This window comes from Meleagris gallopavo, chromosome 15, assembly GCF_000146605.3.
Source record: "Meleagris gallopavo isolate NT-WF06-2002-E0010 breed Aviagen turkey brand Nicholas breeding stock chromosome 15, Turkey_5.1, whole genome shotgun sequence".
Classification (NCBI taxonomy): domain Eukaryota; kingdom Metazoa; phylum Chordata; class Aves; order Galliformes; family Phasianidae; genus Meleagris; species Meleagris gallopavo.
The window spans coordinates 10651692-10715413 of NC_015025.2; the positions used below are offsets into that span (position 1 = coordinate 10651692).

The following is a 63722-nucleotide window of genomic DNA, read 5'->3' on the forward strand; positions in this document are numbered from 1 at the left end:
CCGGGAGCCCCGGCGCTGGAGGAGTGCGGTGGGGGCCCCAGACGGGCAGAGCCCGGCCGGGATTCGTCGTCGCGCTCCTGCGGGGCTTCGGGTTGCAGCCTCTCCGCCCCTCGCGGAGCTGTACCGCCGTTAGGTTTTACCTACCGTGTTCCTGACAGCCTGCTGTGTAGCGTGCTTGTGAAACCTGAGCTGGAAGGGACCTAAAGCAGGAGGCAATCAGTGCCTTGACTTGCAGCTCCGAGCCTTGTCTGAGTCAGCTCTGCATCCAAAAGATCTTCCTTTCGGCGTTTTGGGCATCTGGCATTTCTTCACTGACAAGTTTCCTGTCCTTCTGCTCATGCTGCTTTCTAAAGCTCTTCAGATCCAGCGTGAAATCCAAACTGGACCGCTTACAGCCTCCAGAGCAGCAGCTCCCCGTGGTCATTGATGCAAGCCCTTTGCGGGGCTTCGGTCATTTCAGGCAGTGCTCCCAGCTCCTGCTGCTGCCTCTAGAAAGACACTGATGGGTACCCAAGGACCACTGACGGTCTTGAAATATATAACGTGTAGATAAATTTCCTTAGCTCCCCTGGCAGTGTGCCTTTCCTGAGCACCATTCTCTGCTCGCAGTCGGCTGCCACTTGCCCCTTGGATCACAGGAACCCCTCCTGGGGCTAAGTTTGCTCTGGATTCAGGCTCCCCATGGGTGTTGGCTGGCTCTGCAGGGAAGTTCGGACACCTATAGCTCTGCTGCTGTCAGCTAAATGGATACAGTGGGCTGAGGGTACGGGGGTCCACAAGCTGCAGAAGGAGAAAGACAGTCTGAGAAACAGTCTTTGTGTTAATAGACAGACCTGCACCTAGAAAATTCTGTTAATAGCATCTCTGGGAGCGGACCCTTCTCCTTCCCCTGTGTTGCACTTCTCCTCTCTCACTTGTAACTCAAATATTTTGCAGCCATCATTCCCCTTTCTACTATTTATTGCTTGTCAGAAAAAATCAGTAAGTGAGCATTATTATTGCAGGTCCAAGAGATCTAACAGCTAATGTTACACTGCGACTGTGGGTGAAACAAAGTCAGTCCAACAAAACCATGGCAGTAAAAATTGTTTCTTCTTTTAAGATTGTTTAACCTTGCTTCCATTATCAGCCAGGTTCAGAGTGATGGTAATTCCACGAGTGCTGTGATATTATTTTAATTTTCTACTCTGTGCTTTCTTAGATCACTGAATAACGAATGAACTTCCTTGCATTCATCTTGTAGATCACTGCTGGATGGAAGGACTGGCAGTGAGGGGCAGGCCCCACACCACTGCAGGTATCTACATGGTGTATAGATTTACCACCATGCATTTGTCACATTATGGCACTGTCCTTTTCAGATTCTTGAAGTTTCTCATAAATATTAGTGGGGAAATACCTTTGGGAGAACTAGGATGTTATTAACCTTGTTTTAGAAGGAGCCGGAGAACTTAAAGCCATGACACCTGACATTTAGACTTGGGAATCTCTGTGTCCATATGGTAAACTACCCAATTTGCAGAGATTATGAATACTTCCTAACCCCATGAACCCAGCATGTCAAGTAACCCCAGAACACAGCCAGAGCTCTGGGGAATGGAGATACTTCAGAAAGCCAGCTTGCTTCTTGGTGGGAAGGATGAGAAAGGGCAGGCTGTTCAATTATAAAAGCACACGAGTGGTTTTTGCATTGCTGCTAATGTATAGTGAAAACCACAGATGGGACAAAGTAATTTTATTGTCTGTAAAAATACATATTGTGTACATAGAAATACAGCTAAAGAAGACCAAACATATGACAATGATATTTTGTGCAGTGCTCCCGAGCTAATAAATATTACATATATTTCATCAAACATAAATATAATCTCAGAAATGTTTCCTAAAAGAGCAATAGTGCTGCTTCTTCAGTCTCATCAGATGCCTGGTTGATCCCAAAGAGCCAGAAGCTTGGCTTTGTGAGCATGCAGATAGCCCTGCCCCAGGCTGAGTGCCTCTGCTCAGGGAAAAGTCATTCCAGAGTGCCCTACAGTGGTTCGGATTGTCTGAGTGGAGCAGGGGAGAGAATGGGGTTACAGCCAGCTGGCCTCACACTTAGCTGTAAGTGTGCAGTTCAACACGTGTAGGGCTACTGGAAACTTCACTGCCCAAATGCCAAATTTAGCACCATGGGGACGTGACAACAGGCTAACTTGGACTGAAAGGATGAGAGAGAGAAACTTAGCTTAACTTCACCATAGGCAAAAATTCAAAGATGTTTTATGGATGCTCATTTTCCACATATTGGTTCAGACTGCTAAGAGATTTCTATGGAAGTCCTGGCTTGAAGGTGGCACTCTGACCCTGTGACATCCTCTGGTCTGTATGTTAGGATTCACCTTGCTTGGGAGAGTCACTCTGGGTGGTATTAGTAGGAGCAAAACACAGTAAATAATGTGGAAATGAAGCAAAGTTGGAAGATATATATGGCAGGAACTACGTCTTGCCTGTATCTATAAGCCTGAAAGGATTCTGACTCCTAAAGTGAGTCTAGAACCATGGATCTGAAAAACATCACAAATTCAACCTCCTATGAAGAAATAGTTTGACACAGGATATGTGAGATCATGGGATTACAGTATTTCCTTGTTCCATTTTTGTTGGCAAACAACTTTGAACTTGAATTCTGTAACAACAGAAGGAATTGCTGCTAGACGTTTCAACCTCAAAGTTTCTGTAAACTGCTGTCACATAAAGTTTACCCATGTCTTAGCTTGCCCAAACACAGAAACATCAAAAACATATTTCGCATATATGCACATATCTTCTGTGAGTCCCTTTAGCTTCTCTAGTTCTTGTTAATGCTTAGCAGAAAGTCCTGATCCCATTTACAAATGCTGCAGGACACTAACACCCACATTTCTGGTTTGGGGGTCAGTTATGTCAAATCAGTGTCTGTCCTGCAGTGGAGATGTGGATGTTAACTGAAGTACCAACAGATGGATATTGCTCATACCTTCTTCTGCTCTCACCACATGGATCTCCTGGAGCATCAAGGCAGTCTGTTTGCATAAGACTTACTTTCTTTGATCATTCCCTAGAAGATTCACCAGTTTGTTTGCAGAAGAGATGGAAGAGTCTTTACTTGTGATGATTCAGTTACTCTTTGAAGTAAAACTTCTCATTAGCACTAGTGCACTGATCACACACTCTGCATGTTTCCTCCTCATGGCACACTCGTTTGGGAATAGGTTTCTCTGCCTCTCCCTGACACGGGATGGATGCAGTCTGCTCCTGGACTGGAGGCACACAACACTCTGCCCTGCCATGTCCTCCATGCTCAGCTAGAGGAAGAGGGTGGAGGTTATTTATTTATCTTCTGATTTAGAAAGACTGAAGAAAAAAATCAATCGAAACTTTCAGATTTCAGTTTTTTTCCCCCCGGAACATCTACATGTGCATCAGAGTCCCATTTTCCCACTCACTGGAGAAATTTGAGAGAATTTCAAGACTCTTTATGACACACTGCTTCTCCTCTTCCGCACTTACGAACTGCAGACACCTCTTCATCTTTTGGGGTATCAGAATCCTGTTTCTGTTAAGCCACAGTTTCAGAGGAAGTCATATAAAGGGAGAACAAAACAACCTTAAAATGTCAGCATCAGAAATGCAGTCACTAAATCCAGCCTGTTCCTTTGTACCCCAGGCTTATTCCTGTTCAGAGCTTTCAGGTCCAGCCCACTCTGAATTAGAGAGCCATGGAAGTGTCTAAGTGTTCCTCCTTAGTCAAAGATAGGGTTTTTCCCCAGGGGAGACCTTCATTTGGGAGTTTGCAGAACTGGAACATCAATGCCAGATCTCGTAGTTTTGAGGCTGCATCTTCATGAGAATTACACTTGCTGTGTTACATGTTGCAGGAATTTCTGCTCATTTGCTGGTTCTGCTTGTAAGATGCAAACAACATTCTTGGCCAAGCCAAACCTCATGTCTGCCTGTGCTCTGGAAGACCTGGGAATATCTCGTCTGTCTGGAAGTACGGGCCTCTGCCCTCTGCTTCTCCTCAGGCATACAGTAAGTTTCTGTGGTGGAAGGATTCACGTTAATGCTTTGTGTGGGGAGAATCCAGCTGTCTGCCCTATCAGGACTTTCTTAGCTTCATGTAACATCCAGTGCCGTGATTACAGATCAAACTCAGAGATTTCACTCAGCTGATAAAGCAGAAGAGAAAAGGATGGGCGGTCTTCTTTCCTCTGAGTGAAGGGAAGAGAGAGAGAATATTAATGTCAGTGTGGGAGGTACGGTGAGGTTAGAAATGAAAACCTTGTGAAGAAAGTGAGTTTCAACAAAAACAAAATCCGTTCTTATAGAGAAAATGCCAACAGAAGGATGATATTCCTTCTGCACTGTGTTTCTTCCCTGAATTTTCCCCAGAGGACACTAAGTACTTTGTAATGGGCAGGCTGTCATTTTTACCATCCATGTTAAAGTGGAGCACCACTGATTCGTAGCTTTCTTAGGAAGCAAAATGGTGAATTAACTTGAATTAGGTGCACTGCATAGACTCTTCAGTGATGTCAATGCATTCTATAGAGACAGCAGCTTAAATAAAAGGCAAAGACCATAAGGTTTAATTCATCTTGCTAACACAGACAATAGCTACAAAGCGCCTCTTCTCCAGCATTGTATCTTGTATTAGCATGTGAGGTGTAAACTCTCTCTTAAATGCCAAAGAAGAGAGAGCTCTTTTTGGGAAGCAGTGCTTTCCCAGTGAAATACTAACCATGCTCCAGCAGTGGCTCATCACCTCATAAATAGACTTGGAGGCCAACTTGGGCTTGTAGAGCCGAAACCCTGCATTGATTTCTTCCACCACTTCTCCATTGGTGCGATTCTCATAGGGCATTTTGCCTTCGCTGAAGACCTCCCACATCAGCACTCCTAAAGCAAACAAATGGAAACAATTACAAAAACACAAATAACATTCTCAGCAGGCCCACACACCCTTTCTACCCGCTCATCTTTGCCGCTCAGTGTTGGTGTCTGTTACTTGGAAAAGCATTTTTGCTTAGATTTGAAGCACACATCAGAAAAATCAGGGCCTAACACAGCTGCACAGTGCAATCATAGTGGAATTTCAAAGGACTGCAGCACATATTTTCTCTTTTCCTAAACACTCATATAACTTCCTATGATTACTATTCAGAGCAGTGCAGAAACTTGTGCTTATCCAGTGCAGTAGATGATATGCAAAGACACAACTACTGTGGACATTGGCCGGAGTTGGCCATCATATCAGAAAAGGTCTGCAGATAAAGTGAATACAAGTTCTGGTTTTATTACTAGGTTTGCTTTCTTTGGTCATCTGGTGTTAAACTGTGTTCACAGTGTAAAGAAAGGAGAGACAGACTGATCTGACATGGAGTTGCATAACACTGCAGTCAGCTTTGCTAAAGAATTCTTGCTTTCTAGCTTCTAATTCTTCAAATAGGGAGGTGCAATGAGATTGCAGTCCCTCACCATTGATATTGGCTCTGCTGAACACCAAGCAGTTGCACTGCTCCAGTGTGCAGATTCCCAGCACTGGGAATTTCTCCCACCCATTTTGTTCTCATGGGTACAGCAGGACTTCAGGCCTGGCAGAAGGGATGAATGCATGGCAGAATAGCAGAGCAGAATGCTTCTCACAGTCATGAGACCATGACACGACAGAGGAATCCTCTTATGCAAACCCCACTGGAGGGGCAGATAATGAGTCTGACAGACGTACTGCACTGGTGCCTGCAGATTTCATGGAGGGCTGACTGTTGCACACACAGCTCACAGCTATTTCACTCAGCCCTGACACTGGTGTGAGCCAACTTCACTCAGCTTGGCTGGGCTGTAAAACTCAGTATACTTTTTGGAGGCATTTGGCTCTTACAGTGGCCCTAAATGTGAAATGCCACTCAGGCAGTTCCTGATTTGTGAAGCAGATGAGCATTCTTAGCGAGGTATCATCTCGTCCCATGTCACTGCCACTTTGCTGTGAGGTGTCAGAGCTGGCTGTGCTGGCAGTGTTGCCCCTTATTGTTATGTGGGAAGTGCTGACAGCCTCCTCCATGTGCCAGGGGACATGAAGAGGACACAGAAGAGGAATAGTGCTTTGGAAGCATCTCTGGGTTGGGTTCTCAAAGGAGCTTCCACCACACTGCTCATAACCCACCCCAGGGATGCATCATTTCAGTCAGCATCAACCACAGAGCTCCTAGGAAGGGCAGAGAGGAGCGCAGAGCTCACAAGCACAGACTAGCCAAGGGTATAATCCTACATTATTTTACTGTGAGGCATGGAGCTGAGTGGCACCCTATTGACTGTGTGCTGTGCTCTGCACACTGTACCGATTCATTCTGCACTGCCACTGTTTGCATGTTAGCTGGAGGTGGGCCAGGCATATCAATTGGCCAGATCAACAGGCCAGGGAATAGCCTTTGTTATCTCCAGTGCCAGTGGTTGTGGGGAAAAAACATACAGCAGCTTTCTTATCTATGAGGATCCAGAAAGGAGATTGAAGAACAGATGCAAATCATAAAACAATGCATTGGGGAGTGGGAAATTAGATGAGAAAAGGTCAGCACTGAAATAATATTTTCAAATCAACATAAAGCAAACAGTCAGCAAAAACAAACTCTGAGAGGCAGAGGTTTAGAATGAAGCTTCAGTGCTTTGGACTAGTGATCAGAGAGATGAAATGCCTAAATGTCTGTATTTCCTTTTTCTTAGAAACCTTCTGACTCTTCTGTATTTTCTTGGTTACTCATTCAGTTGCATCATAAAATAGAGATTGTTCCTTGGTATTGTATCACATTGTACAGGTACAATACATTATATTGGCAACATTTGGAGTGCTTCAGAGTGTGTAGGTAGTTTACTGTTCCTTTCTTCCTTTCACCTAGATTATTTAGGCTTGATTTTCCAAGCTACTTTCAGGCAGAACACCATTGGAACCCTGAAGATGTAGTGTTTAGAACATTTTACTTTAGTACTGAGACCCTAGGTCTTTCTGAGCTGATATTTCTTCTTCTCTTTTTTTTTTGTTTGTTTGTTTGTTTGTTTGTTGTTTTTTTGTTTCATTCTGATGAAGGTTTCTTACCAAATGACCAAACATCTGATTTGGTGCTGTAGTTACTGTAGGAGAAAACCTCTGGGGCAGACCATTTAACTGGAAACTTGGTCCCTGTGGAGCTGGTATACTGATCGTCAAGAACAATCCTGGAAAAGGAAAAGAAGGGAGCATGCTGAGCAACCCCAGTACCTCACCACAGCCCCACATCTGCAGCCCCTGTGGTATTACCTTGACATCCCAAAGTCAGACACTTTGACCACATGAGATTCCCCCACCAGGCAGTTCCTAGCAGCCTACAAAAACAGAAAAGGCAGAAGGTCAGTCCTGAAAGACTATCACTGCTGCTTTATTGCTTTTATCCTGTTTTACTCAGGGCTTCAAAATAGGAGAATCAGAGTGATATCCTATTATACAAAGAAAGCAAGAACTTTAAGTCCTAATGCTTTCTGTGCATTTTACAGCCAGTGTGCTTCTCTTGCCAGCAAAGCCTTCAGCCATCAGTCTGATGCATGCCTTTGCTGCCCAGAAAGAGCAGAGAAAGACTGAAATATCCACAGCTGCCAACAGTCCTGTAGTAATATGGCAGCAGTGCACAAGGCAGCTTACTGACCACTGCAATAAAAACTATTTTATCAGCAATGCATGTTGTTTATTCCTATGTAAGAACAGATCTTTTTGGTATCTTTGCTGTTTTAGACATGAAAAGCGGTGAGATTCTGTGAGCTGTGGGAAGTAAAAGAGTCCACTGAGGCAAAGAGATGAAATTTATGTTCTCGTTTCTTCTCTCCCAAACACAACAAAGGGAAACAGATTTATCAGTGTTCCAGAGGATGCTTTTTCTTTCTAAAGCTTTGGTATTGCTTCTGCAAAAAGAGGATATATTGTTCCTCTGCCAGTGGGTAGGCAGGAGGAGTGTGAAAGCTGAAACTAATGAAGAGAGAAAGTCCAGTTGGAGTGGGGAAGTTTGTATGGAGGCAACGTACCAGGTCTCTGTGGATGACAGAATTTTGTTCCAGATAAGCCATTCCTTCGCACACATCTAGGCACATTCCCAGGAGGGTTTCTTTTGAAAAACTGCCCCGCTGGCTCCTGAGGTAGTCAGACAAGCAGCCATGCTCCATGAACTCAAACACCAGGCATATGGGAGTGTTCTCAAAGCACACTCCATAAAGCTGAACTAGTTTGGGGTGAGACAGCTTCCTGTGGGACAAGAAGAGGAGGTGGAAAAAGAGGTTGAAGTCTGCTCAGTCCTTTCTGTCCTTACGGAAATTGTGCATACAGAAAATGACCAGTTTTTTCACCCTGTTTCACCTGTTGCATTGTTCTCTCTGCAAAGACCAACTATGAACACAGAAAAGAGAAAATATGTAGACGAGGTCTAACTTCAAGCTGCTTATGATTGAGTATATCTCATTTCAATGGTAATCAAAAGACATTCCTGCATTCAAAATCATCCAATCAAACAGCAAAAAAATTGTTTCCTCCTACTTTGAAGAGAGATGTAAAAAATACAAACAAAGGCAATAACATCAGATACAAATATTGTCAGTTGTGCAAATAAAAACAAACAAAAAAGCAGGCAAGCTTTTAAAATAAAACTTCCCTTAAATTTTGAGATGTCTTAAGCTAATTATTTCTGACAAAAACTTGTCTCTCCAAAATGCTTTAGGAATGAACCCTGCCTTCTAGAGCAGAAGAAATCTAGAAAACAGTTCTGGATATTGATAGAATTACAAGTACAGGAATTCACCTACACTTTGAACTCCATTCCCTTGTAACCCCCAGAGCTCACAGGTCTCTCTATACTATTTAACTAGATAGCAAATAATGTGCAATTAAATTCCTCATTCATATTCCTGAGCATTATCACAACACTTTGTCTCAGTCTACTCAGTACAGGGTCTGATTTTTGTGGTGAATCTACTGCTTACATCAAGACCTTAGCCTCCTCGATGAAATCCTCTTCAGACATCGCTCCTTCACGAATGGTCTTTATGGCAACTTTTGTCTTCTCCAACCAGTAGCCAAGGTAAACCACCCCAAACTGACCACTGCCTATTTCCTGAACACGGGTGAGCTCAGAGGGATTAATGACCAATTTTCCTGTTGATTGTAAGAGAAAGAGTAAGAATCTAGCAGAAAAACATCGAAGAAAAAGCTTTTGTGGGTTAAATATTAAGACAGGACTCTAAGTAAGAATTTCTGACTCTGACTTAAATCATCTGTATGACTTTTGGTGGCTCATTTACTAGTCCTGCTGCTCACATACCAGAATAAGAATAACAGCATTCCCATTTTTTCCTCTATTTCTTTTGTCTATCTAGTTCTTCAGGGAGGATTGTTTCTAACACATGTATATATTACTATGCACAACATGTTTCTCAGTTCTCTTGATGCTTCTGAGAATTACAACGTTTGGAATGGTGCAATGTAGAGATCTGAAGAAAACTAATATACTCATGGTCACATGAGAATTCTTCATTCTCCATGGGGATATTTAGGTTCACCCAGAAAACCAAGGAGGTGTGTGATTCCCATATGGTGAAGAGAGTAACTCCATACCATAGCTCAGCCCTGCAGTGATTGGGGCCTTTTTCTTCCAAGAAGACACTGCATACCGCAAACGAGTAACAAGACCTGAATAACAGAAGGAAAGATGGGTTCCAATTATTGTCACAGTTATGAGAAGTGTGGCTGTTCTTCTCCCCAGAAGTGAGTCAAGATACTTGCAGCACATTTATTGTACTGAGTTTTCAGCTCCACTTGAGGGCAGCTGAATCTCTATTCAGTGTGATTTCCTGCCTGCTCAAAGGAAGCCTATTCTGATCAGTTTCTGCTTATTTTTCATTCTTGCTCTGTCAGCAAGTGTGAGTCTATATTAAGTGATGAAATTCCAAATTATACATTTATATTTTTGAAGCCCACGGTTTCTCTTGGTACTCTGAGCTATAGTGTTTGATGACTCCCATGTTTGGCAATGGATCTTGGTCATGCCCCTAAATTTGTGTCAAATCAAGGCCCAGGGATATGCCACCTCCAGAGCAAGAAGGCACTGTAGTTTATCTCAAGTAAGTAGCTTGTCTAGCAGTTGCTGACACACTCCCATAGACTCCTGAGAATGAAAGGGCTCTCTATTGTTTGTCTGTATGACATCTGCATTAGTCATACTCAGAAGGATCACCAGAATGAAGAAGTTGGAAGCTTAGCCAAGATGGTCATTTTACAGACATTCTAGTGCCAGGGTAACATTTCAGTGTAAGGGATTGAGAGCCTTCCTTCCTTGAGAACAGTCACCTGGCTACATGGTGAAATAGCAACTTCCCTATAGCTGGTGTCAGCATTCACTTACCTCCTGCATTGTGCTGGTGGTAGTTGATGAGTTCAGGGATGCAGTCGAAGACGTGTTTTTCTGCCAAATAGTATCTCTTGGGAAAGTCAGTTGTCTCATTGATGTGGTAATGTTTTATAACAGGGTTGTTATCCGTACTGAAAAAGATGAAGTTTTCTTTGAGAAAAACTAGGTTACAGCAAAAAGCTGTATTTGGGGTATAGGAATTTGGGGTATAGATGGAAGAGGAGAGAGCAAAGAAATGGGACAACCTTCCTTACAACGAATGGGTGAGGAGTGAGGAGTGAGCTGCAATTGCTAGTGAAAACTGTACTTCTATATTTTCCCTCTCACTAGTAGATAGTCTCAACTCTAGAAAGGCTGAGGTTTTCTCAATAAGAACGAGTTGAGTACTATGTTACTCTGCTTCTTTATGAAACAAAACTTTCTGCCCCATGACAGAAACCCTTTCACTGGTCCTGTACTATCCACTTTGGATGAGTCCAGCACATAGCCTGTGTTGATCCTACGGGCACTTCAGCTGGGGAGGAAATTTCAACAAAATTACAAGCCTGGTGATGTCTAAGGGACTATTTATAGGCACTTATTTAGATGCAGGGTGAAGTGGAGCCTTTAATATGCTTTGCTTTGCGAATGGCAGCTAACTCTTCTGCCTTTTTTGGAAGCATTTTTCTCCATCGTTTTAATGAGCCTTCTGCTCTATCTTCATGATGCCAAAACAACTACAGAGATTACTCTCTCATAGAAGCCATTTCATTGATGTAATTGATGTGAAAAGCTGCTGAGCTCAGCTGTACCTCAATGCTTTGGTGAAAACAGAGACTGTGTACATGCCAGGCTGCCTCGAATCTCTCACCATGAAGGCACCTTCTCTACCCTGTAACAAGATCAGAGGAAAGAAAACTGGTTAGAGACATCACAGAAAAAGAAGCAGGCCAGGGGCAAAGCTCTGCTCATCTCATCCCTGTCTTCTGCTCAGACATGAGGATTTGCTAAAGATGTCGGAAAAAATGGAGCTCTCAGCCACTCCATGCTCTTCCCTGGGTGTATGCCCAGGGACTGCCGGTACACCCAGCTGATCTCTCTTGGGTGCCATGTATTTTTAGCTTGATTTCCTGAGGAAATGGGACTTATGCAATCATATTGAGTATGTGTGGGTGTAGGCACACATGAATGCACGTCTCTGTTCCTCTAAGCTTCTCCTCTAGAAATTTTGATTGCTTTCAACCTTATCTGAGAGAACACCGGTGATCTTAACTTCAGACAAGTTCAATGAAAATGGGCAGCTGAGTGGAAAGGCAAACCCTGCTGAGTGCCCGTCACAGAGAGCAGTTACAGGATGAAGGTGCTACTTATTCAACACCAAAGAATCCATATGAGAGCATATGAGAGATAATTTATCAATGTACCAGAAATAGAAAAAGCTTGGACAAGATCCTTTGTGCTCACAGGTACACCAGCCAACCAATATCTAAATATAACTGCTTAGGAAAGCAGGCTACCTCCACTCAGGCATTCACAAAACAATTTTCCTTTCTAATTTTTCACTGTAATTGTTTTCTACTCATCTGAATGCTAAAATGTTCCATAGGCCTGCAGGGCCAAACATTAACGAATCAGATAGCAGGGGAGAATATTTAACATAACAGTTTGGATGCAATGTGCTGTGCTGACTCTACATTGATAATAAAAACCATAATTTTTTTATGTTTGAAGATAAAGATACTTTTATATCTGACACTTCCAATGCTTGATTATTTTTGCTTTGCTTTACCTGATGGAATCCCTCCACTTATATCTGCCCAATTTTCTTTTCTACATTTAAAAAAAAAACAACAGACTTCCTTCATTTCGACACTGTTAGTATTGACAGCAGACACACAGCAACCTGTGACTGTCTTTTGTCTGACAAAGCTGGAAGGAGCTTTATCAGCTTTACCAGACAAATCCCATCCGCAGCACGTGGTGCAAGGCTAACCACCAAGTGCAGCCTGTCTCAGCCTCCTGCTGGCACAGGTAGAGGAGAGTTGGGGGTAGCATCCTGCTGAGCTGCTTTCAGCACCATTCTTCCCTTCCCTCTCAGATGGGAACAAGGCTGGCTGGAGACCATTCATGTGTTTGGCTGTGTGTTTGGAAGCAGCTGTAAGGGATGAGAGGTTTTGAACCAGAAGTGTCTGCAGCCAAACAGGGGTAGCAGCCACAGAAAAGCTGTGATGGAAGGACCAGAAGGAAAAATAAGTTCACTCAATCCTGCATGGTTAGTAGGAGTTCATAGGAGATAAGAGATTATTTTAAACCGCATAAAAATAAGCTCCTATTTTCATAAAGTACTGTCATTCAGCATTTTATGTTGGTCTCCTGTTAGTGTAAGAGCTGACACTGTAAAAACTAACATTGTGTTTGTGTGGAAAATTTGAACAAGAAGTGTACTCTTTTTATTTGCATGACAATCTTCATTGGAAAACTGTCTCTACTGAAAGATTAGAGACGCACGCATGCACATAACACAGAGCTAAGCATAACATCAACCCATGCTTTTGGCTTTCACCCAAAATACCACAGCACAAGATTAGCTCGATTTTCAGAGAACTACTGGCATTCGCCGACCTCCAGCAGAGTCGTGATGAGCTACAATCTGAGTTTTCAGCCAATCTGTTCTGAAAAAGCATTTTCCATCATCTCACTGCCCTGGTTGAGGGTGGCAAAGCTTGCTGCCCGCCCCTGGCTGCTGTGGTATCGGGGGCTGCTGGTGCCTGGATCCCTACCAGCCCCGTGCCATGCATGGCCCAGGGACAGCAGCACAGCAGGGACCTGGCGCTCAGTTTGCCCTTGCACAAAGCAGCACTCATGGGCTGCTCCTCAGTTCTCATTTATTAATTATTATAGCCCATCTGACCTGTACGTAAACACCGACTTACCTCATCCCTGAGGAGCATTTCTGCTTTGCTTCTGCTGATGTTCTTATTGTACCATCTGAAAACAGCAAAAGACTGCGTGTCAGCATTTCTAAGCTATTAAAGTTCCTGCTGAAAAGCCTCTGCGCTGAGTCTCTAACACAAGCAACAGCATAGTGTAGGGTGGGGACCTTTGAGGTTTGCAGCTTCTGTAACAAATCCAGCATTTAGAGGTACAACAAAAACACGGGAACAACTTACTCATATATTTGCAGGTTATCGGGTGATTTTTCCGCCAGGTAGCTACTTGGCACATAGCCTTCATGCCTGTGAAAATGTGACACAGCACGTGTGAGCTATGGATAGGATTTTCTCTGCATCCGCGGAAGTCAGCCCTGAAAGATTTGTTGGCCAGATGCCTTGTTCTTTGAATGATAGAAATGCTGGGTTTTATGTATTTTGTAGGGTTCCTGTGTGTTGGAAACAACTATAACCTCCCCAGCCCAGATAAACATGGAGAACTGAGGAGAAATAATGCATGGCCTCCATCACTGTTCATATTGAGGATCCTATAGTCTGATTTTTTTTGTGTTACTTATCCCCACAGAGTGCATTCTAGTTTCCACAAGTTTTTCCCCGTAAGTTTGACAGCAAGTACCAGTCTGAGCTAAGGATTGCTCTTTAAAAAATCAACTTTGGGTCCCTTTTCTTCAGCTGCCTAGATACAAGCAGCATCCAAGGGAAGGATCCTTCCATCGCTCTTTCTTCTATGTATCAGAAGATACTTTGCAAAAGTTGTACTAGAGGCCAGATATATTCTAGTGGATGAGCAAACTGGACTTAGAAAGGATTTGTAAATTTGATGTTGAAAAGGGACTTACCCATTCTTATCTTGAATCAGCCACCAATGTTCCTCAGAGCTGTCAATCACATGATATTCCTCATTGTACTGTAACGTCAGCTCCTGCGGATTCTGGGCTTCATAGTCGTATATGGCCATGACTAAGGTTTCCTTTGTGTTTAGCAGTGATTTCTGCACCAATTAGGAAAAAGGCTCATCATATTCATGTTCATAAATGTCAATGGCATGCTCTCTGAAATTATATTCCCCTGACAACACTGGTGTGCTCTGTACTCACTTCTTTTAGGCTTAAGGCAGAATTAACCCTGTCGGATCTGATTTTCACAGATGTTTCCTAAACTCCCATTAAAAGATACCAGTGAGAAATTCTCCTTGCGCTTCTTAGATGGACCTAACAACCTCACAGCTCCTCACTTCTTATTGTGACTTTTTCCATCCACAAGTGGGTTTGGAAAACTGCTTATTCTGCTCCTCTTCACAGCAGCTTTTGCAGATATAAAGGTTTTTCTCATATCCACCCCCTTTCCCAGTTTCCCTTTCTACAGAATGAAAAAAAAAACCACCACCTTTGAAGCTTTCCTCACCATTGGAAAGCTACTTGTAACACAGCCATCTTTGAAGGACTGAATCCAGTGTAGTGGATTGCAACTGATTATTTATAACTTATGGGGAAAGAAAAAAAAAAAAGGAAAAGGGAAGAGAAAAGCCCAGGGAAGATTATCACAGTTGATTTTCCAGGTTACTACTCCATGACGAACATTACTGAACTTATTTCCACCTTTACTAATTAAGCATACAGGACACTAAGGACAGCATGCCTTGCTGTACTCACCCAGTTATCTTCAGGAGTTGGAGGAAGAGGCTTCTTTGAGGCTGAAATGAAATCAAGAAAGCTAATTTGAATCAGATATAGACAAACCCTACAGAAATAGAATAGCTAGCCTTGATCGTTTAGAGTAAGATGTGCCAACTGCTGCACCTGCACAGTGACTCTCAGCAACGGGTTTGAAACTGATGTGCAGACTGAATAAGGAATCACAGAAATACAAGGGGAAAAAAAGTCTTGAGTGTAAAATGATTGACTTCCCTGTCTGCCAGCACTTACATTCGCCATTGATACTACAGAGGAAATGTGGGAAGGATAAAATAGGACACGTGGGAAGGAGTGCAGATATCTTAAAAAGTTGTTGTTACAGCTTGTTGAAGGACCACAGCTGATCAAGTTCTTAGGTTTCAGTTTCACTCCTCAGACAGAACAAAGCATTCTACAGAGGAAAATATTAATTCAAAACAAAGAGTAACGTGTAGTGAAAAATAAGCCAAAACAAGGAATGTTCAAAGAAGACAGCAGCTTGTCTCTTGATCAAAATGTAACATGGTGTACTTTCATGTTCTGCACAAGATAGATTTAATCTTTTACTTTTTCTAGGAATAAATATTTTCAGGGTCAAGAGACTCTTAAATCTCATACCAGTTTTGGTGGGGTCATACTCTATACAGCCAACTGCCATCTTCTCTGTCTGAGCACAGCATCTCCACTTGCCATCTATCCAGAAATCTGGATGATACTTTGAGACCAAACTGTTGTTGCTCCTGGTTTCTGGAAAGTGTTACAGTAAGAGAAAAAAGGAGGAAAGAGTGGATTTCTTTGTATTGACATAATCTCTGAAAGATACATAGAACTGAACAGAAATAATCTGCACTAAAGAATCTTATTTTTTTTCAAATCATTATTCTATGTGAATATTATCAGACTCATCCTTTTCTCTCTTCAAACTGTTAAACACCAAAACCACAGAAAGAAGGTTTCAAAAACAGAAAAAAACCTAGTGCACCAGGTACTGATGATTCTCATAGAAAACTGCTTCTCTGCAGTACGTATATACATAGGACACAGACTCTGCTGCTTTGGCTTGGTGTTCAGAAGGAGCTGTACCAGTTGGGATTCACCAGCTCTAAATATTTTTGTACATGTAGATGCCAGCTGTGAACTTCTGTATGAGCAAATAGAGGTCCTTTGGTTTGAAACTATTTGCCATAATAATTTTCTTAAAAAGACAAAACAAACAAACAAACAAACAAACAAAAAAACTATCCTGGCCTGTTTCTGTTTGATCAATTCAAATAAAATTGTTGTTGACCACTCAGATTGTCTCAACATGCTGAACTAGAGGAGATGGTAAAGCAGAAACTCAGAACAGGTACACCCTAGAAGGAGAATAACTGATTGTAAGACTAAGTGCGTGAACTTAATAATAACTCAAAAAGGCTTAAAGTTTTCAAAATGAACTAAACAGCAGCTCACGTTACAAAGCAGGAGAAAGCTATGAGGGAATCAGGGTGCAATTTTCATGTAACTAAAGAATCTCTTCCTTCTGCATGCAGCGGTTAGTTATTGTACCTTCACTTCAGAATCATTGTAATGAACCACAGAACAATTCAAGAGGTGAACAGGAAATGAAAGCTACCCACAAAAATGTTTCTTAATAATCATGATTCTCTAAGAAGGTTGTCATCTAAACAAAGTAGCTATTAATCAGCGCTGAGAACTCTAACCAGAAAATATTGTAACTTGGATTACGTGTCCAAGTTTTCCAAAGCTTTTGAAAACACACCCACAACATTTGCAAATGTATTTGTTTCCATAGCTGCGTTCCCAATGACCACTTTGCATGTTTAGATGTAAGAAATCAACTCCTCTTGCATGTTTTCTCAGTATTTTAGCTTTTGAGAAGAATGACCAGGAATAACTAACTTCAACAGTTAAGTGGGCCTAGGGGTTCTGTTACCTTCCTTCAGTGTAAAGACCCATCTCTGCCGGCTCTCACGGTTGGGTGCGAACACGTAGAGGATGTAGTTATCATGGACAATCTGGAGAGGGGAATAAAGATGGGAGCCAGCCATTAGAAACAATCCTGGATGTACTGGGCATGGTGGAACCTTGGAAAGAAACAGGCAGCAACCCCCATGTCAACTACGTAAATCCATGCGAAACGATGCTGTGAACAAGTGGAGTACATAAGGCCTGTTCAGAGGCATCCCATAACCTCAGTGTCTTTTACTTATCTAAAACTGAGTACAAAACTTGATCAAGAAAGAATTCTAGATGGGTATTTTTTTTTAAATCAATTTTTTTGTTGATAAGAAATGCCAGTAAAACCAATGGAGATCTGCATTCAATCTGCACAGAAGCCAGACCACTACATGTTGGCTATAGCCTATTCTTCTGAAGCACCTCCGGGGAAATGACATCTGTTTCTCAAAAGTTTCTTTTAAGACACCTTCACTTAAAACCTAAGAGCCAAATTTAGCTTTTCTAGTCAGTATAAATTCCAAGCCATCCCCTGGGGATTCGCTGTACTACTATCACTCTAAAGTACTTGCTAGCTTTCACTAGGATTATGGTGGGTAAATAAGAAATTAGAGCAGATGAGCAACGAGCAGTCAGGATGCTTGTTTCATAAACTTGTCCTTAGTGATGAACAAATGATGGAAGAGAAATACAGAACATTCGTGAAGTTTCAGACTAGAGAGTGAAATAATCACAGGAACAAAAATGACTCAGAATCTTAATCAGATGACTACATTTGGGCCTAAAATGTGATGTAACACATAATCTATGTTTCTTTTCCAATATTTATCTCAAGAATTTAAATCCAAATGAGACCTGGTCTCTTTGATGTGCAAACACTTCGAAAAAACTTCAACCGATATCTTTAAACAGAAATTTCTAGAAGGCAGCATCTGTTTTTCAAAGCTTAAAGCAGTGTAGATGAGGCAATATTAATAACTGTTTAAATGACAGGAAGCATTTGCTATCTCTTGGCCTGATGCCCCTGCAGGCACACGCAGACAGCTATGTGACTCAGTTGCTTTGCAGTCTACAGAGAGAAAAATTATAACCTCTGTTTAAAAAAAAAACACCAAGGGGGAATAATTCCCACTCATTTAAAGACACTCTTGTTGATATTACAGTTGTGTCTGTAGAATGTTTTGACAATTTAAGATGGATTTTGAAATGCATAGCAAGCAGATCTCCAGAAAACATAGCCATGAGCATGCACAACTGCACAAAATCTTCCCTTCAGCTAGTCTGCAAGGGGCTGACCTACCAGAGGAGCCACACTGAGACAATGAAGGGACAGTGGTGCTTCCTCTGGAGGTTTACAGCCGTGTGCAGTTGAGATGCTTCAGACAAAATGGACAGTATCGTTTCACAAAATATCACAGAATTGACTCTGGGAAAAAAATCAGATGGAATACAAGCAGAATTCCCCTGATCTTGGCAGAACATTGTCTAAAACAACAAAGCCTCTGCCACCACCTCACCAGTACTGGCACTACCTGCACTTTATTTTGTTCTGTAGAATTGGAGATGTAGATGGAAATTCAGACCCAGAACTAGCAGATCTGAACATTTCTTCTCCCATCCTTGCTTACCCAGGAAAGCTGCATTGTAATGTGGGAAGGGAGGAAAGAGCAGTTGAGGCTCCCCCACCAAGCTTTTCCCAGCTAGGCAGATCCCAACCAGCCCTGGCTAAGAGCTGTCCCATCAGGCTGCTCATCAACAGCTGTTTGTAGCATAAAACAGTGTCTTCTGTTGCTCCTAAAGGCCCATAGACAAGGCTGTAACACTCAGATTGTTTCAAGTCATCTGTGAACAGACTGTCCTGTATTCGGGGAAATTCATACGCCGTAATTATCATGAAAAATAGTGTCACCAACGAGATAAAATTCTGATTACTGAGTCTTTGAGTCCTCAGTTCTCTTCAAACCTCTCTGCTTTTTCTTCATTTGATAATATTCATCTCAGTGCTGACTTCATTAAGGATTTCAATGTGCAGGAGAATTTTAGTGAAAGACAGAAAGAAGTAGTATTACTTATCAGTATATCCAACAGACAGACTCACCTGGAAAGGATATTTATATTGGCAGGGGATGATGATGTCACTTTTCACAATTTCTACACATTTAATCCTGGAAAGTTCCACAGAACCCTTCAAAGTCTTTTTTTCTAAAAGACAGATAGAAGCACTTGGTTAAGGTTAGTGATTGTGGATTATGTACGTAATGAGACAAGACTGAGATGTCCACAGGAGATTTCTAATTTTGATAGAGACAAACCAGATGATATAGTAGGTATAAGTACAAGGAATTATTCTCATATATGTCACCTCTATGTACGTGGCACATATACAACTGCACACAGATATATTTCAGCTCAGCACATGGATTCTTAGAGAACCAATCAAAACTTTGGGTTGAAATTCAGGTTTTATCTTTTCCTTCCAAGAAAAGTAGATCTCTTTTTAACCAAAAAGAACTACTTTCATGAAACTTTTGGTTTGTTAACACTCTTGTTTCATAGAGAAAATCCATAAAACAATATACTTTGTTAAAGGAAAACTTTGGGGTACTTTGATTTTCAAAACGAAGCATTTTATCTAAAATATAATATTTTTACTGCCTGTATTTTCTAAGAAAAAAACCACTCTGTTTTTGGTCTTTCTAGGTTTTTAGCTTAAGGAAAATATCAGGAAATTTTAAAATAAATAATATGCTGAAAAACTTGCCTACAAAACTACTTTTCTGTCAGCTTCTGCTGTGTGATTATTCATCAGATGCCAGATAGCTAGATAACAGAATAGCCAGTCAGGAGAGGGTAAGTACAGAATGGACACCCCGTACCCAGCTGCCCTCAGCATGCCTTATTTCCCACTGAAGCACTGCCTGTAGCTCCCAGATAGTAGCAGTCAGTTCCAGCAGGAGAGATGGGCAAGGAAGATGCCAGCAGAAGCTATCAGATGCTTGCTATCTGGTACACGCTTCTGAGGGATTTGCTACAAATGTGTTTGCTCTTCAGAGACAAACCAGTTTCCTATTTTGTTTCATTTTCAGTAGGGATGAAACATTAACATTCTCCCAGCTCAGATTTGCCACCCAAAGAACGCTGCAAAAATTATTTTTGCTTCATACTTTGCCCTTATATACCTGGACCTGAGGAAAGAGAGGGAAGTTATTACAGTGTGGTCTCACATTTCTCTTGCTGGACTTTGTTGGTGTATATATCTCTTGTATGTGCTGGCAGTTCAGCCAGCACCTCTGGGTATGCTGCCAACTCTGTCTCTTGTATTTGTCATTTGCCTATATAGCTCTGTGGGGTGGAAAGGGATTTTTTTAATCAATAAACCCAAGGCTGTAAGACAGTTCTAAATTTAAAAATCAATTGACTAGCAAGAGTACTGCCAAATCTTAGAAAGCCTCCCTGCACCGCATTTTCTTTCATTCTTGTCTGTTCAGTTCTTTCTTCCAGATTTGGCTTCCTCTGTCTCTTCTCCACAACCTCCTCTATCATTTGTTCTGCCCCTGGGACTTCCACTCTGCCATGAGACACAAAGCCATTTATTTCCTACAAAACCCTTCAATTTTGTTAATGCTGAGCTCTCTTTCAGTTGATTATTTTGAAGACCCAAGGTTTAACCACACATGAGGCTTTCAGAGTTGATGCTGCCCGTTGCACCTTCTATTCTTTCGCCGCAGAGAGGATTTTGTTGACGCATTTCCATTCTCCAGTGAAAGACAGGGCTCAGCCTTCTTGAGGAGCTTTACGCAGTTGTCCTGCAACTCTCTTCACCTCCTGAGCTTGTTTTAGTTGTGTAATTTCAGCAAAAAGCCCCCATCACCTCAAGTTAAAGCACATCAGGCTGTGTGCCAAGTTGCTGTATTGCCTAGCAAGTCCTCCACAGATGGGACTTTGCTGACAGAAAGCAATTATAGTCCTGAAGCAGCACAAACTATAGGAATTACCATTCACAAACCAGGCATTACCCAGCAGCAAGCTTAGGAACTAACCATACCCCTGGTTTTGTGATGCCTGACTGCTTTCATCTAACCAAAGCAACTGAGCCATTTGGAAGGGAGGGGAGAGAAAAGACCTCTTAAAAATGGTCTCCAAAACCTCAGAGACTTGTTTCTAAAAGGGCTAGACTAAACATACTGAGTGATCTCCATTTGTAGTTTTCAGTCTGCCCAGAGTATAATTAAATAGATGTTTTAGTTGGTTGGTCAGAAAAACCATCAGTTGTCTTGCTGTGTAATGTGTGTGGAAAGATAACCAAGGCACACTGCTGTCCCAAAGGAAAAGCACAGTGTGTGCAGATCAGTATGTCCTGCCTTATTGCTATATGGGAAAGGGGAGCTAACAGCACTGAAAGGGAGCTGAGTGCATCACAAACTCAGTGCAGTATGGTGTTCAACTCTGGTGTTTCACCTCCTCTTGCCTCACAACACCAGCAGTTTTAGAAATGATCACAATGGTTTCTATTTGCCTTAGATACTAGTAGTACTAACTTTGGAAGAAATAGGTGGGAATTTCCGTACTAGAACTATTCTGTAGTAATTTCTACCTGCACAGTCCTACCCTATAGCACAGAAGAGGACTCTCACAGTGCTCATTTAGGGGAAGATCCACCTTGTGTTTTACCATGTGCTCAGCCTACACAGCCCCCAGCACTGCAACACAACCAGCACATGCAACTCAATCAGTGGCCCGCTAATCCTTTCCCACCAGCTCATGTCCTGCTGGTTCCAGTCAGGCCTTTGTCAGACAAACATGGGAAGAAGCAGGGCCATGGGCTGGGCTATGGGAGGGCAACCAGTCAGCAGTGAACCCAGCGCAGTGCACGGGTGTGCTTCCTGGCTGCGGTTCTGTACTCGTTGCTTCACAAACGTCTCCGATTCTGTGAGATATGGGGCTGTACAGTCTGAGGAATGTGCTGCTTTCTGGTTAACGCTTTGCTGTTGCTATTTGTGGTCCTGATTCATCAAATGTGCTGAACCAAAGAATCACGAATCTTGGTGGATGCTTAAAGCTTTTGCTAAATGCCACCTTATTTATCAAAGGGAATTGGCAGTAAAAGCTGTAAGCAGTGCAAGAGCAGAGGGAAGGGAGGGAGGCCAAATGGCAGGGAGAGATGGGGTGAGCAAAGCTTCACTCCACGAGCTCAGGAGAGAGAAGGCAGAACCTTGAGCAGGCAGAAGGGCAGTGTGCTGTGTTTCACAAAGCTGACAGAGCTCAAAAGTTGTATATGAACTTGCCTCTTTTGTTTTTGGGGTGTAAGGAAAAAAAGCAAGCAATTAGGGTTCATTTGGCCCCAAACTCCTGATCAGTGCTCACTTCCCACAGCTCTAGTGTTTGCTCTCCCCTTTCCTCATTTCTCTCTACTTCATCCCCATCGCCTGCCACATCCCTACCTCAGCTATGCCTGCTGTCCCCCTGCCTGGCCAGGAACCTCTGAAATGAGCAGGTTTCCCTGCAGCACCTCTGGGCCCCTACGTATATTAGACCTTCCTCTACCACAAGCTCAGCCCATGGGTCTGTGCTCACCCACTGCTCCCCACTGAAGGCCCAGCTGCAGCTGGACACTTTCCCTCAGTAGGTGGAAAGGGGAAGGAAGCTTATAGCTGCAGCGGAGAGAGGTAGGAAATTCCAGTCCTCCGCAAGCAAAACCGCAGAAACATTTCCATCAGTAAAAGCATTTAATGGCCTTCTCTGCAGTGCCAGCTTTGCAAGGCTCTGAGCTGATTTACATCCCTGCTTTCATTTGTCAGCTTGAATAGAAGGAACCATTCTTAATTAACCATCTTGGTGATGAAGCAGATGAGGGGTCTTTGCTTTGCCCCAGTCTTCTAGTGCCTTATCACCAGCTCCCCATCTCTCTGCCCAGTGAATAGCCTGGAGTAAGAAGAATTTCCTACTCTGTGAAAACGTAGTGGTGAAACAAAACAATATTTATTATTATTATTATTGTTTTTAATGGCACATACAGTCCTCCAAACACAGGCAAGATTAAAACCTCAGAAGATGGATAGGTCAAAATGGGTTGAAAGGGCACAAACTGTTTTCTGGGAGCAGAGGCAATGAGGCAATGAAGCTGCCCTGAGTCAGAGCTTGAAAGAAGGCAGAATTTAATGTGTACCTTTTCTGTAGAGGTTTTTCATGAAAATCAATTAACCTTCCAAAAGTTGGGAATACAAGTGCTCAGCTTGCATCTGTGTTGCTCTTCTTTGGCTGACAATAAGTTGCACTTTTTTTTTTTGAAATTTCAAAATGATTGAAAAGAAATATTTAAAGTTGAAGAGTCTTTCTCTCACATGACTGACTCACCTCAAAAAGGCAAAATAATGTCTGAGTTTGCATGGTCAGTTCATTTCAGATATGCTTTCTTAGCTTCCAGTAAAACATTTGAGGCTACTTTCATAGTTTTACGCAGAGCAGTTGATACTGACCAGTCTTGGAGACAGGCCACTTGGTTGATGGGTCTGTTGTGATCAAAGATCACGCTTTTACATTCTCACGTGCTTAAATTAAGCTCTAGAAATAATACAGAAACATGTGTATGCCTTTCTTGCTCTGTTTTCTCTGCTCTTAACTGTAAGAAATATTCACCATAGCCACACATTTTATGGAGGATAGGAATACATGGTTTTCAGGGCAAGATGCAACATTACAGTTCAACCACTAGTAGGAAATAAGTGGGTCAGTGTACAGACCACTTCATTGAACCTGCCTGTCTATTTGCAGGCAGATTTACATCAAAGTGAAGCAGATTCATTGTGAAAGATTTATCTCCTAGGGATGGAGAACTCAATTTGTTGAAGGCTGGTGAACATCTCCTTTTTTAATTAGTGACAAATCACTATTTTCCAACTCTGATTCTCTTCAGGCCTTGTTGAGCTTCTACACTATAATTTCTTGATTTGCTGAGATGTTCAGATTTTGTTTATGCCTATGCTGTTGCAGAGTATCCAGTTTATTCAGTAACTTACAGTATCGTTCTCTCATAGGCACGTGTTGGCACTAAGAGCAATGAAGAACATAGAAAATAGTAACTAGGAACTTATGAGATATCATGAAATTAGATGGATTCTTAACAGCAATTCTCTTATAAAGTATTTTTCCACTGACCAAAAGATTTGTACTTGAACTTGAACCTCCTTGAAACCTGTGCTGATACAATTAATTTCTGTCCCTTATCTTATCATATCCCTTATCTATACACTGGGGCATATGTTCTTTTTATCATTAACAGCTAGGATATACTAGGATATAAAGAACTGTTGATTGCTGGATTTATAGAAATCTTGCTGAACACTGACATTGTTCAGTATTTTGAGCCCTCATTCTTACAAGGAACACCAATAGACTGAAGTTTTATGGGAAGTTAAACAATTTAAAAATGAATTTTGGAAACTAATTTGGGCAATTTGGATGTTAAAAGAAAGTTGTAAGGGATTTTGCATTGCCTGCCAATACAAAGTACTCTAAAGGAAAAGCAGAAAGAGGTGCAATTGGTAGTACTGGGATTTTCTGTAGATCTCTGACTGTTGTGTTATGCTGTAATAACACAAGATACTCTGTTATATTTAATATTTCAGTTCCTAAATGTAGGTGCTTAATGCATATATCTATCACAACTATTCTGTCCTGCTACTTTAATTAAAAAATAAAATAAAATAAAATAAAATAATCTTGTTTCACAGCTGTTTTTACATCTAAAGATAGGGAGGTCTTCTAATGATGGGCTTAACCTGGATACAGAGTGCATCGAATTGTGTTAACGACAAAATTAACTGCATCTGGTGCTTTAGATGTCCATGTATTTAAGTAGTGCGACTAGGAGAGCTGTGTCTGCTTTGCTTGTCTGTATTGCCTGATTGCTCTTGCATGTAACTTTAGCAGCTGCAGTCAGGATCTTCTTTCTGCTTTGCTTCTTTTCTTTTCTTTTTTCTTCTAGGAACCTGCAAAGATCTCTGTGTTTGCAGCCTCACCTACAGTGCAGGACTTGGGCGTAGACCTTGCTGAGGAAGCTGAATCACAGCTGGCTCCTATGTAAGTAAGTAAATATTTTGTCTGCTAGTGAGTGACATGGTGCTGCTTAATGATTGTGCTGTTAGTACACATTGTTTGCATGCTATCAGCTTGCTCATCACTCATTGTCATTCCCAAAAATTAATTTCAGCATCAAATCTTGTTTACAGAGGTAGTAGAACAGTTTACAGTCGAAGTCTGCTTCATGCTAAACAATCTCAGTTTGTTTTCACTTTACTTGGATAAATTTTCAGTTTCCCTGGGAATAGCAACTACTGAGAAATTACTCCTCCTGTTCTTAAGTCCTATAGGCTAACTGTGGTATTGGTATTTCCAATAAAATCATTTTAAACCATGGAAATCTTAAAACCTCTTAAAACAGGTAGAAAAGTCAATAGAACTCAGAAGACCTGGCCTGCAGCCAGTTAGGAGCTGGCTGTTGTGCTGTCCCATAGTCCAGGTTTCCTAAGGTGCCTGGCTTTCAGAATTATGTGAGCCTAAATCTAGAAGAGATGCAGAGGGAGATTAAAACTGTAGTCTTTCTACAAGTTCTCATTTTCATGGACTATGTGAATTTAAGGTTCAAATACCAAAGGTTGGATAGAAAATCATGCTTGGACATCAGATCATTTTTCCTTGGGCCCCCATTTGCAAGGCTCCAGTGTTTTCACTAAATTTGTATTTCAGTACCTGCCGAAGCCACTTCCAGCAGTCGTACTGCTGTCCTGTCTGAGGTGATTATCAAGGTGTGTGTCCCTACTATTGGCACAAGTGGTTTGAGAAGAAAATCAATATCATTGTTAAGGAAACAGAAAAGAAAAAAAGATTCTTGGTTTTCGAACCAACTTCTTAGTATAACAAAAATAAGTCTTTTACGTTATAGAAAAACATATGGATCAATTACTAGGTATTACATGAATTTTACCAAAACTAATATTGACTTGCAAAGTGGGAGGAGTGGATAGCAGTGAATGAAGGGTTCAATGATAGAAGGAAGCTAAATTAGATCTACTAAATGTCATCAGTTTTTCATTAAAAATTTATAATTCTTAAAGGGTGAAATTTGGTCAGAAAGAGTAAAAAGGTATAAAGCAATAAGAAGGCATTGCAACAACATTCTTACAATGCTGATTATGATATAAAGAAAAGGCTGGCACTGGAAACAAAAATGGCTACAGTAAAAGTCTAATAAAAGATTTAAAAATCTCATCGTAGCATATTCATATTAAGAATTCCTTTTTAAAGATGAAAGAAGAGAGAGAACTAATGTTGTCTATTAAAAGAAAGATTAGAGCTTCATGATTTATGGAAGTTGGGAGTACTTGACATTTCCCGGGGGAACATTGCTCAGAATTAATTTTATAAGAAAATCTTGGAATATTGAAGAGCAATAAATACCTAAGGAAAGACCTAGTAGGAGCAGAACAGTGTCTGCAAATACAGTGGTAGTAGAAAATACTTAAAATTCTGGAAGATAAAATGAGTTATTAAAAAAAAAGTAGGTTTTTTTTTCCTTATCAGATTCTATCACATGTTTGTGGAATTAGTGAGGATGTAGAGAGCAGACCTAGAACAAATTGCATTTTCTTAAAGCAGAAGCACAATATTCCCACCCAGAATCACAGTGCAGAAGAAAGTGTGAAAGAGAACTCTGATAGACTCAAATTTTGTAAAAATCTAAAAGTAATAATTGGTAAAATGTTCTGGAACAAGTGCCAGACCAAAGCTGTGAAAACTTTACCTCTGTGTTTCAAGCAGTGGCTAGCCAAAGCCATTGCTGACTTGTTTTAGTGTTGGCTATACAGTCCTGCTCTGAATATTGATCTAATGTTGGCATCTGCCTTACCCTGAGCACAAAGTCTGACTAAATTAAGGTGGGTCCCCCCAGTCAGTTTTCCAGTGAATGTGATTTTTACAATAGAAATTAGGATTATTGTGGCAAACAACATTAACTTAATCATTCCTTAACTCCTGTAATACAATTAGGAGTATTAAAAAAAAAATTCATGATATATTCACAGAGATGCTAAAGGATTTCAAATTATTACATGGGTTTGCACCTTGTCTCTCTTATTTAAGGTTATATTGATTTTTTTTAATGTAAAGTAATAATTAAAGCAGTTGTGATGTAGGTAGATGCCATGCCTGATTACTTTGTGAGTGATATGTTTATTATTAATAAATTAGTTTGAGATACGCATTGGAAGGCAGCTGGCATTGCAAATGCTGGCAAGCAAATAGGATTTGTTAATAAATACACAATAAGTTATGTATCAGTGCATAGATCATTCTTCATACCTTTATGGGGAGTTATCTTCAAAAACATCTTTAAATTCACTGAATATGAGGATTATAATTTCGTCTGAGGTATCCAGAATACATAAAGCTTGTCTTACATTAAACAGTAAGAAATGGTATGGACAGCCATTGTAATTAACAAGAAGGAACACCAAAACCAAGATCTTCAGAAGCAAACTCCTACTGTGTTTACATTAGTCTCAGTGAGGAAAAACAAGCCTTTCCAGGGCAAGATGGGTACATCAGGGTCTCTGTAATCAAGGTAAAATGGAGTTCCAGGGTGAGAAGCAAAGAGATTATTGTGTTATCATGAGTAGCTGGACTCTTGCAAGTAACACAAAGCATAGATAATGCAACAGGAGCAGATAAAGTATTTTTAGGATCCCGATGAAAGGTTTTTCAGGTTTATTCATTTGTTCTGGAATGATAGACAGAAAGAAATTTCCTGCGTGCCCTGAAGGTGTCATCTTTATGTCTGAATATCAAAGATTTGAATGACAAAGCCCAGGACAAGGCTGACTCATGCTACGTGACCTCTTGAGCATCTGACCAGTGTTGGGAGAACAGTACTGATATAAAGGAAGAGGAAACTGAGTCCTTAAAAATAACCACATGCCTGAACTTCCCAGGTGTTGGAAGCAACTTTACCAGCTTTGAAATATTTCTCGGTGTCTGCACTAAGAAGATTTCAAAGTGGAAAAACTGGCACAGGGACAGATTTTACATTGTTGGTACAGTAAGGCCCCAGCACTCTCCACATTACCAGGCTACCCCAAGAGGAGCAGCTCTGGTCCACGCGCTGTATCTCTGGGACCCTGAGACTATCACAGAAATGTGTGTGCTATAAGTTCCTCTGGTGAGGATCAAACCCACTGAAATAGTTAAAATTATATCTCCTATGTGCTCACTCACTTGCATGCTCAGTAACTATAAAAGCAGTCCCCAGAAATAAAGAATTTTTGCCCATGTAATTGATTTGCATGTTGCAATAAAGGCACTTCTGATGTATTTTAGCAGACGGGGGCTGAATACATGTGCCTGTTATCAGGGCTTAGCTTTATGTTAAGACAGCCTTGCATTGTGCTCCGGATAATGAATTCCAGAAAACACAGCTTCTTATTGTTGTCAGTTATTGGGGGCTCGTTCTCCTAATGAGACATGTAAATATCTTTCATTAACATTAACAGCGATTGTATGCGTGGCTCTGAGGAAAACAGTGCCTTCTGTTTAGCTGTGTGCTGCTGTGACAGAAAATGCCATTACAGCTATCACAGAAATTTGCCTTTATTATGTTGGCTGTCTTGGCAGCTTTTGATATCATTTACTAAATAGTCTCTGTTACCTCTTAATCTGACCTGGTTATTTCTTTGCTTTGGACTGCTACAGTAAATTATACATCTTTTCATATTCACAATGTCTGAATCCAATGAAAGGGGCGGGTTTTTAAACCCTTTAAATACAGACGGAACATGTAACTGTGCTTAACGTGTAAGGATATGCCTTACTTTAAGTCACATCATTGAAACCATTGGGATTTCTCAAATTGTTTAGTAACTTGCTAATTGTTTTATCTGAATTTATGTATAGGCTGCTGTCAATGACATAATAGAGGATACAGTATAGTACTGAACTTTCCGGTACAGTAAGGTGTTCTTAAAGAAACTCTTTGAAATCTCTGGCAGCAAACATTCACAGAGATTTCCCTGGAAAAAAAATATGTACTTGAAAAACCCAGGCAGAAGCTGGTCCCATCTATCCATTCCAGCACGCATGCCTGAGGATACTCTCCATCTCTATGGCAAGCAGGCAGAGAGAAGCTAGCACCCATAAAGCTTTGCCTTCTGAATATCCAGAGCAAAGGTGTCACAAGCAAACTGCTGATTTCCAATAGTCCACAGCCTGTCTTATTCCCACCAATTATTGGAGACTCTATGTGGAGCAGAGCCAAACCTCTGCTAGAGAGTTAGCACTGCAGGCCATTGATTTTCTTGCATGCTCCTTGGTCCTGGTTGGCTCACCAGACTGGACATTATTCATGTGTCAGGCAAGTATTGTAACTGTCTCCTCATGGGCTGTGAAATCCTCTCTGGGGCTTTCACTCTGTACTTAGCATGGACAAGAGGGTGCTGGGAGAGTCTGCCCTAAGCTTTGCCTCCAGAACAGCCATGAGCTCACCACATGGAAACCTGACCAGGATGATCTAGCTTTTGGCTGAAAAGGCTGAGAGTTGCTTATGGGAGTACATCACAGGACAAAGTCTTTTCTACGCATTCAATACAAAGTCCTATTCGTGTAATGACCTGATTTTTGACAATTTGTTTCAGCAAAAAGTCAGTGTTTTGTGGAGAATTATCTCTGTAATGACATATATGCATTCACAGAATCGTAGTACTGCAGAATGGCTTAGGTCTTTAGGTAAAGACCATCCAGTTCTAACCTCCCTCCCTTGGGCAGGGATACCTCCCACCAGCTCAGACTGCCCAGGGCCCCATTCAACCTGGCCTTGAACGTCACCAGGACTGGGGAACTGGCAGCTTCTTTGGGCAGCAGTGTCAGGGCCTCTCTACTCTATGAAGAAAGATTTTCTTCCTAATATCTAACCTAAGTCTCCTCTCTCTTAGTTTAAAACTGTTTTCCCCCAGCCAGTATATAGGCACGCACGTATACACAAAGGTATGTCAGCTGTCACTTGGTGTGCAATCAGATTTTGCGTTTGTCATATAACAGCTTGCCTTTTAAAATCTTCCATATGTTTATTTCATCAGCATTTTAAGATGTTCTCGAGTTGCCTAATTGACCTTTAGGAAGACCTGGGGACAAAATTTCCAAAGGCAATCATGTAGCATATGAAATCTATGCCTAGCTGAAAGTTTCTGAATCAGATTTTCCAACTGATCTAAGTCTCTAAAGATGCAAACACTCAGCTAGTGTTAGTTTGCAAAATATTTTGCAAAATATATGTCGATTCCTCCTCAAATCCTTCAAGACTCACCAAGCACCAGTGAAAACTAGGTCTGAAAACTTCTCAAAGTACCTACAATAGAATTACTTTTGAAATGCTTTTGAAAATTTTAACTAGGATAATAGAATAGTTATAATAGAACTTAAAATCTTAATGCCAACTGAAAGACAGTTGGAGTAGCATTCTAGTAGAGTCTCAATACAAATACAGATGCGTTAGTCAGCGATAAACATTTTCTTATTCAAATAGAGATAAGAAAAACACTCATAAAATTAAAGCAAGAGAAGTATCTTGTGCACTCTTGAGAGAAATTACTTGAAAATAAGAATGTTAGTTAACTTTTGAAGCTGGCGTCCATTATACTTTGCTTTTTGTTGGGTTCAGTTTTAACTTAATTTTCTTTGTCTAAGTGATATGAGATGGTCTGAAGGTGCTGATGCTGGATAGCAAGGCAACAAGATCCCCATTAGTGGTCTGTGCACATAACAGTGCCTGAACTTTATGGATTAACAGCATGTTATGTGACTGTTGGAAAACAAGCAATATTATATATAACCATACTGAGGCTCAGCAAACATCCAGCTAAACAACAGGGAAATAATTCTCACTTCACTAGAACACTTAGCATAATAGAGCACACGCTTTCTTCTTTTTTAGCGAATCAGGGAAATGCAAACCTGAGGAAACAATGCCGAATCTGAGCATGTATCTTGTCATCACATCCCTTTTGGAGTTAACTCAAACCTAGGCCTGTTAAGCATGGCAGCTGAATTTATCTTGAAATGTAAGATTGCTCTCCCACCAGCCATCAGTCTGTTGCTCTAAAGGGAAAGAATGAGAGTGAAGACCTCTGCAACCAGAGTATGTGTGCGCTCTCTGCCATACAAGTCTCTCCCATACCCATGTGAGCAGCCAGGAACAGGCTCATGTAGCTGTTACAGACAGTGATTTTAACAGCCAGTGCTAAGTTCCTACAACAGAATTAGACGCTTTCTATGAAGTTACAGCGTAGTCTTATTCTTCCAATTGCACCAAATGCTCACTGACCAGAAGATCTGAAGAACCCATGTAACCACTCTACAATTTTCAGCAAGTGGTGCTGTAATAGAAACCAGAAGTGTTACTAAAATATAAGAAAGAGTTCATCCTTCCCTTCATTATTCTATTATTAGAGGAAAAAACGGCTGACATACCCCATGGCGATGTTCATAGTAAGCCAGCTTAGATTTGGTTAAGACAAAGAAGCGCACTTTAAAGTTGGAGGGTGAAGTTCTTCTCTTCTGCTGAGATTTTTTGATCAGCTGCTCTTCCAGGAGCACACAGTTATTCATGACTGGGCAAAGAATGGTCCTCTCCCAGGACATGAGATGCCTGCCCTACACGCTGAGTACTCGTCCAAGAAAGAGACACAAGGAGGAAGACAGTTGAGAGTTTTGCTTTTTTCTTAGAAAAAAAAAAAAAGGTATTCAAAAGGCAGCGTAGGTGCTTTAAGCTTTATCTTTCCATCTACAGCAAAGCTTCCTTTCTGCCAAACCATAACCACATCCTCTCTGAAGTCATAAAACGAAGAGTACATGCTGAAGCAAACTCTAGGGCAAATGTTATGGAAAAAATAACACTTGAGGGACATTCAGTAAATGTGAATCAATGATTAAGGATGAATTAGAAGGGTGTGACATGATGAAGCATCTGTCTCTTTTAGTAAATACAGTTATAAATGCACACGTTGAGCATGGATATATAGGATGAATGACTCTCTGGTCCTTTTAGAAGTAGGTCGTGCATCCATACTTCTTTTTTGAAGGAATATTGCCTTTCCATTCAGATTATACAATCATTACATTGTGTCTGAGAGATGTCATAAAAAGTGTTTTAAGTAAATTTTCCATGTGAAGTGAAACTTCATACTGCACAAGCAAAGGCAAAAGGCCAACTGAACATGCAAGCTAAATGAAAAATGATAACCAGGATTTACTTGTACAAGAATTGCTTAATATTTGTAGTCATTAGACATTTAAATTGAAAACAAATGGTTAAAATAACTGAAAATCAATTATCATTGGTTACTATTCACTGATTATTGACTGCTTCAAGTGCACTGTCTGGTGGCTGAGTATTCCAGGAAGAACAGGCATAGTGTTCCGTCTGTGGATGCTTTGAGATCACTGTAATGAGCAGTGAAACAAGCACAAACATCAAAGCCAACATAACTGATTTCCTCAGAATTCAGGGTACCATTCAGGTCACTCTACACCAAAGTAAATATAGAATTACTAAGGAAAAAGTAATGTGCACCTGATGCACTCAGTATAACAGCACTGATATGTTTTAAAAGAAACGCAATTCATTTTCTTCTGGCCTTCCATATTTAATATCTTCTGTATATTTATTTTTGTTAATGATGCATAATTGTGTTGATTTCACTGAGCATTGGAGTAGTGAGATTGGGTGGTATGTGAAGAATCTACAAGACAAGTATTTTCATGAATTATGCACTTTTGAAAACTATTCTGGTCTAAATCATTTACTACTGTGACTTTTGACATTGGTGACATTAGGGCATATTAGGGACCTTCCTAAATTGGATGTGTTTGTAGAGCTCTTCGCAAAATTCAGAGATGATACTCTATTTAACGTGTGGGGGAAAAAAATCTGAATAAGTATCCAAATTTCAGGCTCCGTTTAATTTAAGATTTTATAGGGCAGCTCATGAAACTGCAGTTCTGAATATAATGTTCTGGTTATTCCTCTCTGGTCATTCCAAAAACCAAACTGAAACAGTCAAACCCAAAACGAAGCAGGTAGGCTACTGCTTCCTTACTATTTTATGTTATATTGAGCCTTTCTTCAGGCAGAATATTCCAGAGATCCTCAGAAGTTCCTGATCTTTTAAAATGCTAGTTGAGAAATGATATTTACCATACAAATACAATTAAATATAGCATCTGATAAACTGATCTGACTTGCTCCTGGCCATGCTGTACGTAGAATAGAAATGGGGAGGAACAGTAGCTATTGCCTGGTTCACACCTCTACCTCCCTGGTGGTCTCACAGCATAGGTTGAAACATCACATACAAATCTAATGAAGCGGTTTTGTTTCCTGGTAGTGACTGAGTTACAAGGAAGTCTTTTGGTTGAACAAGAAAGATGACACAAGTCTGTGATCTCCCAAAAAAATGTCACTGCTGCCAAAGGGGATTTCATAACTATTTGTAGAGTAGGATTAATACCAGGGCCCAATTTCCCAGTTCTTCTAGGAAACAATGCAAATGTATATTAAAAAAACAACAAAAAACCCAAACAGCCTTCTGTGAGTTTTCTAAAATTGCACTCTATATAAAACAGCAGCCATGCAGATCTCATTTACATGCTTGCACCTCTAAAGGATAGGGTTACTTTTGTGTGCACATCCTTTTCCTTATCTGTGAGAATTTGCTTGTTGGAACTATGCTTAGAGATCCGTTCTCATAACTAATAAAGAAGAACATGGACTGTAGAGTGCCCTCGCACACTGTAAGACTTCATTTTTGCCAGTCTTGTTGACTTCTGTGTAGCAAGGACTTTCTGAAAAGTCTTCAGAGCTTGTGCTACATGAGTTTGCAGTTGGAGATTTACATGTATTTTCAAAACAGTGGATACAAATAGAAGGCCAAGGCTGTGATTCTGAAGCTGTGCAGAAGTGAAGCCTCCAGGACAGCAAAGAAGTGAGAAGCCAACAAGGTGGCCTCAGGGGAGCAACAGTACTGAGGGCAAGAGGATGTGAAGGGAGAAGAGATTCAGTGGGGCTGGCAAGTAGTGGGGGGAGTAATTCTTTAAATGCAGTGGAAGCAACTTGATTTCTTCATGAGATAAGAAACGAGATCACAGAGGGGTATGAAGGAGGGAGTGATTTGATCAAATGTTCAGATAGCAGGATTTGGCAATTGCGTTTCATACGCTGTGAGCATGGTGTGATGCGATGTGTTGGTCTGATGGGAAACTGGCACACAGTGCTGCAGGTCGGACAGAGAGAGAATCGAGGCCCAGATGAGATTTGGCTCTATGCAGATCAACTGGACAGGCTGAGCTGTGGAAGAGAAGTTGTGGATTTGATACGAACATATAGGAAGAAAGAAACAGATTGCTGTAGGAAAAAAATCATTAACTTTGCCCTGGAGAGATAGAGGATCTGGTAGTTGTGTCAGAATTTGCAGGATTCAGCAGGTGAGATTAGCCATGGTGAATTCCAGATGAGGATGGGTCAGTAAATTGAAAGGAAGGAAACAAGTAAACATAAACAGATTTGGATGTTACTGTAGTTGATTTCACTGAGAGCTGCTGCTTGTTTTGCAAATTTAATGGCCTTAAGTTGCACCAGGGGGAGATTCAAGTTGGATATTAGGAGAAATTTCTTCTCTGAAAGAGCGGTGAGGTTTTGGAACAGGCTGCCCATGGAGGTGGAGGAGTCACCATCCCTGGAGATGTTCAAGAAAAGAGTTGATGTCTCACTGAGCAAAACCATCTGGAGTCGTCACAGGCAAGGGCTGATGGTTGGACTGGGTGATCTTGGTGGTCTTTTCAACTCTTCACTGATGATCTGGGGAAGAATGTAGGGGCTGGGGTACTTTTGTATCCACTCTCGCCACAGATCTACACCTTCCTGTTCCTTTTTCAGTTCAGTCCCCAAACCCACGTATAGTAAGCATGCATATCTTTAAGTGTAGCAATGCCAAAATCCGAATAAGAATGTACTTTAATGATTTTAAGACTGGGTTGACATGTATGTACAAAATAATGTACATAATAACTGTATCTGTTTAATTACACATTTATGAGTGAGTAGCCTGCATATGTGTATTTGAAGTGTATTTAATTTCAAAGATTGTTAAATGAACAATTTAAATTGTTCAATTTTACAATGAAATTTTTCTTTTTTAAATGAAATTCTTTGTTTCTTTCAATACATAAAATGTAGATGTAAATCAAATGTTGTCATCCTCCTAATGACTAGCAGGACATAATTCTTTTTAAGCGAAGACTCAGCCATTTAAGAGCTTCAAGACCCTCCCACAGTGGTGCAAAAGCATAGTTAGGTAGAAATACCCTACTTGTCTAGAATCAAAATTGTTTCAGAGCTGGAAGAAGTGCAGACAAGTCTGTAGACTCAAGATGCAAACCAGACAGCTTCCTGAAAGGCCTCTAGGGTCAGTTAGAACGTCATGCTAACACTGGTACTTCATTGCTGGAACCTGATGTAAGTTGGTGCAGGAGTACACCAACTGTATGGGTATGCTCCTTTTGTTCAAAGATTTTTGCAACATAAAATACTGTATGTCTCAGAAATTTTGTATACGTAATGGATAGGAATTAAGTAGAACTGCCCAAAGTATCTTAAAACCATTGTAAGTATATATCCCTTAAGATGAGGAGACAGCTTAATGAATTTTTTAGTTATCTTCTCTGCTTAGGTTTTTTTAATATATTCTGCTGACATGTATCCTTTCACATGTTTAATTCATATGCAAGAAAAGAGAAAAATGCTAATTTTTTCAGATTTAAGTTTGATCTGCTATGTGCATCAAATTTTCTCTGCTTGGCAAATTGATGTTACAAGTGAGGGTTAGAAGTAGGTGATCTTAAGGGTCCCTTCCAGCCCAAACTATTCTGTGATTCTGTGAAGTTATTCTTATCAACCGTGGCTTCAGTGACCTCTTTTTGATTTCTTTTAATCATCTTTGTCCATCCCTTGCTACCTCCTGCAAAATGCTTGATTTCTGCTCTAAAACATGTTATTTTAGGGATTGGATTTTTCTTAGGGGATTTACCCAGATTATGCAGTTCACACTTTTATTACTGTAGTCTGTGGAAATCTCCCCACCCGCACATCCTGCTGTGATACCAGTGCCTATGCCCTGAAGACAGCAGAGAAATTTATGAAGTTAAATATAGACAGTTTTTGGTTTAGTAAAAAAAAAAAAAACAAGACCAGAAAACAGCAACTACATCTTCACTCTCAGAAGACAACCTGTATACTTCTACCTCCCAGGTAATATTCAGGTCAGGCTTTCTGTCTGGGTGCCAGCTCTTATTTTTCACCAGCTTTTCATTACAGTGATTATTATTCAATTTCCAGGCTTCCAGAATTCATTCCATTTTCCTATTTAGCTTTTTTAGAGAGTGTGAGAAACTCTGTTTAAGTTACTCAGCTGGTTTGCATCTTTGGCAGTTCATTATTCCACCAACAAAGATGTCTCCAGTAGACTCACAGAACAAACCAGAAAACTGCTGAAAAAAAAAGGCAAGAAATAGAATAGAAATAATTGATCTTTATGAGCCAGATGCATCCAGCTTTCTTCTTGGTCTTACAACTGCACCTTTGAATATGCTCACACTGCTCCCAGTGACCAAAGGAGCTGCTCTGTTGGAACTCGAGTAGGATTCCTCTGTGAACTGTTTGTGAGCCCTAGGAAAGTAGATGCCTTGTTCTGAGCATCTGCTAGGAGGATACGATGAATTATCCACAATTTGAATGCCTGAAGCAAATCACTCATAGGCTTACTGATATTCCCAGGAACATAGAGAACACATTTTAAACTACTGAACTTGCACAGGAATTGGACTTGATTTGTGATATAAGTATAAAATAATCCTTTGCTCAGTTGTTCTCACCTAGGCAAAAATACAGAACCCTTTTTCTTCTTTCTTAAGGGATAATATAGTTGCGCTGGGTCGTATCCAAACTGGAAATTTGCTGTAAGTCGTTCTGTTAGCCTGCCTGTCAAGGTTGCTGTCCCTTACTATTTGCTTCTGAAGACAAAGGCATGACTTACAGTGCTGGAAAATCTGCAATGCTTCAAATCCTGCATTTTGTTCTGGCAGCATGGCCTGCAGGCAGCTACCTAGAGTGCTGATGGCTGGGTAAGGAGTACTTCTCCATGCCATGCAGACACAGTTTTGGAGACATTTTCATTTACAAGCTAGAATAGGTAGTCATCACAGCCTTCTGACTGTGTAAAGACCCCACATTAATGTCTGGCTTAATAATCAGGTAGGGGATCTGATTCCAGAAATAATACTAAGACTATGAGCACAAGAAAGAGTGCTGGCTGATTCCAACAAAATATGCCTGGATTTTGAGCCATGAACAAATAGTGAGATATCTATTCCATGGCTAAAAAACTGTTCAGACTGTGCTGAGGTTTTCATCTACTCGGATACCAGTAGTAACAGATTGTATAGCAAAGAGCAGTTCCACTCTCATGTGTACTGAAGAATGGTGTGTCCCAGTTTTTATATGAGGGGAAACACTAAGGTTCTCTCCTACATTTGTAAGTGTACGACTAGGCTGAAGCTGATATTTTGGTCTGAGGAGTAAGAAAGAAAATGCAGCATAGCACTGCATTTCAAATTCATTAATTCCCACAGCCACAGCAGGAGATGGGAATTAACCACAGCAGATGGAGACATCAAGTGTAAGTCCCCTTCACCCCCAACAGGCTCCCTTTCTCTTCCCTTCCTCCGTGGTATATCCTGCAACAAAGCCTTCAACGGTCATCAAAAAAGGAAGTTCCTAAGCTTGTTGCTTAAACGGGCTGTAAGATGCAAGACAACCTAAACAAAGCAAGGAGCTGCAACTCAGTCTCATATTGGGATTCTCTTTCAGGCTTCTTAGGGAAAACAACAACAACAACAACAAATCCAAACAAACAAACAAAAAAAACCCCCAAAAAACACACAAAATTTTATTTATCTACTATTTAGACTGCAGTGACAATCAAAAATTGCAGAAAAATGTTCCATCATAGAAGAGAGCAGAGCTATGTGAAAATAGGGTTTTTATTTACTGTGCTTGTACACCTCCTGAATTAAAAATTCAGCTATGACAACAGTGTATTGTTGTACACACTTGCTGAATTAAGGGAACGACTGATAATGAAACATGCCAATTTGCCTGAAATTAGTTATGAATAAAACTAAAATAAATGAAACTAAAGCAATAAATTAAGATCTTCAGTCTTTGTGGCAGAGAACATTGTTTAAGTGACTCCCCATCTGCTGAACTGGTGAAAGAACTGGTGGGTTCATTCCAATGATTTGCAGATGCTGTAGTAATTGAGCTGTATTATCAGTGGTGGACTTGTCTTGGACAGTGACCTTATTTTAGACAACAGCAGAAATGCAGTAAAAAGCAAATTTGAGAGTGCGATGCATGACGCTCACCTTCATTCTCAGTCTCTCATTTGGAACCACTGCAGAGAAAATGTTAGCAGCTCCCCATATGCTGGGAAGGATCACCCAAGAGCCTTCTGAGAATCAGTCATGCTACCAAGAATGAAAATGAAAACCCTTTTTCTTCTTTCATTTGTTGGCCACTACGTGCAAACTGGGAAAATGACTCAAGATCACAGAGATCATGTGAAAAACAAGTGCTTGGCTCCCTACTACCTTCTACCTTTTGAAGTCGCAGCAGTTAGAGCTGTACTGCGTAGTTCACAGAGTGCAAGCCAGCTGATAATCGAGCTCAGCTCTTGGTATAAGAATGTGAAATGAAAGTCTGGAAAGTCCAACAAAACCAAAGACTTGTTAATGCCTCCCACTAGATTGGTTTTCTCATGCCTCTCTGGAGGTGGTGCTTTTAATTCCTTGTCTGTGGGGTTTGGAGTTGCAATAGTTTGCTTTGCAAACCAACGCCTGCCAGTGATCCTACAAAGTAGTGAGAAGAAAAGGCTGTACAGCCAGAAGTCGGGGCTGGAGGAGCAGCGAAAGAAGAAAGCAGAGCAGAACCCGATGAAAGGTGAAGGAATGAGAGCTCCTCTTTTCAAATCAGCAGCTGTCTAGTTGCAGCATGGAACCATGCCCTTGCCATTATCAGAAACCATGTTCTCAGTTTCATATTTTTATATCTGTGTGTTAAGTCTGTATCTCCGTCTTGGAGCTCTTTCTCTTCTTCAAAACGATTACTTGTATGCACTGAAGTAATATTTAGAAACAACTGGCCGATTGTGATTTTTTGCTCCAGATTGTTGGCCTCTTACCTGACCAGATCACAAACTGATTAAAGAAGTTATGGGATAATGCATTTGGATTTTAAGAATGAAAATTAAAGGTCTCTTAAATTTCCTTTTGATTCCAAAGGACCTCGTTCTTAATATGAGGAGTTTGAATAGCTGGTTCATGTTGAACAGCAAAATCATGGCATGAGAGACTACCAGGGTCCGAGGTCAAACTTTACATGCAGAGGATCCCTTCAGTCTATGGAGTTGCATAACCATGGTAGGAAAGTAGTGAATAGTAGCAATTTTTTAAACATCATTCCTCACCTTTTTTGTGTGTCTTGATTGAAAAACAAAACAAAAAGAATATAATATTTATCTTGAAATCAAATAACTTTTTGTTCTCTCCAGTTTTCTTAAAGGTGGCTCTTACAAATGTCTTAGCATAACTTATGTTTCAAAGGGATGGTTTTCATGGGTACAGTGCTGAAATGCTGAAAACTGAAAGCAATGTGGCCAAACCACATCAAGCTATTATGTTTTTTTTGCATTGCATTACACAACATGGCTGACCATTAGGTTATTTACACACAAAGAATAAGAGCTTTCTGTATACCCAACCTCCTGAGGCTGAACAGTATGTTCAAAGCTTATACTACTCAGTGCCTGTCCCATTTTAGTCATTATGGATGTGTTTCTGAAGAGAACACTGTGTCAATTCACATCTTGGGGCACCAGAAGATCCTTCATGTAAGGACTTTTGTTTCACTCTTTAAATAGAATTATTGGTACCAAAGGCAGAAAATATGAAGATATTGCTTCCATTATCAAAAAGCATCAGATCCAGCAGTCTATAGATTATTGACAAATACAGATTGTACTCAAATCCATTTGTTGTCACTTTTCCCTAAACCGAAATTGTAGGCCACTAACGAATGGCAAGAATATCCTTCTTTGGACAGTGTGAGTGAAATGAGGCCTAGTTACATGAAAAAGACAAATCCTTGAGTCTATATTTGAAAATATGACAGGCTATATCTGTACATACATACATGTGGATAAATACTAAACTATAACTACACTGATGGCATCAATCTTTGTGATTAGAGAAAAAAATTAAGGATAAACCATTAATAAAGACCAAGTAACAAACAGGTATTTTACTAAGAAACAAGCTAATGACTGAAGTCATCAGCAATATGTTTTTAAATGTGTAAACACTGTTCAGCAATGCTAAAGCAAATCAATCCTTGTAATGTCTCTTTGGATGCCAGGGGCTTACACTCATTTTCAGTGCTACCTCAACTGTAGAGTGCTTGTGTGTTGTTTTTTTTCTTTTTATTTGGATTATTTAACTGTTTAGGTATTCATTATTAAAACATTTCCTCCCCCCCAAATGATCCCAAATAGCAATTCTGCACATGATAGGGCACGTAGACAGGGGTTCTCTTGCCGGATGAGGGATATTACTGCCATCTGCTGAGGAAAAAAGAAATCAGAGCACAAATGCCCCATTGCCACACCAGTGGCCATCTGCAGAGGTGCTGCCAGCCAACCCAGATTCCCATGGCAATGTGGAGTACATAAATCCTCTCTTTTTTCTCTTGAACTTTGCCTGAAACAAAAATGGAAGAAAAACAAGAAGTCCCAGAGGTTTGTTGCAGACTTTATGCATCCAGGCTGGGTGTGTTCAGCTATAGAAAGGATGCTAACACTTCCCAGGGTAATGCTTTCATTTCATGACCAGAATAACACCCAACTCTGCTGCATGGTAACTCTACGTATATTCGCTGCATCATTCAGTGCTTAAAGCATTGGGATCACACTGACGGGCTCCTCAGGATCTGGCACCGAGCCCGTCAGAGTTTAGGAAGAGTCTGGATGACGCTCTCAGACATACGGACTGATTTTTAAGTAGTTCTGTGCAGAGCCAGCAGCTGCACTCGATGATTCTTATGAGTCCCTTCCAACTCGGGATGTTCTATGTTCTATGATTCTATGAAAGCAGTCCTGGCTTTCCAGTTGGAATACTGAACACTAAACATGCAGAAGTAAGTCTCGCAGGGAGTCTAACGACAAAAGCGAGGTCGGCCGCTCCCATCTCTGCCTCCGCCGGAGGACCCGTGCTGGGATCCCTGCTGAGATCCCGGCTGAGAGCCCCGCCGCGCCACTCCCAGTCGCAAGGGGGCGCCATTACCCAACGCCCCGCCGCGATGCGAACCCCACGCCGCTCCGCCTCCCGAATGAGCCCTGGCTGTGAGTGGAGCAAGCTCTTGACTGGCGTTGAGGAGAACCAATCAAAGCCTGTCACCCTGCTTGAGCTGCGAGCCAATCGGAGGGAGGAGGAAGAAGAGCTGCTCGCCGGAAGTCAGGTGTTGGCGGTTGTAGCGGAGCGCGGCGGGCGGGCAGGTGAGGTGCTGCCTTCTATGGGCCCCGTGTGCGGGGCCGGCTCTTGGCCAGCTGCCGCCGGGCTCCTGCCGAGCGCGGCCTCCGCCTTTGTTTCTCTTCGGCAGCGGCCTGGCGAGCCCCACCGTGCGGCTTTTGGGCCTTCCCGGAGGCCGGCCTTGGTGATGGGCCGGGCCTTTCTGCTTGTGCCTCTTCACTGGCATTTCCGGTTTGGGAAGCGCTGTGTATTCCAGTAGAAAGCTAACTTGGATTTATTGGGGAGTTTCCTGTTTTGTGCGCGCTGAAGTATCTCCTGTCTGGTGTGTTTTCTCATAGCTAGCTGTACGCTGCTTTCTGCGTGCTACAGAGTTGTCATATAAGTTATTTAATGTACGTTTCTTTGGTATTCGCTAGGTATTTTCTTCTGCAAAAATGGGTGAACCTCAGCAAGTGAGTGCCCTTCCTCCACCTCCAATGCAATATATAAAAGAATATACCGATGAAAACATACGTAAAGGTCTGGCACCGAAGCCGCCTCCGCCTGTGAAAGACAGTTACATGATGTTTGGTAATCAGTTCCAGTGTGATGACTTAATTATCCGACCCTTGGAAAGCCAGGGTATTGAACGGCTGCATCCGATGCAGTTTGATCACAAAAAGGAATTAAGGAAACTTAACATGTCTATCTTGGTCAACTTTTTGGATCTCTTGGATATCTTGATAAGGAGTCCAGGGAGTATAAAGCGAGAAGAGAAACTGGAAGACCTGAAACTGCTTTTTGTTCATGTGCATCATCTTATAAATGAGTACCGTCCCCACCAAGCCAGGGAGACCCTGAGAGTCATGATGGAAGTGCAGAAACGTCAGCGTCTGGAAACTGCAGAGCGATTTCAGAAGCATTTAGAGAGAGTTGTGGAGATGATTCAGAACTGCCTGGCATCCTTGCCTGATGATCTTCCTCATTCAGAGGGAGGACTGGGAGTGAAAACAGAACCAATGGACACTGATGATGGCAACAGCTGCATCGGACAGAGTGAGAAACAGAGAGAACGTTCTGGCTGCAAGAGAGATCAGGTTTTAGACAAAGATGCAGCTATGTGTAGCATTATTGATGAAATGACATGAAGGAAGCATTTATTATGTTAGCTTACAATAGAGATGCCAAATGGCTTGGGAGGTTATACGCTATATTTTGTTTTTCTGTTGTACCAGCAGTTGAAACATTCGCGCCTTCTGTGGGGTGGATGTGAGCTGCTAAGCAGCTGAGGATATTTAATATTTTGTATAGGCTATACATGTACTGGTAAAAACAAAAATGTATACTTTGTCCTGTGTGGATGCTGTTAGAGTTAGCTTTTTTTTTGTAGAACGTTGTTTTGTCACGTGCAGCTATCTGGGATATGCTTCATCTTGTAATTGCCTTATGCTGTGGAAGCAGGGGATCTGACTGGCTGAAATTGAAGCTGACGGTTCCTGCATTTCAAATAAATGTTAGTTGTTTACATTTGAAATGAGTGTTTTCAGTTACACCATATTAAAAATCAAATCAATATTAAGCCTGAGAAATCCCTTCCTTTTAAACTTTGTAGTAATGTAACAGTGTTGAAGAGAACTTAAGAATTGTTTTGTTATGTATGTATTGTGGTTTAACTTGTCTTGTTTAGATCTGTGAAGTTGTGGGTCTCTACAGCTAAGTTGATTAAATGGATAATTAGCTTTTATACTAACTGAGAACTCTCAAGTTAGAAAGACTGCTGAAGTCTCTAAAATGGAAGCTAAATCAGTCACATTTAAAGAGAACTGCAGTTAGATCAAGCTTATGGCAAGAGGAAAAGAATGATTGGATAATGAAGTGGCTTCTTTACCCAGTTACCCAAGTCCTCCTGTCTGTAGCACGTATGTTTTCCAAACTAGATACAGCACCTTGAAAGAGGAAAAAAAAAAGGTCAACTTTGTGGATGAGGGAACTTACTGAAACTATTTTTAACACTCATTATGTAAACTATATATTAGATCATTCAGCTGTTTTCAGGCATGCAGATTTATTTAAATGAGCAGGTAGATCTTAACTGTTGGGTGGTGGGATTGAGATCACTGTAGCTAAAGATGAACTGAAGCAAATGGGTGACTCACAGCAGGAACTCATCTGCTATTTCAAGTACATGTGATGTAAGTAATAGTAAAGAGCATGTTTTCTCAGAAATGTTTATAAATGACTTTATGAAGTTAAAACTTTTGACCTCTCTGCAACTCCCTACTCCCTGAACTATCTCTGGATAGTTGTTTTCCAGTAACTAAAACAATTGTGGGTCAGCTGAATTAATTGGGTATTTGCTTTGCAAATGTTCTTCAAGTGAAAGATAGGAAGAAACAGTTTTAGTGTGTTGTGGATAAGAGATCTTGCGCTGTGGAGTTACTTTGCCACAGATGTTGTATCTCTGCCATTCAACTGCTATAGATGCTCAAGGTCTTTTTTTTTTTTTTTTCTTTTCATTTTTAATGTTTTTTAATAAAGTTGAAGGCCCAAGTGCTGTACTTTCAACTACAGGCTGGATTCTAACAGTAACTAATAATCATATTTAACTTCTTTTGGTGAAAGCATTGAAGTAATTGGGGATCGAGTCATTTAAAATCATAAGACTGCTTTCACTTTCCAAGAAGTTTCAGAAATAATTTTCTCTATATTCTTTCGGGTCTGTCTTTAAGGCAAACCCAGAGATAAATACCTGCAGGAGATTGAGGTACTTTCTGAGCTTTTCTTCAGCCAAAATGGTAACTCTTGTCACATCAATACAACGATGGTTCTCTTTTCTCCTTTTAAAACTTTACTTTTAGATTAAAAAAAAACAAAAAACACCAAAAACCCAACAACTCAACTGTAGCTGCAGTGGAGGCAGTGGGTGATTTATGCCATGTAGGGGAGCTGCCTTTCAAATTGTGTAGGATATGACTCACTGACTTAGAAGTGAGGCTATGAATGTTGTCTCTTCTAGTTAGCCAACTCATGATGATGAGGTTTTCTTAATCTCAAAAAAAGAAAAAAAAATTCTGATGTTGCTTTTGGATGCGATGATGATACTTGAAGTATTCTATTCCTGTGAAATGTTAATGTATGAAATGTATTGGATTATATATGCCTTACAGAACTCAGTAGGATAAAGTTAATATCAGATGTTAAGAAGACTGAACAAAATGCTGCTTTAAAACAACAACAACAAGCCGGTTCTTTTATTACACCAAGTGAGCTCGTGGATAAGTGCAGTTGTTTGAAACAGGGAAGAAAAGTGTGTTGTCTGTGGGCAAAAAGAAGTTTTGATCATTCAGAGGGAGGAAAAACAAAGCTATACTCTGTTGCAGGGCAGTCCCAGGATACTGCTGTTAATGGTCAGAACAGTGTCTGTAAAAGCTGAAACAAGAGTAGCAGAGAGGAAGTGTGTTCTTGTCCAGTCCTAAATCTGCACGCAGCGGTTGCCCTTTCTCCCTCTTCCATCCTTTTCCAGCAGATATGTTGCTGGTGTAGCCCTGCCACTTGGCTGCATTTATTTGTTAGTTCTAAAAAGTCATTCCTTGCAACTTAATGTGCAGTTTATACAGAGAAGTTATTATTATTTCAGCAGAGAACGTGAATTTGCTATGGATCACATTTGAACACAGCTGCAGTTCTAGTATGAATGATATTAAAAGACTCCATGTCCTCACTCAGGGCAACCCAGAGTAGCCAGGAACACCATTTTTTAAGTAACATTTTTCCTAATGACCACTATTGTCACCCAGCTTTTCAAATGGCTTCTGTGCTGTGCGTTACTCGGTATGGTAAAAGCTCAGAGTCATGCTGAACTTTTAAGAGCTGAGTGATGAGAAGCTGCAGCTCTGTTTAGGCTACAACTGTGAAGTGGGTAGGGAAGCTTCCAGTATTCCTGCCTGGAAAGGATATCACATTTGCTTAAAGTAGCAGTGTTAGAAGCAGAATTTAGGATTAAATGCTGGTTTAATAATTCTTAAGAACCTCTTACGTTGCTGAATGCTTTCTGTTTACCGGTCTGCTACACATCTTATGTAATCTCTTTCCCCTACTTCTATGCACTATGGTAAGAAGAGGGTGTGGGAACCCAGCTTGGGGCAATGGATTATTGGTGGTGACTCAGCTTGGTGGTACTAACAGTTTAACCTGCTATAATCAAGTAGATCTGGGGGGAAAAAAAAGAGAAGTAGATTTCTGAAGTACTGCTGAGTATTTTAGCCTTATAGTCAAACCACAATCAGCAAGCATTCAGCTGCATGCGTTCTCAGCAGCAGCAGCTACAGTGACTAACAGACTAACCACAGGAAAGGCAATCCTGATCAAACCAAAGGGCATCATCCTGCTTGAAGCTGACGTGCTAGTACTGAGAAGTAAAACCAGCAGTTTATGAAAACGATAGTTTATTTTGAATGTAGGTGCACAAAGAGTGAATAAGAGTGTTCCTCATCCTTGGCCACAATGTCTTCTCATTACTTCCTGGACTGGATCCTTCTGATCTGGCTTACAGGTAACTCAGTGGGTGTGGAAAAATAGCTAGAAGTGGATGGAAGGGAGGTAGCGTGCATCGGTGCTTTTGGGGGCTGCAGAGAGATTTTGGGTTACGGTGGTAAGAGTGGTTGCATTGCACAGAAACTGCTGTTTTGCATATTCACTAAAACTTTATCAGAGTATTCTGATGATCATATTTCCCTTTTAAAACAGAGCTATTAATTCAGGCAGATGGACATTAAAAGTTTGGTAGGATATGTTCAACAGACAAGAAAGAGATTACAGATATTTTTCTTCTAGTTTTTTCTAAAGCCTTTTATGATGAGATTCATTTAGAGTTTCCTTTTTGTATTAAATAAAATGCATTATTATCAGAGATTAGTTCCTAGTACGTTACTGTGGCAAAATCTTTGCATAAGACTTACTTACAATTATTACAGCATAGTTTAGGAAAAAAATGGCTGAGGTGAAATTGGGCAGGACTGCTTTTTCCCAAGGAACAGTGGCAATGAAGCCATATGCTGCTTGGGATCCATTGGCACAAGTTGGGCTACCTGCTGAGGGCAATGCCTTGCCAGTGATATCCAGGGACTTTGATTAGAGATGATGAGTTGCTAGACTATTTCCTACTTCCATCCTTGCTGCAGTGAATTCTATCCCTGAAATGTTGATGTGGGTAGATCAGCATCTCTGCACTTTTGATCCCATGCTGTGGGAACTGAATGGATTAGAAGCTTGGGAAAAATGAGGGGGGATTTTAAGCTAGGGAAAAAAAGAAGGTATAGAAGTTTTTAGGAAAGCTCTGGAAGATCTCTTCTGATAGGAACTGCCTAGATCCTTTCTTAGCAAAAGAAAAAAGGAAATGCATAGCTACCATGCTGATGAAAACTGCCTTTCAATAGTTTTTTACTGAAAGCGAGGAAGGGTTTCCCACTATAGTTTTAATGAAAAATGATGCCTTTTCTGTTCTCCCCTGCCTGGTTTGGATTAAATCTGAGCTAAGGGAAAAACAAAAACCTATTGACCTGGATGTGGCTGAAGGGAAGCCATGAAGCTGTGCAGGTCCAAACTCCATTCTCTCTTCACCTTTTTGCCCTTCTGCATACGACCTTTGAATATTTGTGTTTCTGTCCACAGGCCCTACAGTGTCAGGACTGCTGGTGAAGGGAGAGATTGGTCAGAATATCACCGTGCCCTGCTTTTACATGGTTAAGACAGAACATGACATCACCTCAATGTGCTGGGGCCGTGATGCCTGTCCCTCTTCCAAATGTTCTCGCCCCATTATCTGGACAGATGGGAGGAAGGTGACAGAGGGGGACCACACAAAGTATGTGCTGAAAGGGGACCTGCTGAAGGGCAACGTGTCCCTCACCATCCTGAGTGCCCAGGAAACAGACAGTGGGACGTATTGCTGCCGTGTGGAGATCCCGGGATGGTTCAACGATGAGACAACCAACCTCCAGGTGGTGGTTGAGAGAGGTGAGTGCTGTTACGGTGACTCTGCTGCTCTGTCTGGAGTTTGAAGCTTGTGGAGGAAGTGATTTCTGTTATCATCCATAGAACCAGTCTTTAGCATCTGGCAGACCTACCGTTAGTTGGGTTAAAGCTAATCTGCCTTTGAGAATGTTGTAATCACTGCAGTAATAACAATAAAAAAGCAAACAGCGAAGGCAGCGGTGCTTTGTTTAATGGTATGCAGTGCTAGTGAGTTTCCTTGGAAGCACTATTTATAGAAATGAAGAATGAGGGCACTGTAGGGTATCTGAAGTGCCGTACTTGCAGCTTTATCACAAAGACAATGCTTCATCTTTTTCTGCTGGGTTTCAGGCTAAAGCCCAGGGATACACAAATAGCATGGACAATTTTTCTTTAAGGAAACTCTTCTTTTGATTTTAGTTCATCTCTACTTGTAAAGGAAAACATGATAACTCAAGGAACAGTTGTCTCACAGGTGTGTGCCTGATTTGAGCACACTTTTATAGAAACATTTTCTCTTTTTTCACTACATAAATGGACATTAATTATAATGCATGTTGTTTGTTTCTCTAACACCAGCTAGGGTCTCTACTGCAAGTCCTCTCACTCACACCTCTCCACCGACCTCAGGTAACTTTTTTCCAAGTATTAATGGCAATAGCATATATTAGCTGCATTGAAAATGGACATCTTAAAAAAAGAAACAAAATGACACATGATAGCAGTATCTTGGCTAAAATTTACTGAACCATAGGACTTGAGATCTGAACTTGGCCTGTAAATTCTACCTCACATTATATAGAGGCTTAGCAGAAGGAACATGTATGTTGCTCCCAGGTGTTGGGCTTAACTAGATGCTTCACTGGTGCTACAAGTCTTGTTTTCCTTGTGGCTGTTTCAGGATATGTTTTCTCTGTGGTATAAAGTCTCACCTTGTCATCCGAAAGTGCATCCCGTGAACAGTAAAACGCAAGGTTTTAGGATCTGTGTGTGTGCTTACTATTTAATCAAAGCACTTGTTGCTTAAGGTAGTGTAACAAAGAACTGTTGGTTGGGTTCAAATGTATATCTAGTTCAGGATCCCATCTCCATTAGCTGTCAACTGCAGAAAATTGATAGAAACAGCAGAAATGTTATGATACAACATATTGTTTTGTAAGTATTCTCTTATCCTGCTGTTGCCTGTGTCTCAGAGGTTGCCCGCATCCCCAGCTGTATATGCACAGTCTCAACTGAGGCCCATCACTATGTTGAAATATCCATTCCTTATTTAGCTTTGTTCCTCTATGTGTATCTATAGACATCTGTCATATACCCACTCAGCTTCTTTTTTTTTTTAATCAGAAAAAGCCAACATTCGTATCCAGTACACACAGCAGAGTTCGTAGTTAATGACAGCTTAATGGCAGGATTTTGAAAGACAAATCAGGGATGCTATTTGTATCTATCCCTCAATCTCAAATGTTACCAGTTGAGCAACACTAAAATGTTACAACACTTGCATTTCCTTCTTGGAAGAAGAAGTGAAAATGTTCTCAAACCATTTCTTTTCTTGTTGCAAATGATATAGCTTCCAGTCTCAGCTCTCATGGGTTTTCTTAACCATGTGACATCCTCCTTAGCTGCCGGGGAGCAATTTTTTGAGAATACAAGTTAATTTCTGCATGGGGACACTTAAAAAGATGGGTGGCTGTGTTCCTCTGATGTAGGGATGTTCCAGCATCTGCCTTGAAAAAGAGGACAGCGAAGCAGATGATTCTCACTCTTCAAAATGCAGCTTATGGCATAAGGTTAACCATTTATAACACGAAAGGAGGCACCTGGGATTGTCACAATGTGAATAGAAGATTTTGTTTTCAGGAGGGTTTTGTGTCATCTGACAGCACACAGAGAAACTGTGACGGATGATGCAGATAGCATAGCAGTTTGTAGCTCTATTTTAAATATTGAAAACTGCTCTGGGAAATTACCTCAAAATCTGCTGCATGCCCTATGCAAATGTATCACATTTCAGCCGGCTGTTTATTGTATAGCTGTGATCTGGGACTTCAAAAGTGCTGCTTGCTGTCTGCAACTCTACACCAATTCATCTTCTAAGGCCCTGAGCTGGTGTTCATCAATTTTCATCAAATAATCTAGTTTTACATCCACTGCCTCCTCTGATCTATGATATGGATCCAGAGCCCAACTCGGTAACTCCACCTTTCTAGGCTCTGTGTTGAGATAATAGCAGTGTTTCCTGGAAGGATTTCAAAGCTCTGAAAAGGGCACTGGAGGAATTTTGCAATGCCTTTGGATGGCTCAAAATCTTTATAATATACACAGCAAAGACTTCAGACAGAGGTACTTAGGTTCAGTGGTCTCAGGTCAGTAGCATACATTCTTTGTCCAAGCAGAATGGTTTCCTGTGCAAGTGATATGTTGGTTTGTCTTGCTTTTGCCCAGCTCCTGGGAGTGCCAGTGAAGCATCCTTTACTGTCAGAACGTGGCCACCAGTTTCTGTTTCAGAAGCTCCTGAGACTGTAAGCATCACTGTTGTGCTATACTGAGATGTGCTTAGACATCGGAAGTTACTGGGTCATTCCTGCAGTTAAATTACAGCATTTTGTTTTGATTGCAAAATAACATATTTTTTTCCAGTTTGCAACATTTAATGCTTACAAAAGAATGCTTATGGGGTCATTATGAAAGGGAGAAAAAACAAAGTGCTTTGCTTGCAAAAACTGTTTCCTTCCTACTAAAGAGGGAAGACCTTTAGCAACATCTGTATTGCCTTTCAGGCCTCTGGTTCCTACTCAAGCACCTCAGACTACCCAGAAGTAACCTCAAGCCTGCAGGTATCGGCAGGACATGGGGAAGGGTCAAAAATGGACCACATGACAGCACAGGGATCTACCTGCCATGTGTGTGTATGGGGTTCAAGCTCACAGCCCTGTCTGCCCTGCTGAGTCCTCCAGCTCATGCTGTGTGTTAATGGGCAGTAGCATCATCTTAATTTTTGTCAGGAAGACAAGACAGCCTAGCTACCACTTGGGAAACCCTGATGTTATGTACTGTAAGGCAGTATGTATGTGGGTGTTCATATTGCTGCACGTGCAGAAAGTCAGGGACTGTACTACCTTTCAGCATCTTTCCAACTCTTAGGGAGTGGTTGGATACCTATTTGTTGGCTTCCAGAAGAAGTTGTGATGAAAGGTAAAGGCATATTCACATCCTGGGATAAAGCTCCAAATAACTACTGAGTAAGCTGACAAAAAAGGGAGGCAGAGGGAAACCAGCAGGGGATATTTAATCTTATGATGAAATAAAGATATTCACTGAACAGTATTAAATGTTAGGCTTCTTCCTTGGGCTGAAAGGAACCAGGAACAAATGGGACTGGTCATAACCTCAGGTTCTTTGACAGTGTTAAGAAATAATATATTTAACAGCAGGATTCACACAAGTATTGTGAATTCTTGAAACTAGTATCTCAAGTTGGCCTCTCGCCCTCAAGTACATTTTAATTGCAGCTTTACAAAATGCACAAATGTCCTCTGGGTCCTGCATGGGATTTGTGCTCTGAGTTCCACTGACACTAATCTGCTTTGTGTTTGACAGAATTCATCCGTATCAACTCATAGTCAGCAGTATTCAGAAAACAGTGTTTACCTTAGAACTGGACTGTGTGTGGGATTTCTGCTCATCCTTCTTTTGTGTCTGTTCCTAGGTAGACGTAAGTACTTCTCAGAGGCGGTTATTCAAGTGTGGGTTGGGTACATCAAATCACAGCTGTGACTTTGCCACACATGTCTCCTGTGCCATGAAAGTGAGCTTATGTTCAACTTACCTGGGGCCCATGTTGTCCCTGACCTTCTCAGTGATAAGGAAGGAAGCCCTGGTTTCATGTCACTATACCCAATGTTTTTCATTTGCCAGACTTTCTCCTTAAATGCTCTTGGCCAGATGAAACCATATGAATTTAACTTCATGGAACTTATGGGGATTTCCTATACTGCAAATCTCTGCTTAAAGTTCCCTAATTTTGTTTCATGCACTTTTTTTTTTCTTTTTTTTTGCTAAACCTGTAACTTTAGTTACCTAGGATGGTTTAAAGAACAATGTTTATTTTTCTTTATTTTCATTCTGGATCATCCTTAGGATATTTACGTAATATGAAGAAACTGAATAAGTTTGCAAGGTAAGTATTCCATTTCTGCTTCAGCTAATAGGACAAACTAGTCCTCCCACAGGGAGTTGCTGTGATTCCTGCTAGATGCATGCTGACTGTACATACTCTAATTTGATTTTCTTTTTAATCTCAAATTAATAAGAAACATTGCAAAAGAAATTAATAAATCCTGCTACTCATCCTTAGTTAATAAACAAAAAATGAGTCTAACTGCCAATTCAGCGCATTAGGGAGTAGGCAAACCAAATGTGGGTTGCCTCATAAATGGAAAAATGATTCATTATCAGTTGTGTTTAAATAAGTGTTTTTGCATATTTTACAGTTTTTCCAGTGAGCTGGTTCATTTAACTGTCTGCTCTTTTGTGTTTCTATTGTCTATTGTTTAACAGCCTTGTTTTTACTCATGTGTGCAGCTCTGTTGCATTCTGGAGAACAGAACGTGCTGGGAACCAAAGTGCCCTGGAAGTTGAGATCCACGCAGAGGAAAACATTTACACAATACACTAAGGACTGTATGCATGCTTTCCTTTGTCATCTCTGGGACTTTAAATATTTTCCAAAATGTTAGCTGCTCCCTCTGCTCTGCAGCTAAATGTGCCTCGACTAGTAAATCATCACTCATATCATTCTAATAAAGCAAATAAAAGCTACAATTCTAATTAAAAACTTTTATCAGCTTGTTCCAGAAACAGAAACCCTACTGGCTCGAATGGAAATTTCCAGATTCCATTTATCAAACCATAAGGAAAGTTACCACAGACAAGGGGGAATGGCTTTAAACTAAAAGAGGGGAGATTTAGGTGAGATGTTAGGAAGAAATTCTTTACTCAGAGAGAGGCCATCACACCCACAGCTGTGGGTGCCCCATCCCTGGAGATGCTCAGAGCCGGGTGGCATGGGGCACTGGGCAGCCTGAGCTGGTGAGAGGGATGGGACTGGATGGACTTTAAAGTCCCCCTCCAACCTAAACCGTTCATTGATGCAGCCTCCTTCAGACTCTCTCTTTCAGAAAAAAGGAAGTGGCGGACGACTATTCAATCACAAAAGGAAAACCACCCACAATCTTAAAATTTGTCTCTATCGTATATTATATCTACTAGCTACAAAACAAACAGTCATCTGAGGGGGGGGAGCAGCCTCATAGCTGCTTCGGCACAGACAACAGATGGAAAACCTTGGTAGTAATCATATGTCAAAATACCTTCCATTAATTTTTTCTTGAAGCTGGGCATGCCCATTCTGGATAACAGCTCAGTTGTGCAGTGTGCTAATTCCTGCCCACCCATGGTTAAAGCTGGTGGGGCTGCTGGTGCTCACCCCCTCATGGGGGTATTGTTGGAGCTTATGAAATACTCACATCTTGCTTTCAGAGAAGCGTGACTAAGTGCATTTTCCTCTGCAAAATGCGTCACTTTCTTGCTGTGGCTTTCTCCTTGGGCCCTTGTGTGCCCTGAGATGTTCTCAGGGTGGAAAATTTCCTTTCCAGGTGTCTAAAGCAACCAGGTAAACAGAACTGCTCTGTAGTTTTCTGCTCTTTCAGGTGGGAGAGCGACCAGCTCTCACCAAGTATTACTGGGTGCAAATTGCACCCTGCAGCTCAGCCCACGCAGCAACGTGCAATACCGAAAGCACACATTGCTGCCATAAAGGACAGCAGACTTAAAGCTAATGTTGTCATTAAGATTATTTTCAAAGGAGCCGTGCATAGAACAAAGCTACATCAACCATTAAGGCATAAAGGAACAATAATAGAGTCAGTAGGTGTTATGTTAACAGCTGAGACACTTGGTCATGGTCTGGCTGTGCTGTTATGGGGAGCTGAGGTCAGTGGAGCAGCTACACCTCCTGTCCTCAATTGGCAACCAGCTCTGCCATTTGTTTTCTTCATGTCATCTACTGCCTTGTATAAGAAGATACTGAGACTAGAATGGTTCTGTTAGTTTAAGATTGTATTTATTTGTTTGCAATAACTACTAATCTAGCATCAGTAGTAGCCCCTCTATAGACATTGCTTTCTGTCTAGTTGGCTGACAGGTCACTGCTGTGGGCTACAGCCCATAGACATGGCTGGAGGAAGTCTGACCTGATCTCTGAACCAGAGCTCAGAAAACATCTTCAGCAATTTCTGCTTCCTGCAGCTTTTGCCAAATAAATAATCTTCCACAGGGATTCAGACAAGAAGTGAGGGGTTTCCAAAACCATCTGATTCCAACCATTTGTACTTTTAAGGAGTCTGAGGACTGCTGATAATGAAAGGTGCTTGCCCATTAGGGCTTTTTTCCTTGGTATTAGAGACAAATTCAGACTAATTTTTGTATCAGAGAGTTTTTATGCAAAATAATGTCCACTCATGTCAGTGCATTTTAGAATAGGTATTTCAAAATGATCCCTAGAGTTGTGCAGGTGGCATTTGAGCCTATTCACCCATTAAGAGGTTTTCCAGCTGCACACAGCTGACAGCCTATTGAGCTAACAAACCGCAGAGCACTCTGCCTTTCCTTTTCTGCCTGCAAGAAGCCACTAGATAGCAGTATAGATACAGAAAGCAAGGCATGTTTTCCCAGTATACTTGAATCTGATGGATTTTGGATGGCCTTTTTCAATGACCAGTCTTGGTAAGGAAGCAAAGCTGAATGATGCCATGCTTCTCTCTTCCTTCCCTAGTTGTTTAGAACAGGCTGGCTAATCCTGATTTGAGAAACTTCACTGAAGTTGGTAGCTGGATAAAGACCCAAATTAGTGTCCCAGGTGGGATTCAGCTGCTCCTTGCATTGGCATTAGCTGAGCATTGGCTCATGATCACTGTGTGATGGTGAGTGATAGGAGAGGAAGGAGAACTGGAATCTGCTGTAGAGGAAAAGTATCTGGGATATTGGACACATTAGGTTTCATCAGATCTTCACAGAACAGCTGGAGCTGCTCATACTTGGCATTGTATGAATTGTACCTGCTAGAATACTGTCAGGTATTTTACTGATTGCTGGCTAAGGTGCCTTACAGTATTGACAGTAGGATACTATTGTTGTGTCTATTCCTACTGATTGCTGTTATGCTACACTGAAACATCCCTTCAGAATAAACTCAGAAGAGTTCTTTGAGCTTCATGCTCCTTGAATCTGCCACTGAGATGTCTATTGCAGCATTGGATGGCTACCTGCTGGTGAAAGAAGCAAGGCATTCTGGCTTAGCTGCAATCTAGTCTACTGGGGATCTACTTCTTGTCATGAATAACATGGTGGTGTGATGGATGAGGACATCAACAGGTCTGCAAACACAGGAATCATTCTCTGATGCTATGTTGGGAGTGGGGATGGTATCGAAAAGTTAATCCCTCTCCAACCTTCCTGTGCCACTCAAGATTTTTTAGACCTGTATTTTTTCCAGGCTGACTTGATATGGACCATTCACTTATCTCAACTGTGGAAGCTCTTCCATTTTTTTTTCACCATTCCTTTTGGCCTTTCTCAAACTACTTTTGGTTCTAACATACGCTTTTTTTAAGTAGAGGGAACTAGAACTACTGATGGGATTCTACTTGTGTAGACATGTAATGATGTCTTTTTATTTGTTCTCTTTTCAAGGAATAGATAGTTTATTTATAGAGAATATGAAATTAATAATAATTACTAAAATATGCCTCTTCCCACCCCCAGTGTTGCCAAGCATAGAAGTAATATTTTCATGGTACTGTGCCTGATAAGGCCTAAATCCCACACTGAGGGGGTAGAGTCTGTTCAAAGCCCATCATTTTATTATTTGAACTTAGAATTGTTTTCCCCATTTGCATTGCATTACATTTACTTGCACAGAATTTTGTCTATCTACAATTTGCATTTGCAACGAGGAAACAAGAAAAGTCAAAGCTCAGCCTCAGCTGACACTGACCAGTGTGGTGTCAGTCAATAAAAAAGGCTTTTTAAAATATGTCAATGGCAAGAGGAAGTCTAAGGAAAACACTGGACTGATAGTTGATGCAGATCATCACCTAACAAGTAAGGATGAGGAAAATATGAAGAAGAAAAAGGACATAGAGGGGTCTTGAAGCAGAAGGCAGAATCAAGGGCAAAGAAGGGATTAGGAAATCTTAAGACACAGGTGAAGATTAAGCCAAATGTTTAAGACTGTAAGAGCACAGTTTTTTCTTGCTGCTCAGTACCACATAATAGTAATCAATCTTAAGAATTCACAGAAAGGATAAAAAAAAACCTGCAACAATTTTTAACTGTGATGGTAATACCACGCACTGTGTCTTGGAAAGGGAGAGGGGAAGAAGGCACCTATCCGGAAAACAGAAGCAATTGCGGTATGTAAAATCTGGAAATGGAGAAATGAAACTTCAGTTGGGCTCACTCAGCATCTTTAATAGTAGCTATAAGGTCTGGTTTTCTCTCCTTCCACTCACTGACCTTGGGTCGCCGTCAGCCAAAATGTCCCATTTTGTGTTGTTTCGCTGGATTGTGATACAGACCTTTATAGGTGAGTCTTCGCCTGCTTGACTGTGGGATTGCTCAGAAAACAAAAGTTTTCATGGCAGCACTTGTTTTACCCATATATGTGTGCATCACAGGGAAAAAGGATGTAATTGTATACAGAACTTCAAAAAATATTTTTAACTTATAGAGTTAACTTATAGAGTTAGAGTTAACATCTCAAGGTATTATTATTTTAATTTTAAAAATGTATGTAGTTTCTTCTATCTATATGCTTTGTTAGTTTGCTCTGTCCCCCAAATTATCTAATGTATTTACTGCTGCTAAATATGTATTGCCAGCTTTGTTTCTCTATCTGCATCTCCACTACAACCCAAGGCAGACACAACCCAAGCCAGGGAATTGACATATTGATTGCGTAATGAACATATATGATAAAGATAATATGATAAAGAAAATATTTTCCTAAACTCTGAGCACTGTCTGCTGCTTTGAACATTGTCACAGGAATCACAGAATCATTAAGGTTGGAAAAGACCACTAAGATCATCTAGTCCAACCATGAAGAAAAGCACGGCTGGAGATTACTCTCCTTCTAAATGCAAATGTTGAGAGTTTGCCCATCTAAAATCTGGATCCTCAAAGAAATAGCAGTAATTTTTGCATGCGCATTTAGGCATCAGTGATGCAGTTTCCAAATTGCTAAATGAATTGAATGTATCTCAATGAATGAAGCTGAATGAATTGGCTCATGAAACATGTCTTCACCCACTTCCAGTGAGGCATGAGCTCCTAGTGAGAGTTGTGCTTGTAAATCACTCCAGCATTTCAGGAAATGCTGCCTTAGATGACTATATTAACCGACCAACCTCTGCCAGGATGAAATATCCAAGATAATAATGACAGCAAATGCACTGTCCTTAATTCACTTTAAAAAGTAGTGGAAAGATTTTGGTAGGTGGTAGAATACACTGAGATATCTGCTGTGCAAGTGGCACAGTGATGTAGCCTGGGAATTCCATAGTATTTTTGGTCTTCTGCCAGACTCAGCAGAAGAAATAGGAGGTCTCTTTCCTTGCCATACATTCATCCTCAGCATAAATTGGAGGGACAGGTATCCATTTGCTCTTGTTTTCAAAAGCTTTTTTTATGCAGAACTACTGAAGGACAAGAATGACTTTTTGTTACTGCCTTCTCTTCAACCCAGCTCTGCACTGAGAAAGGGTACATTCAGGCTCAAGATTAAGTATTTCTTCGAATGTTTTCTCTGAAGCCTTATTACTGCAAAAGCTTTAAGGAGAAATAAAAAATAAGATTGATAGGGAAAAGACAATTGTCTAATGAAAAAAGAAAAAAAAAAGGAGAAGCTATTCCTATCCCTGAAACAGATCAAAACTTATTTTTTCAGCCAGCTGTCTTGCATGTTTTTGTCCATCCAATGACCAGTCTACATGAGATAAAACCTTTACAACAGCAATTACACTGCTTAATCCATCACTGAGGGTTGTTCCAAGGGAATCTGTATATAAATATGTGTGTATATATATGTGATTTAAACAATTATGAATACCTTCCTGTCTTGGAATATATAATAAATATCTGGAGTGCATTTCTCTCTCACTTGGATTAAAGATTCAGAGTGACAAAGCTCACAGACTTCAGTGGGTCTGCCCAGGCACAGCTGATGCTCAGAGTGCCTTGGGTCAAGACTGGTTGGCTGGGCAGGTCATTGCCATGGACAAAAACAAGCCTACGGTGTCAGGATGGAACAGTGTCAGGAAATTCTTTCTTAATTTCAAAGGTATTTAAATTCAATCCTGTTTACTACTTCTTCTGGAAAATGTGTCTGTGAAAGAGTCTGCAGCTGAGAAAGAAATTACATGGTCTTTGCTAAGAGGTTCATAGTGTTGAAGAAAGATGGTTGTGGTATTGAAACTTTCCCTGCTAACCTGCAGTGCAGGCAGATGTTAGGAACATTAGCGTCACATAAATTAAAAGAGGACTTGAAACTGCAAAAAATATAACTTCCTAGCATCAGTACTTGTGGGAAACTGCCCTGGAGACATTCTGGTGCCTTGTGTGTTCCCTCTTCTTCATTTCTTTCTTTCTTTCTTTCTTTTTTTTTTTTAATAAATAGAGACTTGAGCTTATTAAAAACAGAAAAGCAGGCAGAATTTCATTTGTTAAAGAGTTGCTTAATGAAGCTACTTTTGCATTGTGCAAGACTGGGATGAAACAAGATCAGAAGATAGATCCATTCATCCTGAAACTGCAGTGATGTCACCTGCAGGAATAGTTCAAGCTGGTCTTGGTTTTACATACATCATTGTTGGGGTGACTTGAAAATATATGTTAAACTGTTCCAGCGACTAACTCCATGCTTCTCTACTTTCAAGGCCAATCAGATGAATTATTTTGTTCTCTTGTCACCAAAAGAGTCTGTTTTCTCTGCTCTGCTGTAACAAGACAAATGAACTTACTTTTTTCCAAGCAGTAAAACAAGCAGCCATTTCGCAAAGCCTTATGCTGTAGTCAGAAATTCTCTCTCTTTTTTTCTTTTCTTTTTTTTCCAAATTCTTCATTTGTTTCACTGCTAAAACTTCTGCCCTTCATGCCATACCGCATGTTGTTTTGTCTGCTCCTGCTCTTTTAGCATTTGGAACAGTGGAAACCTGAACCAGTCAACTTATCTTGCCAATGGGATAAGCGATAATGAAGCTGAAATGTCATCCCAATAACAAGTCATGAGGCAGCCTGCCACAGACTAAAGCCTCACCTGGGGAATAGTCCATTAAAGAAAAAACAAGAGAGACGTGGACACAATTGGCGGCATCTCTGTTTGCTATCTGGGAGCCACGCCAAAAAGAAAAGACATTTAAACAGCTGGCAGAATAGAAGTGTTTGGCAAACCAATGTCAGAGCTGGTGATAACAGCAGCAACTGCTGTAAGTCCTGTTTGGGGTAAGGAAACAGACCATATGATATCAGATCTGTGGGGTGATCCTCTTGCTGCAGCAGAGGACCAGATCTGGATGCTCCCCACGTCCCTCGGCTCTTTCTCTACTGTATGTAAATGATAACATGGGGAAAAGTCAGCTAGGCAGGAGGACCAACAAAGACAGAATGAACGTAAACCAGAGGAGATTTATCACCATATGTAAACTTTTATTTTTGTGTAGTGTGTCTCATGAGGAAGAAATCCCTTTCAGAGCAATCTGGGAATTGCATGGAAAGCTAAGAGGGAATAATAATAAAGATTCAAACCAGATGCTAAGGTGGGTACTGGCTGTAAACCCAAAGAAGAGCTGGTCATCAGGAGTAAAAACACAATTAAAATCTGCATCTGTTGTTTTTAACATTGGTTTAACAATAGCTGTTAAAGCTCCTGTGAACACAGGTCTGCAGGTAACTGAGAGTTGGTAGGGCTTGCTCAGGGACTGAAAGAGCTTAATAAGAATAGATTCCCATATGCAGATCCCACCACTCTGCCAACTTAATTAGGACCTAATTTCACGCAAGAGTTGGTGATTTGGCCCCTACTATTGAGTCTGTCACAGAAAGACAACCGTGACAGAATTTTTTGTTCAAAGGAGGTGAAAGTGAACTGAGAACACCAGTTGAGTTTCAAACCAGGTTTCTGAACAACTTTCAAAGAATCTCTGAGAACAGGCAGTGGGATGGGAGCCTAATTCCCAAATTGCACTTGCACACATGCGGTTTGTGTTTGGGTCATCAGCAATAGTCTTGAGCTTTTGTCACCATGCACATGTTTACTCTCATTTTTTCTTCCTTAACAGTGCACACCACATCAGAAACCGTTGTTCGAGGAATGATGGGACAACCTGTCACATTGCCTTGCTCCTACCGTGTGGCACGAGAGAAGGACATCTCTGATATGTGCTGGGGCAGAGGCCCGTGCCCAAACTCCAAGTGTAATAACAAACTTTTGCACACCACTGGGAACAGGGTGACGTTCAGAACATCGCAGCGGTACAACCTGCAGGGCTACATTTCCTATGGAGATGTGTCTCTGACAATTCAGGAGCTGAAGGCAGAAGATGCGGGCACATACTGCTGCCGCGTGGAGATCCCGGGCTGGTTCAATGACATCAAGCGGAATATTCAGCTGGTGGTGCTCAGAGGTGAGTTCTGGGGTCTTCTCCAGACTTTTGAGCCATACAAGATTCTGGTTCTTCTGTTTCTGTGAGTGTGCGAAGGAGAAACTACTTGCAGCCTAGAAATAAATCAAACCCACAAATCTGGGCTTTGCTCTTCCTGAGGCTTGGTTTCTGCTAATTAGGCAGTAAATTTAAACAGTAACTCTCCTTACTTAAGTCACAATATTTAAGTAGGTAGATGATTTTTGGTAAATTATCATTTGGTTTTCCTGAAATAATGCTCTGATTCAGCTTATCTCTTGGTTACAATCTTTCTATACAGCAACCTCAGTGAAGAAAAAGCCTAAGAAAAATGGTTCAAAATCCACAAAACGTCCCAGAAAAACAACTTTTGCACCCCAAACAACCTCTGATCTTCAAGGAACAGTACAGACTGCTGTCTTCCTGGCAACCACTGTCTCCCTAGCAGCTTCTGCAACCACTGAGTCTCCGAGAGTAACAACTGCTTTTTTCCCCCCAATATTTGATCAGACAGCGAGAGGCACTTCTCTAGAAAAAATGGGGTCAACCAGTGCTCTCCCAGATTTTTCAGCCAGTTTTCAAGCAGTTGATGTGAGGACTGAAGATGATGGCATCTCCTACTCGACAGAGTTAATCCTTCTTCCTGAAGGTACCAAAATAACCAGCACCAATGCTTTACTTGTCTTTGTAACCAAGATAGTCTGTGTTAGCCCAAATCACGCATCATAAAGATTCTCAGAGACGGATAACTAACTGTAGTTTGAAAGATTTATCTGAAACATTTGAGTATGCATATAGGTAGTATGTTTTAGAATCATAGAATCATAGGAGTTGGAAGGGATCCTTAAGAACCATCTGGTCTGCCTCCCCTGCAGTGAACAGGGACACCCACAGCTCCATCAGTGCTCAGAGCCCCTCCAGCCTGACCTTGGTGTCTGCAGGGATGGGGCACCACCACCTCTCTCACAGGGCAACCTGTGCCAGTGCCTCACTGCCCTTATCAAAATGGATGTGCAAGTCAGATGTTGTGGCTGGTGCCAAAGCAGAGAGAAAGATAAGGAGAATAGGTGACTGAACCTGCCTTCAGAGGAATGTTAACAGGCTGAAGAAATAAGGTGACAGAAAGGGTGGATGGTGCCCTATTTTCATTTGGCGGAGGTGGATTGTTAGCCATGTCCAGACAGAACCTCGTCTGTTTTTGTTAGTTAATTTCTCACAAGCGTTTGCCAGACAGATTGGGTTAGATGGGTGTTTGGTTCCTGCTGAGCAGGCTCTCATTTAGTTTCTCTTCTGTCTTTGCCTGATTTCCCCAGCAACAACCCTGCCAGAGCCAACCACACTTCAGACATCGAAGTTAACCCTTGGTCCTTCAGGTACGGGGAGGAGGCACCAATAGTTGCTCCACCAAGCAGGCTGTGGTTCGCTGCCAGAAAGTGTAATTTTGACCTATGTGTGCCAGAGTGAGATATGCACTTTGTGTACTTGTGTATGTAGGGGGATTCCTACTAAACTGCTCTTCCTTCCTTTTTATTTTTGGGAAGAGTAGTGGGGAGAAAAATTGAAAAAAATGAGGGAGGAATGGGTGTTGGGAAAAAAAGATGAGGGCAAAATAAAAATACGTCTCTTGAGAGAGGACATGGGATGGGAGCTGAATTCCCAAATTCCATTTGCACAATTTTTATCTGTGCTTAGGCCATCTACAACAGATCTCAGCTTCTGTCATAACACATTTGGACACACTTAGTCACATAACCCAAGTGTGTGGCTCCTAAAAATCAATGCAAAATCAAAACAGCTTTATGGATGATGTGCCTTGTGAGCAGCCCACAGCAGTTGGCTGGGGCTCCAGCACGGAGCCCTCCAGCAACAGCAAGGAGCCAACATCCGTGAACTCCTGGCTGTTGCCCACCCTGCCCTGGGCCATCAGCTGCTATAGGCTGCAAGGAAGTCCCTTGGGTCACAGCAGTGAGCTCTGCAGGCTGTGCTGCTTCTTTTCCTGCCACATTGTGTTGCACAGGCAGAGACTTGAAGCTGAAGCTGCCAAAACTCCTCATTCCTCTTTCTTCTTCCTCAGCAATGAACACCGCATCAGAAACTGTTGTTCGAGGAATGATGGGACAACCTGTCACATTGCCTTGCTCCTACCGTGTGGCACAAGAGAAGGACATCTCTGATATGTGCTGGGGCAGAGGCCCGTGCCCAAACTCCAAGTGTAATAACAAACTTTTGCACACCACTGGGGACAGGGTGACGTTCAGAACATCGCAGCGGTACAACCTGCAGGGCTACATTTCCTATGGAGATGTGTCTCTGACAATTCAGGAGCTGAAGGCAGAAGATGCGGGCACATACTGCTGCCGCGTGGAGATCCCGGGCTGGTTCAATGACATCAAGCGGAATATTCAGCTGGTGGTGCTCAGAGGTGAGTTCTGGAGTTTTATACACCTGGGAGAAACCCAACACTGCAGGAGAGGTGAAAACCCAGTTGTGTCTGTTTGGCTATTTGGTTTTAATGGAAGGTGCTTTTATCAATGTAAATAGTTTTCAGTGGAGGGCTGAAACCAGTTGCCCATTTGAATCAAAGTCATTGAGCACCTCTGATGAGAAAATCATTACTTGAATTATCTTTCCTTTCAAATGAAATGTTTAATTTTTCATTTCACAACCATATTTGTGGATTTAAATGAAGTTGGAATCATCAGAAGAACCCTTGGAATTGGAATTAAATCCAATTTTTCATTTGGTATTCATCGAATGCTAAAGATTGGCTTGATTTTACTAATTTTACCCACGTACAGAAATTCTGTCTTAGGTTTTCAAATGACTTTTCCCTTATTTGACCAAGCTGCATGTTAAAGTAGGGATATTGCAAAGCTAAGAAGAGGCTGAAAAGCATTGCAAAGCACAGGGAGAACATGGTAGCCACCAGCCCTACTGCAGAAAGAGCAATTATTTTTCTGTCTTTACAGGAGGTTGTTCTGGGGTGCAATTGATGCTGATGTACACAGAGTTCTAGATACGCCTGTTGTAAGCAATGTACTGGGAGAGTGGGGCAAAAATGCTGCAATCCCATTGCTATCTCCTAGTCTGAAGGCAACAGTTCTTAAAAAAAAAAAGACTGGTTGAAAGAATTGATGAGAAACTGGTGGCTGAAAATCAAACTTTTTATCTAGAATGACTGAGGGACTCAGTGTCTACTTTTAGGAGGACATTGAAGAGCGGTAATATTCTGCACATTTAAGAGATTTGCAATTCAAGGTTCCAATCCTTCCATTCTGTGAAAGGGCCAGGGAGGGAATGTTTGAAACCTGCAAAAAA

At 41.2% G+C, this 63722-nt stretch overlaps 4 protein-coding genes across 9 annotated transcripts in view; 3 read left to right on the plus strand and 1 right to left on the minus strand.

Moving 5' to 3' along the window:
- Positions 1 to 1720: 1720 nt before the first annotated feature.
- Positions 1721 to 31738, minus strand: ITK (IL2 inducible T cell kinase). 2 transcript variants are annotated; one of them, XM_010719025.3, is made up of 18 exons: positions 31510 to 31738; positions 30377 to 30378; positions 19097 to 19200; positions 16976 to 17057; positions 15658 to 15786; positions 15019 to 15059; positions 14206 to 14357; positions 13586 to 13651; positions 13349 to 13403; positions 11228 to 11307; positions 10431 to 10567; positions 9644 to 9718; positions 9013 to 9184; positions 8065 to 8281; positions 7310 to 7374; positions 7109 to 7227; positions 4760 to 4917; positions 1721 to 4229 (listed from the first exon to the last, which is right to left on the minus strand). In XM_010719025.3, the coding sequence occupies exons 1-18, from the start codon at positions 31524 to 31526 to the stop codon at positions 4158 to 4160; spliced, it is 1743 nt and encodes a 580-aa protein (XP_010717327.1). In that variant the 5' UTR covers positions 31527 to 31738; the 3' UTR covers positions 1721 to 4157. The 2 variants fall into 2 exon arrangements, with proteins under 2 accessions (XP_010717327.1, XP_010717328.1); XM_010719026.3 differs by lacking the exon at positions 30377 to 30378 and adding an exon at position 31393.
- A 9857-nt stretch (positions 31739 to 41595) lies between these two features.
- MED7 (mediator complex subunit 7) lies at positions 41596 to 43231 on the plus strand. Of its 2 annotated transcripts, none has more exons than XM_003210365.4 (2): positions 41596 to 41699; positions 42090 to 43231. In XM_003210365.4, exon 2 carries the CDS (start codon positions 42108 to 42110, stop codon positions 42798 to 42800), a length of 693 nt encoding a protein of 230 aa, XP_003210413.1. In that variant the 5' UTR covers positions 41596 to 41699; positions 42090 to 42107; the 3' UTR covers positions 42801 to 43231. The 2 variants fall into 2 exon arrangements, with proteins under 2 accessions (XP_003210413.1, XP_010717329.1); XM_010719027.3 differs by lacking the exon at positions 41596 to 41699 and adding an exon at positions 41728 to 41995.
- Positions 43232 to 45867: 2636 nt separating this feature from the next.
- Positions 45868 to 52494, plus strand: HAVCR2 (hepatitis A virus cellular receptor 2). 4 transcript variants are annotated; one of them, XM_010719029.3, is made up of 8 exons: positions 45868 to 46204; positions 47323 to 47667; positions 48244 to 48294; positions 50110 to 50186; positions 50445 to 50501; positions 51265 to 51379; positions 51805 to 51844; positions 52249 to 52494. In XM_010719029.3, exons 1-8 carry the CDS (start codon positions 46156 to 46158, stop codon positions 52340 to 52342), a joined length of 828 nt encoding a protein of 275 aa, XP_010717331.1. In that variant the 5' UTR covers positions 45868 to 46155; the 3' UTR covers positions 52343 to 52494. The 4 variants fall into 4 exon arrangements, with proteins under 4 accessions (XP_010717331.1, XP_003210414.1, XP_010717332.1 ...); XM_003210366.4 differs by lacking the exon at positions 48244 to 48294; XM_010719030.3 differs by lacking the exon at positions 50445 to 50501 and having other exon boundaries at positions 45870 to 46204.
- A 3717-nt stretch (positions 52495 to 56211) lies between these two features.
- The window catches only part of LOC100542547 (T-cell immunoglobulin and mucin domain-containing protein 4-like), a 14612-nt gene continuing 7101 nt past the window's right edge, over positions 56212 to 63722 (plus strand). The window contains exons 1-5 of the mRNA XM_003210367.4: positions 56212 to 56311; positions 60063 to 60407; positions 60706 to 61053; positions 61718 to 61777; positions 62479 to 62826. Of these exons, the coding sequence (XP_003210415.2) occupies positions 56263 to 56311; positions 60063 to 60407; positions 60706 to 61053; positions 61718 to 61777; positions 62479 to 62826 (1150 nt within the window). The 5' untranslated portion in view covers positions 56212 to 56262. The remainder of the gene's footprint in view (positions 56312 to 60062; positions 60408 to 60705; positions 61054 to 61717; positions 61778 to 62478; positions 62827 to 63722) is intronic.

Bases quoted from the DNA above. Each gene is read 5' to 3' on its own strand.
- HAVCR2 (XM_010719029.3), top strand. From the start codon at position 46,156: ATGTCTTCTCATTACTTCCTGGACTGGATCCTTCTGATCTGGCTTACA. The intron at 48,295-50,109 runs GTAACTTTTTTC...GCTTTTGCCCAG, and splicing joins CACCTCTCCACCGACCTCAG to CTCCTGGGAGTGCCAGTGAA. The intron at 51,380-51,804 runs GTAAGTACTTCT...GATCATCCTTAG, and splicing joins GTGTCTGTTCCTAGGTAGAC to GATATTTACGTAATATGAAG.
- ITK (XM_010719026.3), bottom strand. From the start codon at position 31,680: ATGTCCTGGGAGAGGACCATTCTTTGCCCAGTCATGAATAACTGTGTG. The intron at 14,358-15,018 runs GTGAGTACAGCA...TAATTGGTGCAG, and splicing joins CAACTCCTGAAGATAACTGG to AAATCACTGCTAAACACAAA. The intron at 8,282-9,012 runs GTAAGCAGTAGA...CTTGTCCCACAG, and splicing joins GAGGAGGCTAAGGTCTTGAT to GAAGCTGTCTCACCCCAAAC.
- MED7 (XM_003210365.4), top strand. From the start codon at position 42,108: ATGGGTGAACCTCAGCAAGTGAGTGCCCTTCCTCCACCTCCAATGCAA.